Source organism: Musa acuminata, chromosome BXJ3-9, assembly GCF_036884655.1.
Source record: "Musa acuminata AAA Group cultivar baxijiao chromosome BXJ3-9, Cavendish_Baxijiao_AAA, whole genome shotgun sequence".
Classification (NCBI taxonomy): domain Eukaryota; kingdom Viridiplantae; phylum Streptophyta; class Magnoliopsida; order Zingiberales; family Musaceae; genus Musa; species Musa acuminata.
In genome coordinates this window covers 36,844,214-36,916,302 of record NC_088357.1, presented here as the reverse complement: position 1 = coordinate 36,916,302, position 72,089 = coordinate 36,844,214, and the positions used below count along the sequence as shown (strand labels likewise).

The window sequence follows — 72,089 nt, the reverse complement described above, 5'->3', positions numbered from 1 at the left end:
GATTAAGAGCACTAAGAAGGGGGGGGGGGGAGGGGGGGGGGGTGAATTAGTGCAGCAAAAAACTTTCAACGATTAAAACTACGTTCGTACGATAAAAATGATTTCAATGCGAATGCTGATTCGAAAAGTTCTTCAACTCAAGATCTAGCGAAGTATGGTTGAAGTAAATCAATGGAGGCAGTTTGCAGTTAAGATAGAGTGTAAAATATAAATGCAAACCGAGATTTAGAGTGGTTCTGTCAATCTTGACCTACATCCACTTTTGGCTTCCTTCTCCAATGAGGTCACTGACGTCCACTAGAGGCCTTCCTTCAATAGGCGAAAGTCAACCACCCTTTTACAGCTTTACTCCTTTTGACGGGCTTAGGAGACAACTCTTACAGATTTTCACTCCTCTCTTTAATGATCAAAACTTAGATAAAAAGAAGGAGAAGAACTTTTGACCTTTACAACACTTTTGAGCTCTAAAATTCTCATAATAAAATCAAGATTATGGTGCTCTTTCATGAAAGAAAGGGCGGGGTTTATATAGGCCCCAACTGGTTTGAATTTGGAGCTCAAATGTGTCATCTCCTAGATTTTCGGAGTCCTGGCGGTACTACCGCTTGGAGACCAAGCTCAAGTAGTACCACTGCCTAACAGGGGCAGTACCACTGCCTGATATCGTTCGGAGACCGAGCTCAGGTGGTACCACCGCTTGATAGGGGCAGTACCACCGCTTGACAAGGGCGGTACCACCGCCCAGCATTCTTGGGAGACTGAGCTCCTAGGCGGTGCCACCATCAGCCAAGAAATCTGGGTCCGAATAGGCTGATCCATTCGACCCAATTTGGGTTTGTCAAGGGCCTAATTGCCTCGAGATTAAGTTAATGGGATCACCTCTCATTCCTAACTTAATCTACATGCTAACTATGATATTTAAGATATTAATACTGTAATTTGCTCTGGTGCGTCAATCGCTTCTTCTGGCGAACATCCAACGAACCCTCGACGATGCTCCGATTGGACTTCTGGCAAACTCCTGGACTTACGACGATCCACTTGGCGAGTTCTGACGAGCTTCTTTGGCAAGCTCCTGGACTTCTCGGATGTGTTCCTACAGAACCTCTGATGACCGTTCGGACTTCCGTCGAACTCTCAGACCCCCAACGTGATCATGGTCTTGACTCCGGCGCAACTCCTACTACATGTTTTACTTTCATCATAGTTAATCCTGCACACTTATCTCAACATATGAATTAGATAACAAATGACAATTGACTTCATCATCAAAATCTGATATTCAACACCGAGAACCTTGAAAATTATCCGAAGGTACTTGACATGCTCTTTGGGCGTTTAACTGTAGACGACGATATCGTCCAAGTAAACGACCACAAACTTATCTAAATACTCTTTGAATAGCTAGTTCATGAGAGTGTAGAACGTGACCGGAGCATTGGTTAAGCCGAAAGGCATCACCAAGAACTCAAACGCTCCATACCTGGTCACACAAGTAGTCTTTGCTTCGTCGCCTTCAACAATGCGTACCTACCAATACCCCGACTGGAGGTTGAGTTTTGAGAAATACTTGGCTTTGCCCAATTGGTCGAACAAGTCCATGATAAGTAGGATGGGATACTTATTCTTCACCATCAATTTATTGAGGGCTCAGTAATCGATGCATAATCGGAGGCTCCCATCTTGTTTCTTCTAAAAGAGAACTAGAGCTCCAAATGGTGCTTTAGAGCTGCGGATGAGACCACCGCTTAGCAATTCACCTAACTACTTTCTGAGCTCTACCAACTCTAGAGGAGGCATATGGTAGGGTGGTCTCGCTGGAGGCTTCACTCCTAGCTCCAGCTCAATGTGGTGATCCACGCCTCTGCGTGGCGGTAGAGTCTTCAGCAACTTGGGTGACATAACATCTATGAACTCCTTCAGGACGTTCACTACCACAGTAGGTTCATGAATGGCCTTCTCGTCGAGTGGCTCTAGCTTCATAGCAGCCATAAATGTTAGTTCGCCTTTTTATACCCCTTTCTTCTATTGTAATGCCAATATATGTTAGGGTTCCCTAGCTCATTTTTGAAAGACAGGAACTACACAGGGGTCGTCACCTCCCATCATACATAGGGAGTTAGGAACGACATTGGCACCAACTTCGTCGTGTACATGAATTCCATTCCAAGAATCACTTGGAAGTCATCTAGTGGCACCACCATCATATTTGTGCTCTCACTCCATGTTTCGATCTTGATGGGAACTCCCTTTGCCAACCCAAAGATTCGCTTAGCCTCCGAGTTCATCGCCTTCATTCGGCTTAGGCTCTTCTCCAAGATCAGCCCAAGTCGCTTTACTTCTCGATCGACAATAGAGTTGTGGGTAGTGCCTGTGTCCACCATTATACGGGTTGTTTGGCCATTGAGCTTTATGTCTACGTACATCAGCTCACCACTTCCTGCTTTTTGTAGCCTTATCTTCATGTTCTCCCCTACTTGACCCCACATGGTGTTCAACAAATGCATTGCTCCCATCCGGGGTCCTTGCAACTTCTCACTATCGCTGTTGGATTTAGAACTACTCGAATTAAGAGCGACAACCTTGTCCTTGTTTGATCATGGGGGATAGATGGAAGATGTTAAAGAATTAAGTGCTTATTTTTGTGGGCACTCTCTCATCATGTGCGGCCCTCCGCACAAGAAGCATCCGTCAGGTTTTGGGGCCTTACCTTTTGGGCTTGACCCTTTAGGGGAACTCTTCTTCTTTTGTTCGCCCTCGAGCTCCTTCTCTCGAGAATATTTTGGAGGGCGATTGCCTGAAGATTGTTTCCTTTTTCTTGGGTCTTTAGAGAAAACAAAGTCAATGAGCCTTTCTGCAACAGCAATTACCCTGATCACATCAGCGACATTCCATCGATGTAGTTCTTGTTGAGCCCTGGCTTCAAACCATCGAGGAAGCTGAAAAGCTTATCTTTCTCAGACATGTCCTATATGTCTAGCAAATAGCATAGAAAATTACTTCACATAGTCTCGAATAGAAGTATTTTGGTGGAGTTGTCTCAACTTCCTTCTTACGACGAACTCTGTGTTCTCCTGTAGGAACTGAGTTCTCAACTCCCGCTTCAAGTCCTCCCATGTGTCAACTTGACACCGACCTTGTTGAATTTCCTCCCAACGGGTTCGCCACCAAAGTATTGCATCTCCATTCAGATACATAGTTGCTATAGAAACTTTGGTTTCTTTAGAATCAGGCCTCGTAGCTCGAAAGTATTGTTCCATGTCGAATAGGAAATTCTCGAGCTCTTTGGCATCTCGAGCACCTCCATAACAATGTAGCTCAAGTGCCCTTAAGTTTTGTGTCGGTGCAACGCGGGTGTTGCTTCCTCCCGCATTTAGTGCCCTCGTGAGCATGGTCACCCTGGAAGTGAGTTCTGCCACGACTTCCTACAGGTGTAGCATGGAGTCTTTGGTGTCATCTGATAATCAGTCGACTAGGGCCTCAACCTTGTCGATCCGGGACTCCGCTTCTTCTTGCGAGCTCTCTACCCCAACAAGCCTTCGTTGGCCATAGTATAGTTCCTCCAAACTCACTTCAAGAATATCCAAGCAGGTTTCCACTACTGTGAGACTCTCTTTATGACTCCTCTTCTCGGTTGGCACTCCAGATTGCGCCTCTTCTGCTCACAGAGAGTAACAAACTTCTCGCTCGTCATGTTCGCTATCATGCTCCACTTAAGTGACTCTAATGACATGAGAGCGAGTATGCAGTAGCCCACATATGGCTGCTTGGGGTAAGGGTCCGGCTTGACCCATCTTGCTTGATTCGCCACGATGCTTTGCCATAGTAAAAATGTAAAGTTCCTTTGTTGCTTGCTCGAATTGCTTATCCACCCTGATACCACAATATCACGGACTTAGCTGGAATTACCTAAGTCTTGAGGCACCCTTATGGCAAAGACACAAACTTAGCTTATGTTGCCTAAGTCGCACCTCGCCCTTGTGATATGCATCTGCAAAGATCAGCCCACTTGCAACCTCTCATAGGTCTCGAAGGACCTATAAAAGAGAAAGTTGATTAGTTCGAAGAACGAGCAATGGACAAGTCCTAACGTCTCATGAAAAGGGGAAGCTTTATAAGCAATTCTGCTAGCACTTTGTGTGCACAAGAAAAAAGAGAGATAGGAGGAAAATAAGGACGTTAGAAGGTTGAACGAATAGTTGCAAGTTCACAAACAACTATTCACTAGGTGCCAGGCACGACAACAAGTTCTCGTCAAGGTAACATACGAACTTGCGAAAGATTGTTCAACACTCGACACTATTCCGAAGCCCCATCCCCCATGGTGCCACCCGGGTGGTTCCAAGGTGCTGAGATGGCTGACATTTCGCGTGCAGTAGCGGGCTGCAAAAAATAGCCCGTGGCACGCAAAAACTAAGTTGTTTTGGGCTATTTTGCTCGATTCAGTGAGCGGTTACACTATAGCGCTGCAACTTGTTCAAACTTATATTTTTATAAGCAAAAGGACATAAAACCAAGCCAAAACATGCTGCCACGCAACTATATATGTAAATACAAATGACGAACGGTTCGTTGAATAGAGTTGTTACGGGCGTGTGACGACCATTCGTGATAGCGGTGAGAAAGATGTGATTGCTGGCCGCGGAGCCTCGCTTAGGAATGTGGCTGCAACGGCGGTGGTCGATCGCTGGCCGGAAGCAGGTGCGAAGCCTCGCTCTTCTCACTGGTTTGATACCATAATTGAATGAAACGTAGAGAAAGATATAAAGGTAAAATGTACACTTCAATTAATATCATATGGTGTCTATTTATACATAGTGAAACTAATGATAGTTGTTCGATGGAGCAGCCAGATTTTCTCGTACAATTGAGGATATATCATATAGCAGTTGAGGAAATCTCATTGTTATCGGTATCTGACTTTTTTATCAGAGAAACTAATGGTGAATTTTTCTCAACTGAGCAGCTAGAGTTTCTCGTGCAATTGAGGATATCTCATATAGCAGTTAGAGGAAATCTCTTTGTTATCGGTATCTGACTTTTTATCAGAGAAACTAATGATAGTTGTTTGATTGCAGGTTGCAAATTTACCATGGATGCCAACTTCTTATTGATGGGGATATAAAGAGGAATAACCTTTGTATATGAACAAATACTAGAAGACCATAATACGCAGCGGAATAAAATGGAAACACAATCAAACAAAACACCAAGATATACATGGAAATCCCCTTCAATGTGAAGGGTAAAATCCACGGGGCAAACTAGAGATAATCCACTATAAGAATAATAAATATACAAATCTCAATATCTTGCCCAAAACCCTAGCAACAACCACAAGAGAATAACTGGGATACAAGGATCACGTCACTGCCCACAATATCTAAAACCTCCCCAAGTAATCACAGCAAGAGTCTACTGTAGACTTGATCTAACCTGAGATGAGAACACTGCTAGATGATTGAGAACAGTCTCTCTGCGTTGTCCTTGTCTTCTTCCCTTTCTTTCTCTTCCTTTTCTGCCTTGTTCTCCTTCTTCTCTTTGGAATCCCGTGGCAGTCAAGATCTGCCTCGTTGCTACCTTTTTATAGCCTTTTTCTGCTTCTAAAACGTAACCACCACACCCCCCTAATCTTAATTAGGGTTAGGTTAAGAGGGGGTGTGGGCTATGGGCTGCCCTAGCCCACATGGGCTGAATATGGGCTATCAACCCAACAACCTCCCCCTTCAGCTTATAAGGGAGGCTGTCCCATGACTCCTCAATGTGAAGCCATGCTGATCAACTGTCGGTATATCTCCTATCTTTCTTTTGGTAAGGTCTTCGTCAACATGTCTGCTCCGTTATCATTTGTATAAATTTTCTGAAGCTCAACATGTCCTGCAGGTAAATCAACATCATGCTCTACACTATTTTCCTGCACATCTCCCCCATCACCCTGATATACTGGAGGAATAACTGGGTCACAATCTGCTAATCCTTCTGCAGAAGTCTTGGCTGGTGCCTTCTTCTTCAAATCCTCAAAGGTTTAATCCTCAAAGAATACCACATCTCTACTCCTGAATACCTTCTGCTTTTTTGGATCCCAAAGCCTGTAACCAAACTGATCATATGAGTAACGAAGAAAAATACATTCTTTAGACTTACCATCCAGCTTGGACCTCTCATTATCTGGAATATGTGCAAATACACGACAACCAAACACTCTCAAATGCCTGTAGAAAACATTTTTCCCTGACCATACATGCTCTGCAACATCACCATCTAGGGCTGTACATGGTGATAAGTTGATCACATCAACTACAGTCCTCAAAGCCTCATCCCAAAACCTTTTAGGTAGCTTGGCCTGTGAAAGCATACATCTAATCTTTTCCATGATGGTGCGGTTCATCCTCTCTGCAATTGCATTATGCTGAGGTGTACCAGGAACTGTCATCTCATGTTGGATCCCATGTGACCTGCAATAGTCATTAAACAATCCCGTATACTCACCACCATTATTTGATCTTATGCATTTCAATTTCCTTTCTGTCTCCCTTTCAACCCTAGCATGAAACTCTTTGAAGACATTAATAACCTGATCTTTGGTCTTCAAAGCATAAGCCCAAACTTTTCTGGAAAAATCATCTATAAAAGTGACAAAATAAAGTGCACCACTTATACCAAGAACATCAACAGATCTACCAAGAGTTTTTGTCCTCAAAGGACCACATACATCTGTATAAACACGGTCTAAGGCATGCATTTTTCTAGACAAAACAGCACTAGTAAATGAAACTCTATGTTGTTTACCAGCCAAACAATCAATATAAGGGTTCAGATGTATACCTCTGAGATCTGGTAATACCTCTCTCTTGGAAAGAGCTTGTAGCCCCTTCTCGCTCATGTGTCACAATCGCCTATACCACAACTCCATACTGAAGTCTTTCTCTGTAGCATTTAACTGCTCACCATAAGCTTTAGCCTGCAACCTATACAAAGTATGACATTTCTTTCCACTAGCTATAACAAGAGAACCCTTACTGAGCTTCCATTGCCCTCTGTGAAATCTGCTTTCATACTCTTCATCATCTAGTCTTCCAACTGAAATTAAATTTAGCCTCAAGTCAACCACATGCCTCACATCCTTAAGTACCAACTTGCAGCCAAGGTTGGTCTTTAAATGGATATCACCTATGCCAATGATGTCTGCTGTGCCATAGTTGCCCATCTTGACAACACCAAAGTTTCCAGACGTAGCAAAAAACTCTCTCCGAGGTGTAGCATGATAAGAAGCACCTGTGTCAATCACCCACTCAAGATCCTGACACACACAAGAAAAAATATCATCAGAAGGAGACAAAATCAAATAATCACCACCCTACACTATAGCTGTAGTATTATCCTTTGACTCTGTAGACTCCACTTCTTTTCCCTTCTTCTTGTTCTTCTTAGGTTGCTTACATTGGTTCTTGTAATGTCCTTTCTCACCACAGTTATAGCAAACAATATCTTTTCTTAATCTTGACTTGCTCCTACCCATACGTGAACTGCTTCTAGACTTTGACCTTCCTCTATTCTCTGAGATAAGTGCCTATGAATCATTCTGAGATGTTGTTGAACTCTTTCTTCTCAACTCCTCATTCAACAAACTACTTGTTACTTGACTCATAGTGACAATACCATCTGGCGCAGAATTACTAAGAGAAACCACCAGTGTCTCCCAACTTTCTGGTAATGAACTGAGAAGTAACAATGCCTGTAACTCATCATCAAGAGACATTTTCATAGAGGATAACTGGTTAGTAATACTCTGCATTTCATTCAAATGCTCAGCAAGAAGCACCCTCTCTATATTTTAGGTTCACAAGTTTTCTGATCAAAAAAGCTTTGTTGCCAGCTGTTTTTCTTTCATAGAGACTTTCCAATTTTTTCCAAAGAGAATATGTAGAAATTTCAGTAGAAACATGGTGAAAGACACTATCATCAAGCCATTGTCTAATAAACCCAATTGTTTTTCGATCTAACCTCTTCCACTCATCATTTGTCATAGTTGTAGGTTTTGCACTATCCCCTTGCAAAGGTCCATACAAATCTTTGCAATACAAGAGATCTTTCATTCTTGGTTTCTATATCATCCAATTATTTCCATTCAAACTAATCATGCGAGAAATATTACTAGCCTCCATGTTCAAATACAAAAATTAAATCACCAAAACCCCGCTCTGATACCAGTTGATGGGGATATAAAGAGGAATAACCTTTGTATATGAACAAATACTAGAAGACCATAATACGTAGCGGAATAAAATGGAAACACAATCAAACAGAACACCAAGATATACGTGGAAAACCCCTTCAATGTGAAGGGTAAAAACCACGGGGCAAACTAGAGATAATCCACTATGAGAATAATGAATATACAAATCTCAATATCTTGCCCAAAACCCTAGCAACAACCACAAGAGAATAACTGGGATACAAGGATCACGTCACTGCCCACAATATCGAAAACCTCCCCAAGTAATCACAGCAAGAGTCTACTGTAGATTTGATCTAACCTGAGATGAGAACACTGCTAGATGATTGAGAACAATCTCTCTGCGTTGTCCTTGTCTTCTTCCCTTTCTTTCTCTTCCTTTTCTGCCTTGTTCTCCTTCTTCTCTTTGGAATCCCGTGGCAGTCAAGATCTGCCTCGTTGCTGCATTTTTATAGTCTTTTTCTACTTCTAAAACGTAGCCACTACACCCCCCTAATCTTAATTAGGGTTAGATTAAGAGGAGGTGTGGGCTATGAGCTGCCCTAGCCCACATGGACTGAATATGGGCTATCAGCACAACACTTATTTTGTAAAGCAGCTGTCGTTAGAGAGGGACTGCGTAAGGCTTTGCAGGAGGGCATTTCTGTTGTTGATGTTGAGGTCGACTCCGCTCACTTGGTGGACATCCTCAATCGCAAGTGTAGTCCTCCTTCTAGAGTTCTTAATGTAATCAACGACAATTTTAGTCTATCGTCATCTTTTGACGATTTTTCGGGAAGGTAATAAGGTTGCCAACGAGCTTGCAAATTCTGTGAGATCGAATATGGAAAAACTGTTTTGACTTGGGGTTTTCCATCTAGTTTTTCTCTTTTGTTGCACTTTGATATTAAGGGTGACTTTTGTAATAAAAAATTTCGAAATTAATATACTTTTCTCTATTTGAAAAAAGTTATATTTTAAATTATATTTGCCATTTTTCACTTATTGTTACAAATTAGGATTTGAAATCTTCTTGGAATTTGGATATAAAATTGATAAAGAGTAGGATTATGCTATTTCAAAATTTTATTAGATTTGTGCTCCTAGTAAATAACAAATTGGTATTAGATTTAGTTAGTCTTGATAATAAAAAAATTTGTATTTTCTTATTATCTTCCGTAACAATATACTTAGATTATATAGGTCTTTTAATTTAATTATTTAGTAAAAATATAATTATCAAAGTTTAAGGTAACTAGTAAATGAAAAAGTAGATATGATATAAATATAAAAGAGTACAATGAAACACGCAAATTGTGTAAAATATAGATAATTAGAGTATAGTCCACATTTTATATATTAAAATGAAAGCTTTGATTAAAAACAGAATTGTTTTTTAACCTCTAATCAAGTTTTATCAAAATCGTGTGATCTTAAAGTCCAATCACATTAATAAAGAATAACATGTTTAATTCATACCAAAAACGGGTTTATTGTTTGCTTTTGACGTACAATAACGTCACTTCATGTCTCTTAGTCGGCTAGGATTTGGAACGCTAGTTTGACATGACTTTAAGGTTTGCGTCGTATCATTGATGGATTCGACTGTTTCACACGATTGATGGTAATGGCAGAAGCATGAGGTTATGTGAGACTAATGTAGATGCTATCAATGGTGTGATCAACGTCACCATTGATCGAAATTTTATTTATCACAAATAGTAACTTGCATTATGTGTATACCAATCCATAATTTGCATTATGTGTATAGGCTAGCTATTTCTGATATAAACCTTCTATAGATTCAGTAGAGAAACTTGAAGGTATATTTATAGGAATAAATCCTTATTCTCTAAAAAAAATTTATACTTTAATCCTGAATCTAAACCCTAATCTTAATTCTCTAAAGAGTTGGAAGGTAATTAAGACTTCTCTCAAGTATTTAGAATTTAATTAAAACTCCTAAAATACTTATCAACCCTTAATAAAACTCATTGGTGTGTGTACACACAAACCAGATCAAGAATATTTTTTTCATAATATAGTTGAAGCAACGTTATTCTTTACCTATAGCTAAAGAATGTCGGCCTCCCAACTTCTCACATATTTGGAATTACAGTATGCACATCATATATATATATTCTATAATGACCAGCTTGAATCTTTGGAACACATTCTTTAGCTGTAGTTTTGCCATTGAATTTTGGGATTTATTTCGTAATAAAATAGATTTACAATTTGAGTTTATTTATCATTGAGATTTACTTTTGAAATAACAGATTTCAAAATGAATATACTTCTCCTTATTTGGAAAAAAAAACTATATTTTAAATTATGTTTACCATTTATCACTTATTATTTTATTATAACAAATTAGGATTTGAAATCTTCTTGGAATTTCTATATAAAATTGACAAAGAGTAGGATTAAGCTGTTTCAAAATTATATTAGATTTGTGGTCGTAGTAAATAACAAATCCAAACAAAAATTGGTATTAGGTTTAATTAGTGTTGATAATTAAAAAAAATGGTATTTTCATAATATCGATCTTCCATAAAAATATACTTAAATTATATATGGTTTTTATTCAATTTTTTAGTTAAAAAAATATAATTACCAAAGGTTAAGGTAACTACTAAATGAAAACAGTAGATATAATATAAATATAAAAGCGCAAAATGAAACACACAACTTGTGTAAAATATAGATAACTATAGTATGGGATGCATTTTATATATTAAAATGAAAGATTTGATTAAAACAATTTTTTTTTAACCTCTAATCAAGTATTTTCAAAATCATGTGAAAAGTCCAATCACATTGTGAAGAGCCACAAGAATAGTGAAGAAAAACGTGTTTAATTCGTACCAAAAAGAGGTTTATGTTTTGTGTTTTGCCGTACAATAATGGTACCTTATGTCTCTCGGTCGACTAGGAATCATCTAGTTATATATTGTGGGAACGCATATGTAATTTGACATGTCTTTAGGTTTAGGTTACATCATTGATGGATTACACTGTTTCACAATGACGAACATGATGGTAATGGCACAAGTATGAGCTTCTGTGAGACTGTTATAGATGTCCTCGATGTTGTGGTGAACGTCACGGTCGATGAAAGTTTATCACGTAACTTTTATGACGACGCTTTCTAGACATTTCATTATGATAATGATTCATAAGGACTCAATACCAACCCATAATTTGCATTATATATATAGTAGGCATATATATCTTCATAATTTGCAGTAACATAAAGTTATAATCTCAGTACATATCTAATCGTTATAAACATTGGGTTGTAGTTATCCGTTCGTACTACGTACGTTAGTGTGAATTAATTTGACTCATATTCATGTAATCTAAATTCTAAACATGATATCATCACTAAGATAGAGAGAGAGAGAGAGAGAGAGAGAGAGAGAGAGAGAGAAATGCCATGAAAATATTCATGATTAAAAGAGAGCAAAGGATACCTATATTACGGTTGACATTCAACTTAATAATTTAAAATTTTGGATTACATTGTATAATGTTATGTATGTCAGTGGGATCAATTTGACTCTATAGTCATATTATATAAATAATCAACAGTATCAATAATTTAAGATCTTTACTAACTGTTAGGTAGGAAATTACTGACTGACTTTTAGAGAAATAAGAATATCATTAAAGTCCAAATCAACTTAACAGTGAGTGATTTAATAAATGACAATTAACTTAAGATCCATGTTCCTTTTCTTGCTATATGGGAGGTGATGTTTCAAGCCATTTAAATGTGAAATATAATATAATATAATATAATGCAAATTCCATACAGGCGATCGGTTCTAACTCATTTGTGTCATTCTTTGTTTTAATGTCACGATATAATATAATGCAAATTTTTTTCTCTTTTCTAAATGCAATCAATAATACTCCAAAAATGAATTGGTATCCAATCAATTCCTTCAAGTTGGGTTGATCATAATCCTTAATAGTAAAACCTTTCTAATCGCATAATTTACCCTCTCTCTATCCATCTATCATTTAATATGCTTGCACTTTTTGTGGACATAAACATTATTCGCAGAGTCCATATCTGATCAAATATTTTGTTGTCGAGGGATGCAACACACATGAAACAAGTGTGCGAAGGCCATGATATAAAAAGGAATGGTGCTGTGCTGCAATACGTGGGCATAGTGGGAGCTTCAACCATGAACACCACGATGCCTGCCGACCACTAAAAACTCGTGCATTTATAAGCACATCGCATCTCTCCATCATCATCATATTTATTTATTGTAAACGATGTTTCCAACCAATTCGATCTACTAATTGTACCTTGTTAGCTTGAAGTTAAAAATATTTATATTGTCAAGTTTTTTTTTCCAAAGAAAGATACCATATTATTATTAAAAAGCAATTACAATCATTACCTCTAATCAAAACAACCAAGTATAGTCCTTTCAAAAGTCATCCACCATATAGCATAATTTGTTTGTCAATTTATCATGTGGCTTTCATTCCCAGATGCATTTATCTTCTTCTTAAACTTGTTTCTTTAAACAAAAGTCAAACAATATAAAATATATCCGATAACATTAGTTAAATATCATGAAGGGGCTTCGTGGTGATTGATAAGTCATACAAAAGGGTAAAGAATCCAGCAAAACTAAGATCCTCTACCCCCCATGGCTATTAGCAAAATTGTTTCATTATATGCTATTTGCTTCCAAATGGCATGCAAATAAAAGTGTAGTATTACTGTATATGTATGTTTAAGAGATTGAAACTAACACCTCTCACTTGTTCCATGTTATCTGAGCCATTATTATTGAGTTTATGTTACCCTTGCTCTAGTGAAATTCTTTGTTATCTACATAATCTCACAAGTAAGCAATAGTACTAGTGTTTATATCATACACTACTCATCCCATTTGAGAATTTAGTATCATTCTCATCCCATCAAATGAGCCATAATACTATCACAACAAAGACTATCATGATCACAAACTTTTTGTCTGTCAGATTATCTCTCTAATTGAACCAATTATCTTATTCCCATAATACAAAAAATTTAAACTGAGTACTCAAAATATTTTCAAAAAGTAACTATACAAATTACACTAAAGAGCAAGTGAAAAACAAATGAGCAATAGACTCATTATGATTCTTATTTAAATAATAAGACAATTCCTTTTTGTAAACCCAAATTGGTCAATCCATCAATAGTAAGAATTTGATGGTGTAACAGTTTCCAGCGTTGAGTGTTGACACTATAAGCGATGGGTAAGTTCTTGATAACATGCCATATTATTAGCTTATATAGTAGAGTGTTTTCATTATATAGCTTACTCATATTATTAGCCTCCATTGCCAAACATTAGCCTTAACCCTGGTTAAATCCGATTAAATGTCTGGTTAACTGTCCTCGCGCGAACAATAATGATATAACAATTGCGTGAGACGGCATCACAATTATGACCGGAAATAGACGACACTAAGCAGGTGGAATTTTATAGCGTCTTCTTGTTGTTGTTGTAATCTTTTAATGTAATTATTTTGTTACTTAATCAATTAGTTTATTTTTCTTTTATAATCATATCAATGAAAATAAAATCACTCTCTGTTTTTTTTTAGTAACTTTGAGCACGATAACCATTTTGATATCCCTTATGAGTAATTATTATTATTATTATTATTAGTGATACTATTATTACCACTGTTTATATTGCCTACGTCGAGATTCCCGAGTCATGTGATCTATTGAATTGGGCCTTGGAGATTACTGTTGAACAATATTGAGATTGAATGAATGGGAAGAACAGTTGTGATTAGACCAACAGCAGCCGTTGGATGTCGGTAACCCCGAATGGTCACTCAGTCTCCATGATTGAATCTATCGCTACTCACTCACCATATTTGGTGGGAGGGATGGGTTTTGGCGTTAGAATAACGAAAACAAAAGAAAAATGACAACACCTTCGTTGGTTTACGATAGTACACGAGCGACAACGATATATCCAACACTTACATCACGATCATGTGGAGCAGAAGCAACAGTGGGGGGTGGTGTAACCTGGCTTCAGAGGGAACACATCATCTAAGGGAAATAGATGACAGCATCCAAGCCACGGCGTGTCTCACTAGTTTCTGCCCACTATGCGAGCTCGGAATGGATTCTTCATTCCCACAGCCAGCCCCGGCTTCTCAGACAGGTCTACCTCCTTCCCCGCCAAGCCCTTCCACCGGAACTTCCTCACCAGATTGGCCACGAAGTACTCCAGCAGCAGCACGGAGATGCCCATCCCTGGACACATCCTCTTCCCTGCCCCGAAAGGCATCATCTTGATCTCCTTGCTCCCCGTCAGGTCCACGCCTTCCCCCTCGCCCCCAGCCAAGAATCTCTCAGGCCGGAACTCCCACGGCTCACTCCACACCTTCCCGTCCCGTCCGATCTCCGCCACCGAGCAGTTCACGATAGCTCCGCGCGGTATCACGTAGCCGTCCAACACAGTCTCCTCCGCCACCATGTGCGGCAAGAGGAGATGCACCGGCGGGTGCCGTCGTAGCCCTTCGAGCACCACCGCCTTCAGATAGGGCATTCTTCGTATATCTTCTTCTTCGACCGTCGCCCTTTGTGTTGCACACATGACGCTCTCGATCTCCGTCCAGAGCTTCTCTTGTATGTCTTGGTGTTTGACAAGGTTAGCCATGATCCATTCCACACCCGTGGATGTGGTCTCAGCGCTCGCGGTGAGAAACTCGGAGCACAAGCCCACTATCTCCTCCTCGCTAAGCTCTCTTCCTCCTTGGTCGACGTGCCTGAACTCCAGGAGTGTGTCGACGTAGGAGGATGACCGGCTTAGGGAAGGTTCACGTTGGCTTTGACGTTGCTGTTGACGGACTCGGATGAGAGGGACAAAAAGATCATCCAGCTGCTGCCGGATGCGTAGGAACTTGATCAATCTCCTCCAGAACACCAACAAAGCAAGGTTTGGTAAAAGATTGTAGACGCGAAGCATAACTGCGATCTTTAACGAGCCCATTAGGGCGTCCCTTATGGACTTTATAATTTCCTCCTCAAGTTTATCGCCGAAGCATAAAAGCGTGAACAAGCGGAAGCCAGAGAACAGCAGTCTCTCGCTGAGCTGAACGATGCCTCCACCAGCTTCGGCTTCAGAGATAAGCTCCTGGAGGAGCGCGTCGAGGGCCCATGCACGGGCGTCGGCTTGCAAGCCGAGGTGGGAAGGGTGGAAGACGTAGGACGAGAGTGCCCGGCGAAGGAGGCGCCAGTGAGGGCCATAGGCAGCCATGTTGATGGTATGGACATTGGCACCAAGGGCGCGGGAGGTGCTGAGGGGTGGTGGTCGGTGCGAGAAGGCCACGCCCTTCTGGACAAGGGAGCGATGCGCAAAGGTGCGGTCCATGATGAAGATGGCCGGGCGGCGGCCGATATAGACTGTCACAATCGGGCCATAGGCAGCCTTGAGGTGGCGGAGGATGTGGCCGAGTTGGGAGAAGGACTTGATGAGCCACAGATTGCCCAATATGGGAACGGGTGGAGGATTGGGTGGTACTTTCCCTTGACTCCGAGACCTTAGCTTGGGAAGGAAATGTAAAGCAAAGTAGAGGAGCATGAAAACGAAGAGGAGGAGGAGGAGGAGGAGGAAGCTAAGTGCCATTGCAGCTTGTGGCTTGTTTTCTTCTCTTGCATGCCTCCTTGCTGAACTCCATCACCTTATATAGCGAAAGTTTTATTTTTTTATCATTAGAAATTATGCAGGCGATCATAAAGATCATCTACTGCGTGAGGTGGCGAGAAGAACACGATCAATTAGTGAATCATGTGGAACAGTGAAGCATCCGCAAGATTGGTGAAACAGTCTTGAGAGAGACAACAAGCGCCACTGTTTTCATTCACGAATAACTTGGCCACGATAACGACCAGGCCATGCCGAAAGGGATGTGTGAATCCTTAGACTATCAAACCTTATGCATGCATTTTAAATTCCTGATACAAACTAAGTTTGTAACGCCCGGACGTTTCTTTAATACTCAATATTACAAGTCCAAAAATTGTGAGCTAGAATATTAAATGAATATTAAAATTCTGAGCTAGAATGCTCAATATTTTTTAAATGAATTGTATTACACTTCTGGTTTATATTTCCGTACAAACATATTCCTTTGTCGATCAAAGTATATAGAGGTGAGTAACACATGTGGTGGAGTCAATTATGATAGTTTTATTAGGTTGGTAATATAATATTCTTTCTTAATCCAAGAAAAAGAAAACCATGTGTTTCAGGCATTTAAAAAAAAACCCTGGAGTTTTATCATTTAGTGGCCCCATATTTTTTTTTTCACTAATGGCATCATTTTTGTTTAAAATTTAAAAAATACCCTTCTACTCGATTCAATCATGATATTGTCGACTTAATTTAAACTCCATCGATCCAAAGGTTAGTTCTGTCCGGAATAGATCACGAACCCAAGTTGAATCGATTTGGGTCAATTCCTTCAAAGTGTATTTAATCAAATTGTGAGTCGGGTTGGATTTGAATCAAAAAATAAGAGAGACAGAGAGATTAGGGTTACATTGAACAGGTGTAACTTTATTATAGAGGGTAGTGACAAACGGTCCTCTTCTCTTCAACAATGAATAATAGTAGTATCCTCCTCTCTCATATGGTAGCATTCTCCTTTGAATGGAAATAACATCCTCTCCTCTTCGAGGCCAGTGTAACCTGTGCTCCTTTTTTATTGTGGTATCCTTTGGTCCTTTCCGGTAGCATCCTTTATAATTTTGTCATGACCTCATCTTCTCTCCAACGATGATAATCTCATCACATCCCTAGTGACCTCATCTTCTCTCCGATTGTGAATGGTGCAAAGTTCACGATAATATTGCATCACCAACTGCAAAAATAAGATATTGAAAAAAACTTAATTTTTTATGTTGATACTAATGTCTTCTTCAAAACTTTGTAACTAAGTTGAATAACCAAAAAAATGTCAAAGCTAATGTATCTTGGAAAAAATCTCTTATTTCACCACCTATTGACTCTAAAATCAAGAAAAATATAAAAAAATTAATACAAAATATGTTAGAAACATGCTATTATAGTTTAAAAAATTTTTGAATAGATTTAAAGAAAATTAGATATATTTACACTTGAGTTACATATAAGTTATATTTGAGTTACACTTGAGCTATACTATATAGTAAATTCATGATAGGAATCTCCTATTTCACCAATTAATCACTCAAAAATCAAGCAAAAAAATGATACAAAACTTAGAAATATATTATTAATCTTTTGGAAAGGTTTGGGTAGATTTGAAGAGAATTCTTATATTTAAATTTCAGTTACATTGGGGTTATAGTCACATTATACTTGATCACATATTCAATATAAAAATCTTATATTTTAATAATTAATTATTCTAAAATTAGGGATAATTATAATAAGTGATACTAAATATGTTAAAATCATAATAGTTTTGAGAAGTTTGGATAGCTTTGGGGACAATTCTCATATTTATACTTTTGTCAAATAGGGGTTACACTCAAGTTATACTCACTCACATGCTTGATTTTAATTTATTTAGTTAGGCATATTAATTGATTAAAATATAAGGATATTGAACTCTCTAATATAGTTTGTGATATGTTTATGTCTGAATTTATCTTTTTTTATTATCCCATAAACTTTGGATATAATATTCCTCTATTTATGACTTTTAATTTTACAAGTATATGCATAATGATGCCATTACATAGATCCCTTAGACTTGGTGGAAAGAAGATAGCTAAAGCCATTAGTACAAGTAATATATATAATAACTTAAAGATTAGATTAATTATTATTAAATTATATACAACTAATAAATTTTATTTTTTGTTTAAAGTCAGAGAAGTTTAAAGCACCCATTCCGCCATTGGAATCTTCTGTGTTCAGCCTCCCAAGTTTTGAGTAGCAAAAAGATTGTAAATCATGTCACATATGTCATCACTCACGTGATTGGCTTATGACTAAAATTATTTAGAGTCTATGTTTAAGGGTGAATCGGTCTCATTAGCATGATCTCATCACGATTCGATTCCCGTTGCATAGATCCATGGACATCATAATATATATTCATACAATAAGCAATATAAAATGATAAAATATTATCTAATATAATAAGTAAAAAAGAGTGCGGGTCATGTCACACGTGTCATCATTCACGTGATTAGCTTATAGGGTACCTATGACTAGCATGTGATACTACTATAGTATAAAATTATGGTTGTATCAAGTTATAACAGTAGTATCACTTGTACCCTAAAATTTTGGGATTTAAATTTTCGACTCTATTCTTAAAATCTTTTAGAGCTTATAAATATCGGCTTAGTTAATAGAGCATTCATTCCTAAGCTAGTGAACTGATGTAAGTTCTCATTTTGAGCATAGTTTGAGTCTTCTGTTTCCCTTGAGTTTAGTTGTCATTCTAAGTTATAGGAGATGAAAGATCTTATATAAAAAGAGTATGAATATTATCTCCTAAGTCTTAAAAAAGAGAATTATAATAATGGTAGCTGATCCTTGCTCATATCAAAGAAGATTGGTAGTGAAACTGATGGCCTCGAGGGAAGATGAATCAGGAGTAAACATAGATCAGGAAGACTAAACCATTATAAACTAGTTTGCCTCTCTTTACTTGTGACTTATTTTTATTTTCTTTACTCGTAATTTTAACTTAATCAATTAAGTTTTTGAAATATGTTAATATTTTGATTGAGTTTAGAAATTGATTATAAAATACTACTGTACTAATTCATCCCTCCTCTAAGTGTCATTAAAATCTTAATATTTTGTAATCAAAGCAATGTTCTCTTAGTTGGATTAATACCCAAGAGAGAATTAATGACTTTTTCAAGCAATCAAAAGGGTCACTCATCCTCCTATATTCAATATGTTAAATCTCGAATTTTGATGATGAAATCAATTGATAAGTTTGTGATCTAATCTGTGTTTTGAGTAATGTATGACTAACTTCGATTAAGGAGAAGCAAATTGATTAAAACATGAGGAATCAAACATTAGGCCGAAGTGAACATGTTAGAAGATTGGATGTCGAGCCGGAGGATTGGTCGACGTGTCTGTAGAAGACTCATGCCGTGAATTTGGGCATCGAACTGAAGGATCGAACATTGCACTAAGAAGATCGGATATTGTGGGAGTTAACATGCCAATTGGGTAATATGCTAAAGGAGAGGATGATGTACCAAAGGATTGGACGAGCGCTGGATAAACCAATGACATGCTGGACAAAGGATTCATGCTTTGTAATAATTTATCTAAGATCGAAGTAGTTTAGGGGGCTAACTGAGTTAGTTTTTGGTGTAATCATGCTAACTCAATTAGAGGCCAATTGAATCTTAATTGAAATTGATTTAGGCTTATTAGGAGGCTCATTTAGTGACCCAAAAGTTGAGTCAAGCGATGGAACCACTTATGAGTTGAAAAACACGAAAAACCCAATCTTCACAACTATCAAGTGGTGGTACCGCTACACTAGGCGGTGGTACCACCTAGTGACAGTGTGTCAGGTGGTGGTACCGTCCAGTGTCAGGCTGTAGGCGGTGGTACTACCTAGTGCAGATAGTTGTACCGCCCGTACTCGGAAGACCTAAAAATTTAAAATTTTGACTCTATTTTTAAAACCATTTGGGGCCTATCCTACTTAGGCAACAAGAAATGAGTGAGAATTCTTAAGGAAAAAACTAAGTAAACTCTGTCAAAATTTTGAGTTCCCTACTCCTAGTGCTTATAGTTAGTCCTAAGGGAGGTGTGTGAAGGAATACTTGTAAAAGAGTGACTTATATAGGTTATCTCCTAAACTCGTGAAAAGAAAAAGGTGTTGTAAAGAGGTGGTTGGTCTTTGTCTATTGAAGGAAGACCTTTAGTGGATACCGGTGATCTCAACGGAGGAGGAATCAGAAGTGGATGTAGGTCACTATGACCGAACTACTATAAATTTCGATGTGTTCTTTCCTTATTGCTTATTCTCTTTACTACATTCTACTTTACTTCATTACAAACTAATTCACCCCTCTTTTAGTGTCGTTCTTGATCCTACTATAATATGATAGACTATACTTATTGGAAAACTCAAATGAGAATATTTTTGCTTTCTATAGATTTTGATTTATGAAATGTTATTGAGTTTGATTTTTAAAAATATTCTAAACTGATGGATGAATAGAATGATTTTGAAAAGAGATCATTTTTTTAAATGCTAAAGTTGTTAATATTTTATTTTATACTTTAAATAAAAATGAGTTCAGAGTTTCTACTTATAACACTATACATGATCTATAGCATAATCCTAAAATCATTCATGAAGGTATAAATAGAGTAAAAGAATCCAAAATTAATCTTTTGGTTCATAGTTATGAATTGTTTAAAATTAAGACAAATGAATCTATTGATGATATAAACCTTTATTTTATAGATATTATTAATGAATTAAAAGCTCTTATTAAAGCTTATACTAATCTTGAATTAGTAAGTAAGATTTTAAAGTCTCTTTCCAAAAATTGAGATCCAAAGGTTATAGTGATTTAAGAAGCTTAAGACTTAAACAATCTTCCTCTTAAAAAGACTCATATGATCTTTAATGACCAATGAAATGACATGCAAAGCATATAATAAAGAAAAGAAAAGTCGAGCAAAAGCTCTAAGTGATAAGGACGAAGACATGACACTTCTTACAAAAGATTCAAAAAATTTATAAGAAAAAATAAGATAAATCTAGTAAGAAAAGAAGGAAACAATAAAAGGTAAAGCCAAGAAAGATATAATCATATGCTATGAATGTAAAAAAACCAAGACACTTCAAATATGAATTTCCATAATTGAAGAAATCATTAACCCAAAAGAAGAAACAAACACTCAAAGTTAGAAATAAAAAAGTAAATCAATGAAGAAGAATTGGTAAACTATATTCCTTAATGGCTTTTAACGGTGAGGTATATCTCGAAATAAGATCTAGGAGTAAAAGATAGTATCTTAATAGTAGATGCTTAAGGTGTTAGGAAACCTGAGGCAATATCACATATACAGTGGAAGAATAAAAATAAAATCTTAAATTTTTACAAAAAAAATTTCTTATCGTCGTACGAAGATTAGTGCATAAAAACCCGTAAAATTAAAAACTATGTATATGTAAAAGATATGTTACATAGAGAGATCGTATAAGTTTGAAAATCTATAGATCTATGAAAGAGGATGAAGAAGGTCAACTGTCCTCCTCACTAGCGATGACCCACATTACAGATATGACGAAGATGCTTCTTAAAACACTACATGATTCTCCTCTCGATATGCATCACGTTATCAAGAAGATGCCAGCTCTTCCTGTTGTTTATATTCCCCAAATTGTAATTGTCGGTTGAGAAGAAGAGAGAGAGAAGAAGAATATATGAGGTGATAGCTGAAAAGAATCTAGCCTATGCTCATTTGGTTTCCTCCTATTTATAGAGGTCTCTGTCAACTTAATCCTAATGGATCTTGCTCTATTAGATATTGGATCTCTATCCAATCACTCAAGTCTTTTAGATTAGTAGGTCTATACCCAATAATCTCTCATTGGCTCTTATTGGATCTTATCCACAAGATCCAATAATTAATGGACTTATTGGATATCTAATAAAATAGGGAGCTCTAGCGGATATCTCATGTCCGAACCTTTACTCATCGTAACACCTACTATCTATTTAATCAATCATCTTCCAACCCTAATCTTAAATCTTCAAAATCTTTTGAGAAGTTATTTGAAAAAAAATATCAATTATCATAAATTTTTTTTTTTTTTTAGTCCTCGGTAGCAGTCATAATCCTTCAATAAAATTTTCATATTCAATTTATTAAAAATTATTTTATCTTCACATCACTTTAGTCATATGAACACTATTTTTTTTTTTTTTTGGAATTTATATGATGTTCCTCGTTTTCTTATTTCAATTATCTCAATGGATCCAGAAAAAAATTCTAGACAAAAATTCATTGATCAGTCCCGATGCTTCTCATATAGCTCATATCCCCTCCTCGTTAATCTCCTTGTAGCGACCACTCATCTTGTACGATTACATTGGCTCTACCTATTCTACTTCGGAGAGTGACATCAGTGATCCTATCAAAGAGTTCATAGATATATCTCTCATTGCCACTAACACCACCATCACAAAAACTTAAGTCATCAAAGGATCGCTCGGGCTAAACATGACATTCAAACCTAAGAAGTTTTTTCTTGCTATCTCTCATCCTATTTTTGACACCGTTGAATCATCTACATTCTCTCAAGGTCGACATTCTTCGCACTAGTTCAAGTGAAGAATATGATGTCTTAATTAGTATATAACAACATTTGATATTTAGTTTCATCTATCACTTCACAAAATATTATTAGATGTAAATAAGTTCTTAGTAAAACATGAAGCTCGTATGATAGCAAAGAGATCTCATCAATGTCCTAAAATTATAATTCAAGTTTTGAACTATAAAATGATTATTTTAGCTACTGCATATTCTTCATACTAATAACTTAAAGGTTTTTTGAAACATAAAGTGGAAAAGATAAAGATGGAGATTGTTAGAATCGAATCATATAAATTTTATTTTACAATTTTTATATTTTTATTTTATTTTAAATCGCCGCAAGCTTGAAAGTTTCTATTAGCTGTGATATTAATCTTCATCATATCAAACTTTTAGAAAATATCTTATGATTGAGCCGAGCAGTGAATCTGATGAAGATTTCTTTGCTTTGGATTTGATTGAAAAGAAGCGTATTTAACTGTAATAGTGTGTTGATTTTTTTATCTTGGAAAGATCATCTACAACAAATAGTACAATTCAGGTTTTGATGGGACGTCAGTGTCCTCCTCTATGTAGCCACGCCATGTTTTCAAACAGTGAGTTGTGAAAAAGAGGAGGACAATCAAGTCTTATCGTTGTTACAATCTGTAGATGATAGATAGACCTATTTTTCTTGAAAGCCTAATAAAAATATCAGAACTACGTATCATCGAGATGGGAGATTTAGATTTCTGTGATACCTGCAAGTTGTCTATTGATGCATGTCGATGGGTTTGCATGCCACAAAGTATCAAGTCATCAGTATTTTACATCATACATAGGGCCACTGCAACGTTGGATGATGAAGACTTGGATGTCCATCAACAAAGATGAAACTTACGCATGTTGATGGATATGCACGCTACAAAACACCTCAAGTCATATCAATACACAGTCAACCGCGATGTTGGATGATGAAGACTTGGATGTCCTTGAAGCGGTAGATGAAATTTATGCATGTTGATTTGTGTCCGACAATTAATGTCATGCCATAATCTGATGTGTTGAATGACAATGACATTTAACAGATATGTACCTATGCTTGTTGATGAACTTGCACGCTACAAAATACCTCATGCCGTCAGCGCTTTGGATAATACAAACTGCACTGCTCTAATGTTGGATGATGCAGACTTCCATGTCATCCAACAGGGAATGAAATTTATGCATGCAAAATTCGATGAATTAATGGATTTGTTCATCCGATAATAAATCTCACATCATCACTATTTTATAACGTATAGAGTCCACTGTTATGATCGCAACGAAGAGTTGTATGACTTGGACAAATTCCACTGAGGATTTACAAGGGAACGATGATACAAAATTATAACACTAGATGGATATATAGAAGGTCATGCATCGATATTAATGCATGGTTCATTCAGTTATATTAATTATTATGATAAATGCAATAGTCAAATGGTTGCACTGAATTTTTAGGACGTGAGGAATTCCGATAGAGGAGATGTATATGAACACCGTATTTTCATTTATATATCTCTAACTACAACAAGTTTTATTTCTAAAGTTAAAAACCATAACAAAAAGTACCAGTACGAAAACATTAGTTTTAAAACTACAATTAAAAGGCCTATTGTTAGGAAAAATTATTATAGTAAAATAATTATTTTTCATCTTTATGTATCAAAATGGGTTTCTTATCAAAATGCCAACTTATTATCAAAATATAAAAACCTAATACAGAAAAAACTACGAAACTGTAGTCTATCTCAAACTTCTCTATAATAACCAAAGGATCACAATAATATCAAAAGTATATATCTTAGCTTAACATTAGCATAGCATCATCATTAAAGATAGATTTCATAAAAAAAAAAATTTAGATCTTACAAATTGGGTATCGTAGGAAAATAATTTAGAAAAAATAAACTGTAGATCAATACCGTTAAAATTGTAAAGCTTGTTGCAAGGATTCTTTATATAAAATTTGAGTCTCTGTTCTTTCTCACGTAGCCACTATTCGCTGCACACATACCTTCGTTATTTGCTACCTTTACTATACACATCTCTTCCTTTTTCTTTTCATTTTTTTTTTTTATAAATCAAATTTGGGGTTACTATCCAAATCATCTAGTCCAAGCCCACATATGGGTTAGTCTCAATAATTCTCCCCCTCTAGCTCATACAGTGGGTTGTACTAAGCCCGCTCTTCGCCTACATACTTTAAGTTTCTCCTTAGGCAAAAACTTTATCAACATATCTGATCCATTCTCATTAGTATGTACCTTTTCTAAGTGCAATTCTTTTATCTTAAGCACATCACGAATCCAGTGATATCTAACATCAATATGCTTGATCTAAAATAGTATGTTGAATTCTTGGAGAGGTGAATGATATTCTAATTGTCACAGTAAACAGTATATCCTTCCTATTTCAAGCCTACTTCCTTAAAAACTTTTTTATCCATAAAGTTTCCTTGCAGGCTTCAGTAATTGCTATATATTCTGCTTTTGTGGTTGTTAAAGCAACACAATTCTGTAACTTGCTATAGACTACCAAGAGCTTGCTCCCCTTGCAAATGTCATCAAGAATCCCAAAATGGACTTCCTAGAATCAGTATCACCTACCATGTCTGCTGTGTACCCTTCTAGCACAGTTCATCATTGCCAAAACATAAACACAACCTGAAAGTACCTCTGTGATTGAACAATGAATCAATCATAAAGTGAAATACCAAATTTTTACATGGAAAACCTAATGCGAAAAAAATCACGGGACCGTAGTCCACCTCAAACTTCCACTATCACTAATAATGATAACATGTTTATAATAAGTCTTATCTAGAATAACCAAAGAATCATAATAACATCAAGAACACAGGCTCAACATTAACATATCATCATCATCAAAAATTGATTTTATGAAAAGAAATTTTAGGTCTCACAAAGTAGGTATCGTAGAAAAACATATTAGAAAGAATAAACTATCAATATCATTAAGATTGTAGAACTTGTTGTAAAGATTTTTTACATAAAATTTGAACCAAAACCAATAAAATTTAACCGCTCAATCATCTAGCAAATGATAGACTCTCATATGCCTCCAAAGTTTTGTCTACAAGCAAGTCTGTTATTCTTATTCATTATTATTGCCACTTAATATTCTTTGCATCTTTTTCATTGTAAATTACTGATTTGGAGATCTTCTTCCGAATAAGTTGATGAGAAATAATAAATGCTATTTGACTAACATGTCCCTATGATTGTATTTGATGACACATGATCTATCTATCGATGGTTGATTTGAGTTGAGAACAATAAAATAGAAAGAAATTTGAGTCACAAAAGAAGAACAGGTTGATGTGCATTTGATGTATCAAACTCAAAAAATTTCTTTAACAATTATCAATTATTAAGAATATAAATAAATAGTATCCTATTCTAGAATGTTAATTTTTTAAGATTGATTCTTTAAATGAATATTTTAATACGGCATCAAATATTTTATCTCATCAAATATTTTAATATGACATTATCTTATTAAGAATATAAATAAATATATATATATATATATATACATATATATACATGTATATATATACATATATATACATACATACATATATATATACATATATATATATGTATAAATATACATGTATATATATATGTATACATAGACATATATATACATATATATATGCATATATATACATATACATATATCTATATAAATATGTATATGTATATATGCATATATATAAACATATATATATATATATGTATACGTATATATGTATATATGTATATATGTATATATATATATATATATATTTTATATGTATACGTGTATATATATATATGTATATACATATACATATATATATATACACATACATATATATACACATACATATATATATATACATATATATATATACATATATATATATATGTATATATATATATGTACATATATATATATATATACATACATATATAAATATACATACATATATGTATATATATATATACATATATATATACATACATATATATATACATACATATATATATACATACATATATATATATATACATAAATATATATATATATATATATATATATATATATATATAGAGAGAGAGAGAGAGAGAGAGAGAGAGAGAGAGGTGGGGGTGGGGTCGATTTCCGTATTGCTGTGGTGCAGTTGTCTGAAAGCAAATGCATTTCCACACCCAACACTTGCCACATCAAAAGAACACGATCCTCTCTGTAGGACAGGAATTCCGCACTATAAATCTGGATCGAAACCCGCTCTTATACCACTCCAAGCTCAACCAGTCTTCCTCCACATCTTATAGCACTCCACCATCATTCGTTCTGCAAACTAGCTAGCTAGCTAGTAGTATGGCATCCACGAAGAACATCCAGCAGCTGACGCTCTCGGAGGAGGAGGCAGGCGCGTGCGCGTTATAGCTAGCGAGCAGCTGCGCTCTCCCCTTCACCCTCAAGGCCGCTATCGAGCTGCGGCTACTCGACATCATCGTCGAGGCCGGCCCGGGCTCCATGTTGAGCCCGGTTGAGATCGTTGCCCGGCTGCCGACCGAGAACCCGCAGGCGGCCACGATGGTGGACCGAATGCTCCGCTTGCTCGCCGCCAACACTGTCGTCAGCTGCACCGTCCAAACTGGAGCTTGCATATTCAAAAGGATATCTTACCAGCTTGCATAAGTGAAAGCTAGTAAGATATCCTAACAAAAAGATGTATTTCTAACTTTCATAAGTGAAAAACTTGTTAGTTTACATATTCAAAACTTGATATATTACTAGCTTGCATATCTAAAAATTTACTAATTGCATTTCTTCTTTTTGCTAATGATAAAAGGGGGAAAGAATTGCTAGTGTGCATATCTGGAAAGAATATTACTAGCTTGTCATGATGATGTTTGAAAAACTTGAGATTATAATATAATTATTTAAAATTACATCTCAAAGACTTGCTAGTTGTATTTTTCCTTTTTGTTGATGACAAAGTGGGAGAAATTATGATGATGATCATGTATGGAATGATGTATTAAAATTTTGATTATACATGATTTTATATTGCATGTAATAATATAATTAATTGGTTCTTTCAATATTAATGATGCATGCAATGGTGAAATACTTTATTTGAATTTAAAGTTTCTATCAATATGGCATATTGATAGGGTAAGTTTAATTAAACTCCGTCATCAAATTGGTTGTCATCATAAAAAAGAAGAAGATTATTGAATCTCAGATTTTGATAATGAAACAAATTGATAATATTATGATTTAGTCTGTGTTTTAAGTAACGTAGAACTAGCTTCGATCAAGGATAGGTAAATTGATTGAACCAGAAGGAATCGATGTTGGGCCAGAGTTAAACATGTCGAGAGATTGGATGTCGGGTCGAAGGATCGCTCGACGTGTCAATAGAATATTTCGTTCCATGAGTTCGAGCATCGGGCCGAAGTATCGGAAATTGCGCTAAGGAGATCGAAACTTGCAGGGGTTAACATACCGATTGGGTAATACGTCGAAGGAGAAGACGATGCGCCGAAGGATCGAACAAAGCGCCAAAAGAACTAATAATATGTCAGAGAATAAATGATTCATGCTTTATAAAAATTTATCTAGATTAAGTTAGTTTAAATCATAATTGGGTTGATTTAGAATGTAATTAATTTAACTCAATCAGGAGCCAATTAAGTTCGAATTAGGACTGTTTTGAGCTAATAGAAAAACTCATTCAATAACCTAAAAGTTGGGTTAGACAATGACACCATCGATCCAAGTGGTGGCATCGCTAGTGGCACAATCTCCGAGATTGAGTTTTTAGGATGTGAATTTTTAGGGTGAGACAAATCTCGATAGAGGAGATGTATACTAACACCAAATTATATTTTCATTTATATATCTCTAACTACAGCAAGTTTTATTTCTACAGTTAGAAACCATAACAAAAAGTACCATTACTAAAACATTAGTTTTAAAAATATAGTTCAAACGTCTACATGTTATTGCGGTGATTCAACTATAGCAATAAATGTTTTTTTTTTCCCTACAAATGAAAACTGTATTAATAGTTCATATATCATTATAGTTCCACAACTATAATAATAGACTGTGAATAAAAACATTAGTAATAGTTTAGTTACTACGATGATTATTTAACTGCAATAATAGATATTTTTACCCTGGAAAAAGTAATAAGTAAAGAGGAAATACATATATATATACATTATATATACATATACATATATATATACATTATATATACATATACATATATATACATATACATATACATATATATATATATATATATATACATAAATAAGATGTCTAGTTAAGCAAGTCTAATAGAGTAAATCACCAAACTACCCTCATATGTACATTAAATAGCGTAGCAATTGGGTGAGACCGCATCACAAATAGACGGCAGTCACTTTCTTGTGGACATCATGAGGTTGCCATTTTGGCATCACGATTAATGTAAGTATCCCGCAAAACGACAGTATTTTCGAAATATAACTAAATTCTTCCAAAATTTATTACAATTATTTTAAATAGATGATAAATTTATGATTTCGAGATGAAACTATGCTATTAAAAAATATAACTTCAAGTGTGTAATGCTCTCAATATTTGCGAAAACACATGAAATTTGTGTCCCTTTGCTAGAGGCACATATGAAACAAACTTTACCCCTTTAACCTATAATGAATATTTGAAGTAGTTTTGGGAATGATTTATCATGTTAGCAAAACCTATCTTAATTATTTGCAACATCTAATTTTTTTTATACCTCTCATTCATGATCAGATCGGTTGACAGATATATCAAAGAGAAACCATGTGTCTGGGGGAGAAGCCCAACGAGTACGAACACCTTCGCCTTACCGGACGAGGCCTTTTTTACCCACCTTTCATTAAAAATAGACAAAAATATAAGAGAGAGAGAAAAAGAAGCGTCAATTCGCCAGTTCCATAAAATTATATTACACATATTAGTATTAGTCGACAACTTTATCTTTTTTTATATTTATATATATATATTAAATTCTTTTTAATCATCATATAGCTTTTAAATTAAAAGCGGAAATCTTATAAATAAATGCTAAGTTAATATTATATTATGAATCTGATTATTTAATGATTAAATTAATATATATATATAAATTCATATGTAAGAATGTTAAGGTGAAAGTATATAGTTACTAAAAGATAAAAAAATATTATTTCATATGTAGTTAAGCATAAATTAGATTTAAGATAAAACGAAGGGAGTAGCTCGAGGTGATATGAACATGCACTAACAAAACATATAACGGTGTTAGTAAGTAATAAATTATCGACTTTAACATGTCATGTTTTTAAATATTTTTAATACTTCCATATGGATGTAAGTGTTTGATAATCAATATTGCATGATTTTAAATTATTTAATATGGCTTACATAGAAGATAAAATGAGAAAAAATTGCTCATTATTGCATGAACATATAACAAGTGCACTTACGGTAAAAGTTTATAAGACAATTAGTATTAATGGTAAAAGTTTATAAGACAATTAGTATTACGGTAAAAGTTTTATATAATTGAACTTAACTAATAGTATTATTTTTCATCGAATAGTTGGAACATTACAAATTGTGACCAGATTTTTTTTATTTTTTTTAATGCCAAAGAATGCTGTGATTAATTCGGCACTAGGCCTAATATTACATTCTAAAAAGAGTCTAGCAATGACACAAACACAAGCTTTTGGATTGTCATCCTGCCAATGGGTAGGAACCATCCAGCTCTTGTGAAAATTTATTTTGGAGACAATTGATGTAGCTGTCTGTCATCAAGGAACTCAAGATAATAATACTACGTACAAGTAGAAATGGATCAACCGAAAGTTAATCAGATCTATATAACCTACTTGGTGAATTCTATGATCCAAGAACCAGCAAACACATATGTGAAATTGAATCTTGAGAAGCCAGCCTCCCTCGCCAACTCTTGGAACTCCTCTTCGGTCCTCTCTCGGCCTCCAGGATTGGCAGTCAACATCACAATATCTACAAGACAGACATTTTGGGCTTCCGGCGTCGGCTTTGGCAATTCTGGCACAATACTTTCCACCACAATCACTTTTCCATTCTGCGGCAAAGCTTCCCAGCAGTTCTTCAGTAACTTTAAGCAGTGCTCGTCAGTCCAATCATGAAGAATCCACTACAATGTATTAACGGATGTCAGAATCAGGTACCTTCTAATGTATGATAAGAAACTCCCAACGGAGAAAGGAAACGAAAAGTTCTAAAAGTAAATTATAAATTTGATGTTTGGTGCTGAGAATTCTGAGTGCTCTAATAGATCTACTCGAGTCGAATCAAAATATATATATATATATATATATATATATATATATATATATATATATATATATATATATATATATATAATAGTTTTAGTATTATTTATTTTAGGTAAAATTACGCATGCATTTATATTCCTTCAAAATAAGTGATTAAATTTTTTTCTTTAAATTTAACGAATATATTTTTTTCTAAAAAAATTTATTACATCAAATTAGATCTTTATAATCTAAGATCTATCACTTGTGTAACAAAAACAAAACATCGATTAATCAATCAGGATGTCTCAATTTAACCGATATATTAACCAATACCTTTTATGTACCAAGAAATCTTCGGAACAATAAGCAAAGAGTCATTTATGAGCACAAGAAGAGAAGACCTTGATAAAAATGGCGTCCCCGGTCGGTACGCTCTCGAACATGTTCCCACTGACATTCTCTATGCCTGCAACGAGTCAATACATCTTAAGAAAATGTAAGTCAATTAATCGCGATGAGCTGCTGCTGCTGCTTCTATTTCCATGTCCAGTACTAAATGGTGGACCTGGGCAGGGTGGTGCGTCGGAAATGACATGAGGCAGGTCGAAGTTGACGCCCTTGATGTGAGGGTACTCGGAGATGATCAATCCGAGGGTGCCGCCGGTGCCGCCGCCGACGTCGACGAGCACCTTGACGTCGTTGAAGCCGCGGTAGATTTGGAGCAGCTTCCTGATGAGGATGGTGGAGTGGCTCCTCATGGCCTCGTTGAACACCCTGTTGAACCGAGCGTCAGTGCCCATGTACTCGAACGCCGTCATCCCGTAGGCCTTGTTGAAGGGGATAACACCGTCCAACACCGCGTCCTTCATGTAGCACCTGCCATCATTTCTTTGAGGTAATACCAATCGATGTGCGGTTTCACTGATACAAGTTCTCTACATATTACCAGCAATCCATGAAGACCTTGTCCTGGACCATCAAGCCCAGAGGGGTGATGGACACGCCGTCCTCGTTCTTGGTCAAGTACTTGCAGACAGGCGCGGCGCCGTACTTTCGCAAGGATCGGCCGTACTAACACTTTCGTTAATCCTAACGTTTACAGAGGCATTCTTATCTCAGGTATGCTACTTTACCCAAGTAAGAATATACTCCAACTCTTCAAACCCCCTTACGTACAGAGGCATTCTTATCTCAGGTATGCTACTTTACCCAAGTAAGAATATATTATGTTCTTACGTACTATATTATGTTCTTGTTCATAACTTAAAGTATTTAAGGGGACTTTGTTACAGCTCTCACCATAGTTTGATTTGAATTGAACTAGAACCATAATCAAATTGGATAGTGATTTTCTAGTTTTAAATTGAACTGAAATCAGCTTTAGATGATCTGATCCGATATAATATTTGGTTTTAGAAATTAGAATTAATTATTTTTGAACTAGCATCGATAATTTCATATTTTTAAAAAATAAATAGTCAAATGAGTTCGATCAAATATTAGGACAATTATTTGAGCACTAATGGTCCAGCGACCGATCGTTCGAGAGATGAAGGGGCATATAAATAAATATGAAGGTATTTTGATCATTTTAAAATTAAAAAAATAAAAAAGATAAATTTGTCCATTTTAATAGTTAAATAACGACTAATTTTAGGAAAAAAAAGTCTCTCAAAATTCCTATAAATACTCTAAAACCCTTCCTTCTTCCTCACATATTTGATTAAGCATTTCTTATACTCTCTTAAATGCCCTTAAAGCTCTCTTATGCTCTATGATGCTCTCTGATCTCTCTCTCTCTCTCGAATGCTCTTCATCGAGAGATTCATGCCCCATGATAATAAAGCTCAACTATACCAACCTAAGAAAGCCAACACGTCACCCTTAAGTCAGAGGAATTTGATACAGTGGCAAAAGCAATTGAATATTTTTAAGCTTCGTTTTAACAAGGTTAGAAATATCAATGGCTCGTTCTAAGTGATTTGCAACTATGTTCTCAATTTTTTAAATTTAAAGAAGGAGATAGATATGAAACTTTTCACAAATATCTTGAGACAAATACTAATTCAATTCAAAAAATTAAGTTATTAGATTATAAATTAAACTCAAATCTAACTCTCTTGATATTTATGATTATTCTTTTAGTTATCTTTTTAAACTCCCTTCATATATGAATATTTTCTTACATTCTCTTCCTCTCTTCCTATTTATATGTGGCTTTTTAATCTCTCCTCATATATAAATATTTTTAATATACCCCTATTCGTATATGGCTTAATCGTTGTTCTCTTATTTATGAGGATAGATGATGTGACCATCTTTGTTTGCAATCATAACCTAATTGATGAGGGAAATAGCTTTATTCACACGGCAACCTTAGCTCTTTTGTCATATTATTTATAAACTTGGCTCTGATACTATGGTCGAAATCAATTAAGGATGTATATGAATCAAAATAGTTAGAGTTTACACATATTGAGTTCGATATCAATTCAACTCAAAGACTTAAGTGGTTAGATCGTAGAATAGACTCAAATATATGTTACCCAACTCTCTCAATATTTACTAATATGATATTATATTTTTAGTCTTCTATTAAATTTCTCTATGCATATGAATATTTTCTAACATTTTTCCCCTATTCACGTGTGACTTTTTAATCTCTCCTCAACCATGAATATTTTATGACAGATATGTTCCTTGTTCTACTCGTACCCATGTCATGCATAATTTTTACAAAAAAATATATTTATAAAATTTATTCTGATCTTTTGATAGATGTGTTTTTATTTGCTATGATATTTTAAGTGATTATTGGAAAATATACTCCCACTTAGGTATCACATGTCATTGGATTGATGGTGATTGGAGTATTCAAAAAAGAGTTATTGCCTTTAGAGTTTTTGATGAACTGATAATATTTATAGAATAATAAAAACTATTTTGGAAGAGTATAATATGGTTTTTAAAAAAAATTTAATTAGTTTTGATAATGCATCTATAAATAATACTTATATTCCTGAATTACAAAAAAGTGTGTCAATTGACTTTCAATAGTATTTTTTTTTATATTAGGGATTTTTGTCATGTTTTGAATTTATATGTATATGAAGGTCTTAGATATCTTAAAACTTTTCATTCTCCTATTAAGCATACTATTTCATTCTTGTGGGGTCATCCACAAAGCATACTATTTTATCATTTTACAAATCAAATGATAAATGACACAAAAGATTTTATAGGGTCGTTCCATATGATGGAATTCAACTTATGAATTGTTTAATAAAAATTTTAAATATAAATAATAATTAAGTACTTTTATTATAAATAAAGTTAAACAAGGAAATTTATATGCATAATATTGGAATGCTTGTGAAAAAAATTTAAAAATTTTAAAAGTGTTTAATGATACTCATATGTTAGTTAGTATTTATTATCCTATTGTTCATATATTTTTAATTATATGCTATTGGAGCTTTAGAATAATATGAACATGATCAATATTTGAACATGACTTGCTAGTCATATATGTCCTACAAGCCAATCACGTGAGTGATAGCATGTATGACTTGAAACGTAGTCTTTTTGCTTATTATATTTTGGTATTTATTGCTCTATATTGCTTATTTCATATATATATATATATATATATATATATATATATATATATATATATATATATATATATATATATATATATATATATATAATCGTGATGAGATCATGATAATGAGATCGATTCGTCTTTAAACACAGATCCTAAATAATCTTAGTTGTAGGTTACTCGAGATGGACAATGAGATAACCAAATAGACTAGTGTGTTGTATGCTCATTCATATGATGGATATAGCTAGTCTCATAGTTGCTCGTGTGAACATGCGAAAATGGAGTTGTTTTGGGTAGTTCGACTTGATGCGGTGAGCAGTCGCTCTACAGCACTGTAACTTGTTCGAACATGTATTTTTACAAGCAAAAACAAACGAAACTAAAGTAAAACATGATGCCATGTATTGGTACAAGCATACAAAAATGACGAACGGTTCGTTGAACGAAGTTGTTGTAAGTGCGTGGTGAGCGTTCGTGACGGTTTAGGGACTACGACGTAATGGCCTAGTACGTCCGTAGTCGAGTGAATTATTATAGAGATAATAATTCACTTAGCCAGAAGGAGTTCTGATAGGTATGACTCACGGCCAGCTCGATATTGGACCTATAAGGTTACACACATATGGTAGGCATTGCGATGAGTAGAGGTTTGAATATGAGATATCCGCTAGAGCCCCTATCTTATTGAATATCCAATAAGCCCCTGAATTATTGGATCATATGAATGAGATAAAATAAGAGCCCATGAGAAATTATTGGATAGAGATCCACAAATCTAAAAGACTTGGGTAATTAGATAGAGATCCAATACCTAATAGGGTAGAATCCATTAGGGTTAAGTTGACATAGAACCTTTATAAATAAGATAGGGCTAGTGGTTCATAAGGTAGAGCATTTTTGGTTGCACTCTCCCATTCTCTTCCCCTTCTCCACCTCGGAATAGGCATGAAGTTTTGAGAAGCGTCATCACAACTCTGCTGTGTGGATCACTGCTAAGAGGATGACGCTTGACCTCCTTCACCCTCTCCTAGAGATCTATAGGGATTCAGGGATATATGATCTCTCTATGTAATATAATATATCTTACACGTGGTTTTTTATTTCGTAAATTTATATACATCAATCTTCACACAATGACGAACATATCTTTAGAAATTGGGGATTTTGTTTTCTGTTCTTCCGTTGTGCATGTGATGTCGCCTCCAAGATTTTTCAGTATAATCATCATGGTAAAAAAAAAAATTGATAAATTATTTTCTTAATCTTTTATCAACTTATCTTGTTGCTTCTGTTTTTTATCCTTGTATTAGAATATATGGCTTAAGTGATTAGATGTTGATATTGGTGAAAGAAATAGAGAAATAAATTACGAGAGTAATAGAATAATAAGGGATTAAATTAGCGAGAGTAATAGAATAGAATAGAATAATAGCGATTAAATTAGCGAGAGTAATATAATAATAAGGGAGAAAAATAATTATTGCAAAGACTAAAAAAATTGTAGAGATTATTAGGCTTAAACTCCGAGCTTGAAATTTATGTAGACATTTCTTTTGAATTCGGTACCAATACTAGATGAATATTAACATCTCCAATATTAACAATAGTTGCGAAATAAACTTTCAATATCAGGGGATGCAAAGTGAATGAAATATGTTCAAATATGCATTGGCGATTAAATAAAGGTGTATAAGTGGAAATAAATACATATTTATTATATGAGCCATATACATCTATTTTTCAAAACTTATAAATAAAATTATGATTTTTTTCATATTTTATATTATTTTAATAAACAAAACTAGCCATTCGAAAGAACCCAATGTGGTTCGATTCTGTTTTTCAATTTTTAGAAACTAAAATTACATTATTTGTTAGGTACGCTATGAATGTAGTTTTATAAGACTCTTTTGGAACGAAGTCATGTTGTGATATCAGGATTTCGACAGGCTCAAATGAGATCACAAAGACATCGGGTAAAAATTTCAACAAATTATTATAATATCTTAGGATCAAAACCCACCTTCTTAACTTACCCAGATGTCGACAATATTTGTAAACACACTTACAATACGCACATCTATGATGTTAGAGTCACATTATCTCCAAAACCTTTAATGAGTTGTGCTTCTCAAGGAAATACATGTCACAGATCATTGTTAGTAAATACATCTTGATTATTTATCATGAATTCATGCCGGCTTGATTTTAATTTTATTCTAGTAGTACCTTTCTAGAACCACTCCGTCATAATCGGATCGGCCGAAAGATTCATCCAATAAATTGCATGTTTTCACAGATTATAAATGTAGCAAATATAAGATAATTGTCACTCCAACAATATCTTATGGATCTCATCATTGGGCAGTATATCTAAAAAATTTTATATTATTGAACATATGAAGTTATTAGGCAAGATTAATAAAAATTATATTTATGAATGATTACGTATAACTTCAAAATAAAATAAGAGATAATAAATGGTACATCAACATGTCATAAATGATTTGTAGACGTTATACTTAAGAAAAGATGACTAATAATAATGGTATAATGAGAGATAGAGAGATGTACGAAGACTCTGCTAGAAGATATAAATGAATATATATATATATATATATTATTGATATAAACTAGGAGGAATATTTTGATTTCTTATTTGAACTTCTTTTAACTTAAGAGAATATCACAAGTGTGCAAAACTTTGGGATGGCCAGCATACTATACCAATGATTTAGGAACTATCATGTCTTGGAATTATTCATTGTGGATATAAGGTGCAGGTGTGATCAAGGAACCCCAAGCAAGACAACACTGCCAGCACAAGTAGAGAATGCTCGACTTTTATGACCTACTTGGTGAATTCTATGACCCAAAAACCAGCAAACAAATATGTGAACTTGAATCCTAGGAATCCAGCCTCCCTTGCCAAGTCTTGGAACTCCTCCTCGGTCCTCTCTCGGCCTCCAGGATTGCATGCCAACATAACAAGATCTGATACGCAAGCATTCTGAGCTTGTGGAGTTGGCTTTGGTACCACTGGCATTACGCTTTCCACCACTATCACTTTTCCGTCTTCCGACAAAGCTCTCCAACAATTCTTCAGTAGCTTTAAGCAGTGCTCGTCGCTCCAATCATGAAGAATCCACTGCCATATCATTACTAGCTAGTCGATGTTAGAATCAGGTGCTTTCTGATATATAATATTCAAACTGAAAAGAAAAGCTATGAATATATACTATCATTTCGTTGTGTGATACTGAAGATTCTAAGCTCGTAAGCAAGTCATTTTTATTTTTTTAATTTAAGTTTTGCATATAGAGTATTGTAAAATCCAAAAATTTATACATATTTCATTGCATCATTAGTGGAAACCCTAATTGACAAAATTATTCTATAAAAAATCATTAATATTAGAAGAATTTTTATGTATTATAATATTATCTTTATATGCTTTTCAAAACCTAAATTAAATAACTTAGGTGACAAATGAGTTAAGTTGTTCTCAAGCAGCTAAATGTTTGGCTCATGAAAAGCTCGCTCGAGCCTGCTTAATTCTGTAATTTGGTTTTTAAAGAAGACAAGACAGAAATCAATAGTACTCAGACTTTTTTAAGATTGCGATCTAATTCATTATGAGTTTGCGAACAAGCTCGATTATAGATTCATGATCGAGCTTATTTATAAATAAGTTAGTTTATAAGCTGATGAATTAATAAAGACTCATTATACATAGATTTGTTATCAAATTATTTAATAAATCGAAAACGAGGCCTATAAATCACCAATATAGTATATATTTAAACATATAAATTAAACTATTAAAAAACTAAGCATTAATTTTCTGATACATAACTTTATTTTTGTAATTGTATTTGTTTTTATCAACAAATATTGAGTATATACCTTAGTTATTAAGAACTTGAACTTAAATCTTGATAGCAGCTTTTGGGCTTCAATTTTATCTAAAAAGATTAATTTCTTATAGCTGAGGGAGTAAAGTCGACCAATCTGATCCTGGAACGGACCGAGAACCTGGATCGAGTCTGGGCTTGAGTAAGATATTGACAGGAATATTAATATGGAAGGAGAGGAATTGAGCCTTATCTGACTGACTGTGAGGAAGTAATGAGACAGAAGGTCGAACTTTCTGACCCAAACATCCGCCCACTGATCAGGCGAAAAAAGGGCACTCATGCAGGGATTGATCCAATTCACAGTCTCATTAGAGAATCTACCATAGATTTTCTCCAGATTACAGGCGCTGAAGGAGGAAAAAGAGCGGGTATCGGATGCTACCGTAGTGAATAAACTAATGAGAGGCAATTATGCAAGATTCCCTTTCCTTTCTCAAAGCTAAAATTGTGTGGTTGTGAACGGGAATCGATGCCTCTGCCACTTGCAGTCATATCAAAATGGCGATCACGCGATCGTGAACGGGAATTTATCGAGCATGTATTTGATGTCTCATGTATTTGTAATAAGCTTTAGACAACTGCGGAGTATCAAACCAAGACTTTTGATGTATTGACCTTCAAATCTGTAAGCAAAATCCATTTACGAGCAGAAGAAAAGCTGACCTTCATAAAAATGGCGTCTCCTTCGGTTGGCACGCTCTCAAACATGTCCCCACTGACGTGCTCTACACCTGCAGTGAGCCAATACATCTTAAGAATGTAAGCCAACTGATTCCATCCTGTCTAGTACTTAATGGTGGACCTGGGCTAGGTGGTGCGTCGGAGATGACATGAGGGAGGTCGAAATTGACGCCCTTGATGTGAGGGTGCTCAGAGGTTATCAAGCGGAGGGTGCCGCCGGTGCCACCGCCGACGTCGACGAGCACCTTGACGTCGTCGAAGCCGCGGTATTTCTGGAGCAGCTTTCTGATGAATATGGTGGAGTGGTTCCTCATGCCCTCGTTGAACACCTGGTTGAACCGGGCGTCGGTACCGGGATACTCGAACGCCGTCATCCCGTAGGCCTTGTCGAAGGGGATGCCGCCCTCCAACACCGCGTCCTTCAAGTAGTACCTGCCATCATTTACCGGCGCGTTAAAGTAAAACCGACCAATCTGCGGCTTCGGGTGCCAGCGCGAATGCTACGAAGTCTGTAAATTACCAGGATTCCATGAGGACTTTGTCGTGGCCCGCCAAGCCCAGAGCGGCGATGGACACGCCGTCCTCGTTCTTGGTCAAGTACTTGCAGACAGGCGCCGCACCGTACTTGCGCGAGGCTCGGCCACCGTCGCCGGCCTCGACGGTACAGCTGACCACGCGGAAAGCGGCGAGCAGTCGGAGGATCCGGTCCACCATGACGGCCGCCTGCGGGTTATCGGTGGACAGTTTGGCGGCGATTTCGGAGGGGCTCAGCACGGCTCCAGGGCCGGCCCTGACGATGGTCTCGAGAAGCTTGAGCTCGACGGCGGCCTTGAGGGTCATGCCGAGGGCAGAGCCGCCAAGCAGCTGCATGGCATACAGGCACGCCTCCTCGTCCTCGTCGGGGGTCAGCTGCAGCACGTCCTTGATGGATCCCATGTCGTCCGAGAGTCGCGGAGGAGGTGAAGGATTAGTGGCGATAGCTGAGGACTTCAAAACGATGGTCTTATATGGATCGTCGTGAGTGGCTAACACATGCCTTTGATTCATTATATGACGGGCATCTGCGACATATTACATCGATCACAGTGACATTTATTGTCCGTAAGGCCTTGTGCTTTACTGTGTCATCTCGATCGAAGACAGCGACACTTGTGAAGTCGTTTTAAATAGTGCCGGCCATCCACGAGGTGTTGTCAATAGTAGCCAATTTAAGCTGTCAATTTTTACGTTACGAAGTGTACCAAATATTGAAGTGTGTGATTAAAGATCTATAGCCGACTCCTTTTTGATGCATGCTACGATTAAATCTCTCAATAGTAGATTTGGAATTAGAACCTTTTTAACTTGTTGGGTTGGCTTTCTTTTTTATCACATTATGGCAATAATGTTGCTTGTGGGGATTGTCACATTGTGACAACAATGTTGTTTGCTAGATTTTCAGCACATATACTTGGTCCTCATCACATTCAAGAGTCTAGGAGGCTGGTTTCCCTCATAGCTGTCCGATGGGAAAGGCCCGATAAAGGTTGTCACAAAGTCAATAGTCATGATTCTTGCAGTCAAAGGGGTAATAATAAGAGTGATGAATTTTTTTGGTTAGAAATGGTTATGATAGTTGTTTGATTACAAGTTATAATTTTACCACAAATGTCATCAGCTTAATTTTGCGAAGCAGTTGCAGTCAGAGAGTGACTACACATATGGCTTTGCGGGAGGGCATTTCGATTATTCATATTGAGGTCGACTCCACTCATTTTGTAAAGATCCTCAATCGAAAGTTTCTCCTTGGAAAATTTTTAATGTAATCGGAGATATTCCCGATGTAAATATTATATGGAGGCACGCACGGTTGCCATAATATTCTTCATCCAATCAACCTAACGCTATTTGAAGTTGTAGGTTAAGAAGCCGTGTCATCTTCAAACTAGACTCGTGCAATCGATTCGTCTCTTGACTGACCTTCTCCGGAAGTACATTTCTGAGTCAAGAATAGTTAGGCTCCTCTTTACCCATACTACTAATCTCCATTACCAAACTTTGACATTAAGCCAGGTTGAATCCAATTAGATTAGATGACCAACCTGCCAACGCATGGGTGCCATAATATCATGACGACTTTAAATAAAGAGCCTACCCATCATAACATTGGTCATGTGCACGTGAGATGTTAAAAATAGGTATACAACATATGAAACAAAAGAATAAAAGATAAAAATAATTATAAAAAAAATTTTATTGAAGAAATTTTATTAAAGTAGTTTTAGCTTGAATATATTAAGCTGTCATATTTATAGAGTTCCTCGTATAGTTGAGAAAATCTTATCTGCTATGCTATCATGCCCTCGCAGCAGCACTAGAGACGCTACAACGGAAGGGAATAGACATTAGCGCAAAATAGCAGCAGAGAAGACAGTTGCCGTTCGTTGAGGAGGAAGGATTTGTCGCACCGACGGCCTAACGACAGAAAAGAGAGCTTGCTTTAGGTAAGCGGTTCTGATACCATGATGGAAAGAATAGAAGATAAGAACAATCATTGAAGAAGTTTTATTGAAGAAACTTTATTAAATTAGTTTTAGCTTGAATACATTAACATGTCCTTCTCTTATTTATACAGAAAGAAAATTTTTTTTTAACAAAATAGAGAGATTTTCTCGTAGATAACTGAAGAAGATAAAAGACTTCGAGCAATAGGGTAGAACTAAAATTTATTCTCGTAGATAAGTGATCAAGGAACTCAAAGCAAATCAAGCAAGATAATACTAGCAGCATTAGCATGGATGGATCGGCCAACAATAGAAATCCTAATCTACTTGGTGAATTCTATGACCCAAGTGGTAGCAAACACATAGGTGAAATTGAATCCTGAGAAGCCAGCTTCTCTTGCCAAGTGTTGCAATTCCTTTTGGGTCCTCTCTCGGCCTCCAGGATTATAAGCCAACATAACCAGATCTCCAATACAGACACTCTGGGCTAGAGGACTGGGCTCTGGAACTGCTGGTAGAATACTTTCCACCGCTATCACTTTTCCATCCTCAGGCAGAGCCTTCCAACAGTTCTTTAGCAACTTTGCACAGTGCTCGTCGCTCCAGTCGTGAAGAATCCACTGCATTAATGCCATATCAATGTCGACGTAAATTTTTTTGTAATTTTCATTATTCATCTAATTAAGGCAGAAAAAATTAGTGACAGAGGCTCATTGACCCAATTTGCAGATCGTATACACCATTATAACATAGACAATTATGATTAATAAATATCTTAAGATTTCTGAAGTTAGTATTCTATGAGAATATGACATCTTAATACGATGTCCTTGTGAAATAAAAAAATCTTATAAATTACAGTTTATTTTTTATATAAATACCTCATATATATATATATATATATATATATATATATATATATATATATATATATATATATATATATATATATATCTTAATGAGGAAGAATATGATATGGTGAATACTTTAGGTGCTCCTACATTTCTTGTACTTGAATCAGGATACTCAAGATTCTTGTAATTTTGCATTAACTTTTTGGTATATTCATTGGCTTTATTTTCTTTTCAATATATGAACATTCTCTCTCTTTATAATAAAATGGTATCTGAGTCCAAAAATTTTAATAAATAAACATTCAATAAGATGGAAAAGAGCTTGAAATAAAAGTATATTCATTTTAAGAGATGTAAAAGTGGACAAAATGACTTGTAAGTAAAAGATTGTTAGGATTAATAAGTTTTTTAGGATTCTTGAGACTAGTATTTTAAAAGGACAAACACTCTTAATACGAGAAAGAATTTTTATGAGAAATTTTTTTTAAAAAATTAAGGTTTAGTTCTTATATAAATATATTATGTAGATTTAAGTTTTGATGAGAGAAATCAAAATATGATGAATACTTTAGATGCTGATAAATTTCAATATCTAGCGAACATGCTTATTAGGTTTCTAAAAAAGATTAAAAAAAAATATTTTAATTCTTTCATAGTTGAGTTTAGAGTGTAAATGAAATATTGTTAGAACAAGAATATATAATTAATCTTAAATCAATAAACTAAAAAGGTAATTTTTTTTCATCTCCGGCAGGAAGAGATCCTAATTGTGACAAAGACAAGATTGATGGTACCAAGGTAAAATTTTTTTATCTACGATAGGAACATCCATCATCAATAATTGTGACAATGACAAGATTGACGATACCCTCGTCAATTTCAAACCTAATCTTCTACAACAATCAATGTCTTTGTCATATATATATGTATATGTATATATATATATATGTATATATATATATATATATGTATATATATATGTATATATACATATATATGTATATATATGTGTATATATATAATTTTATTTCAGATTTATGTCGTTGTATTTGGAGTGTGTTCTTAATTTTGATCTATTGTTATTTGATTTTAAATTTTAATATATATAATATATTATTATTTAATTTTATATTATATTTAAAATATATTAAACGTCAAATCAAAGACTTTGTCAATATAAGCGGAAGAAGAAGAGTTGACCTTCATAAAGATTGCGTCTCCTCCACTTGGAATGGTCTCAAACATGTCTCCACTAACGTGATCTACACCTGCAGCCAACATATCGCCGACAACGTAAGCCAACTAATACTATCGAGCTGTTGTTTCCATGTCAAGTAATTGGCGGACCTGGACAGGGCGGTGCGTCGGAGATGACATGAGGGAGGTCGAAGTTGATGCCCTTGATGTGAGGGTGCTCGGAGGTGATCATGCGGAGGGTGGCGCCGGTGCCGCCGCCGACGTCGACGAGCACCTTGACGTCGTCGAAGCCGCGGTAGTTCTGGAGCAGCTTCTTGGTAAAGATGGTGGAGTGGCTCCTCATGCCCTCGTTGAACACGTGGTTAAACCGGGCGTCGGTGCTTGGGTACTCGAACGCCGTCTTCCCGTAGGCCTTGTTGAAAGGGATGCTGCCTTCCAACACCGCGTCCTTCAAGTAGTACCTGCCATCATTTTCCCAGCATGGTTAAGGACCAAACCAATCGAAGTTTGGCGTCGACCAGCGATCGACAGAACTCTCTTAAGTTACGTACCAGCACTCCATGAGGACTTTGTCTTGGTTTAACAAGGCCAGAGCGGCCAGGGACACGCCGTCGTCGTTCTTGGTCAAGTACTTGCAGACGGGCGCGGCGGCATACTTGCGCGAGGGTCGGCCATCGTCGCCGTCCTCGACGGTGCAGCTGACCACGCGGAAGGCGGCGAGTAAACGGAGGATCCGATCTACCATGACTGCCGCCGCTCCCGGGTTCTCGGTGGGCAGCTGGGCGGCGATGTCGGCAGGGCTCAGCTCGGCTCCGGGTCCGGCCTTGACGATAGTCTCGAGGATCTGGAGCTCGGTGGCCGCCTTGAGGGCCATGGGGAGGACGGAGCCGCCGGACAGCTGCATCGCGTAGATGCACGTCTCCTCATCCTCCTCGGGGGTCAGCTGCATCACGTCCTTGAGTGATCCCATGTCCACCAAAGAGTAGCAGAAGAAGTGTGGTGATAGCGGAGGACGAAGAGAAGAGAACTCGAGGTATGATTTATATGGATCACAATGAGTAACTGTCACGTTGCTTTGGTCATCTGTCTCGACGACAAAGGAACTGCAATTATGAGCTTGGAAGCCGTCAATCCCTCCACAGAAAAATGAAGCGTAGGTGTTTGACCACCAATCGTCACTTGTAACGTGCACCACCCGTTGAAGGGCGCCCTTAAATTAATTAATAGGAGAAAAAAAATAAAGATTATTTATATAGAGTTTGGTTTGGAATTTGCTACTCCGTTGATTCACGTGCGAAAACTAGCAACATCATCATGGGTGAGTCAAAAGAGATGCTTCTGGCCTGGGGGGCTTCCGTGTAGAGTTTAAATACTCTTTTTGCTCCCCAAAACAAAATAATTTAATTTTTATTGTTTCGTTCGTTGAAAAATCAAAAACAAAAGAAAAATCGAGCTGAAAATTTTTTGCAAATCATCCTAAAATTTCTTCCCTCCACAAAGAGAGAATTATGAAAGAAGAAATTTTATGTGCCCACTGCTTTTGTCATGGAGTAAGTAACTCTTCAAAGCTAAAAGAAGCTGAACTTGCTGCTGCATGTCATTTCCATCCGAACACTTGGAAGTCGATCACAGTGAGATGCGTTTGCTAGAGAACTCCAGTTCCACAAATATGCTACTGTGGTGGGTGTAGAATTAAGCAGCCGTGTCGGAACGAAGTCTTCGACATGTTCTAGAAATGCATTGAATTTAGTTCGAACTTTTCTACTCCGATGATTCACGTGCCAAAACTTCCAACATCGAGTCAAAAGAGATGCTTCCCTTAAAACTCTATTTGCTTCCCAAAACAAAATAATTTATTTTTATTATTTCGTTCGTCAAAAAACCGAAATTTTTTTTTGTAAATCATCACTTAATTAAACATCTATTTTTTCTGAAAGGTGGCGATTAAGTCATCAGAATAAGCAAGCAGAAACAGAATCCATATTATGCCAAAATCATCACTTATCAGTATGTGTTATCGAACCGCAGTGGAAGAACAAGTCAATGTTAGTTATTGTGTTAGGGAATGATGAGTTAAGACTCGGGATATGTACATTGTCACCAGCAAATTTAAGCACTATTGATTGTGAATAGGGATGACAATTCCAATCAGTAATACTATAAATTCGATTTGATCCTATCGAATCGGACTTTATCAATTTTGATCACAGTTATGACGTGATATCGATGCATAAAAATATCATCTCACCCATCCAACGAAGAAAATACCTCTGATAACTTCAAATAAATAATTTTTATTATTATACTAAAAAAATAATCCCAACATATGCCAATGATATTTTATAAGCCCAACATACAAGTGGTATGATGAAGCCTTTTTCTTTAATCACCATCAAAAGCTTTTCCGAACTAAAAATACATCAAAATTTCCGAAAGACAAGGCAATGATAGAAGCTAGCTGCCCTCTAAATATGTCAACCAAAGTTGTTCTTTTTTCTAATCTTACCAATATTCATCCAAGGTTAAAAAATGTTGAGAAAAATATGTTAGAGTAGAATAATTCTTTTCTAACACACAATTTGATATCAAAATATCAATTTGATATCAAAAGCACATATAAACTAGAACAATATAAATAACAGAATAATGAATCAATCATAAAGTGAGACCAAATTTATAACGTGAAAAATTCAATGCGAAAAAAAATCATAAGATCATAGTCCATCTTAATTTTTTACTATCTAATAATAATATGTCTATAATAAATTTTCTACAGAATAATAAGAGAATCACAGTAATATCATTAATTTACTGTAAGGATTATAGAAATTATTGTAAATATTTTTAATATAAAATTTGGGTCAAAATTGATAAAACTTAACCGCTGATCGTGAAGCTGATCACGAAGTAAAAAACTAAAAATCCTAATTTCTCTCTCTCTAGTCATTCCTCTCGCTGTGTGGGCCACCGCAGTTAGCTACACACGTTCGCTTCTCTCCATTGCTGCGTGCATCATTTTTCTTTCCTTTTTTTTTTTCTTTGATTTAGGTTTAAAAGACCCAATTGTCCCATCTAAGCCCAAAGCCCATATTTTGAAAAACCCAAAGCCCATATTTTGACTGAGAAAACCTTCAAATCTGAGCCTATTGTATTGGGCTTGTGGACATGTAGAATGAGAACGAAAGGTTTTGGGCAATTGCACCTCATTTTAAGAAATTGATACAAAGGGTTACGATACGTCCAAAACTATTGACATATAACAATAAGATTTTGGATAGATTTCCAAAGACTAAAATTGCCAAGATCCAATAGTCTTTTTAGTCGATCACAAAAAAAGGAAAAAGGAGAGCAAATCTTTGGAAAAGTTTGAAATTTACATTTTTCCAAGCACTTAATTGATGATCCGAGGATCCTTCATGGTTCAATAGGTTCGAAAGAAGAGAAAGAGCCAAGTCATACGGAAACAATCACTCTATTGACGGAGGCGAGACTGACTGCATACATCAATTTTACTTTGCATTGCATTTGACGAAAACCTCATGCATGTGCTTGACTATCTTTTCTAAAAGAGAAGGTCTTTTGGTAGTAAAGATAAGTAGGACTACTTTTGAGAAAACAATGACGAAGAATGTGACTGCTGACTGGTGTTGGTGGTCCTCATATCCTTGTGATTCATGGCTGCACCACCAAGACAATGCCATGAGAACTGAAAAGGCATGGTTAAACTCTCTGATGCAGTGCCTTCCAATGGCAAACACTTTTCACACTATGATGACACAGATTGTATATATATATATATATATATATTCTTCTCAAGATTTCTTAGCACTACTCCACTTAGATACTGATTTTTAAATACCAAATATATAAAAGCCATTGAGATTGATGAAGAATCCAATACTCTCTGTCAATGATACAATTCCTAAGGAATGGCATTTATGGCGTAATCCTATACCTCCTCCACTTGGTTCTTGGAGCTTTCCACGGCATTAATGGCATAAATTGATAGAACGAGAGGTTATCTTGGTTTTTGCTTTCTATTCTTTTAAGGGTGGCATGGCCTACTTCATTTTATTCTGCCTGCTGCAAAATCCAATGTGAGAACAAGCCTTTTCACCAAAAACAGATTGGCATTGACCAAAAAGCTTAACCAGTTTGTTTGGATCGTCAATTTGGTTCTATTCTCGACCTTTTTCTTTTCCTTCTATCGCTGCATTTATTTGTAGATTATACAATGTAGAAGCTGACTTTTAAAAATGATCGCTTTTCTTCTTTCCCAGTACGTGACCAACTTAAAGTTGAAGCAGTAGCTCACTGCTTTCCTTGGAGCTTTTTTTGTGGCTTTAGATTCATTCATGCATCTTTTCTGAACCACCTTCGCAACTTCGTCTCCTCCTCTCCATCAGTATTCCTAATCAGCGGAAGTTTCCGAGTACACCATATAAAGTCCAAGTCCATCTTGCTTTGTACACACGAAGAAGCACCACAAAAGCATCAGCAATCTTTGGGTACTGAGGAGTCAATAAGTAAACGCTTTCTTTATTGTGTGTCGTCGATAACGAGCGATACCTAATGGAGGTAAAAGTATAGGCCAGCCTTAGGCTAACATTAATGACAAGACAGTGATTCTGATTCCTGCCCTCTATATCTACATATCCTAAGAATTCCACTGCCACAGTAGCTCACGAACATTTTAATTATGGAACTCGCTGTTTCAATAAAATGCAAGGTGCCAATTCTATGGAATAAGAGATGAAAATAACTTTTGGCGGAAACATTGTACCCATGTTAGCAAATTGGCGACTGCAGGATTTGTGATCATGGGGAGAGTATAGATGCCTAAAGAGACTGGCAAATCGATCGGGAACTATAGAGTGGGATGTCCTTTTCCAAAATGCCGAGCCGTTCATATAGAATCAATGATCTCAAGTGACAGAGTTCAGGAACAATTCCGATATGGCCGCTTAGCTTAACGCCATCCGTAGAAAGGTACATGTCATTCACTAAATAAATCTTTTGATCAAGATGTTCCAAGTCGATCCGTGCCAAAACTTCAATATATATATATATATATATATATACTTATACTGCAGCATGTTACATATACGCAGATGGAGAACAAGCAGCCATGAATTACAATTCTTATTCTCCAATTTTAGTAGGTCAATAAAAATAATCAATTGGGCAAATGGCTACACTGGAAAAGTTACGGGCGCCACCTCAAAGCTGGCGTAATCACGCTGATATCAGCAGTAAAACCTGTGAATCTATCAGCAGTCAGAATAGGATTCCGGTGCTGATGCACTCAGATGATATCAGCACTTGAACGCTAAAAAGCAGTAGGTGAGCTGCATAAATAGCCCCCGATTTGATAGTGGAATCCTTACGCCCTTCGCATCACACCGATATAGCATTCTAGTTGTGGCTGGCTGGTTGGCTGGCTGGCTGGCGGCAAGAATGGCCTGTAATTGGAGTGAGTGGAGATCAGTCTTCGCAATGCTGGCAGTGGATGTCATGCTTGCGGTGATGAACACCATGGTCAAGAAGGTGATGGAAGAGGGGATGAATAAGCTTATTCTGATTACCCTCAGACAACTGATAGCAACCTTGTTCATGGCTCCCATCGCCTACTTCCACGAGAGGTATATATAGAAACAACTGCCACTGATTCACCTGAGAGATGGAATTGAGCTCTAATTTGTAGTGGATGGTGATTGCAGGAAGACGAGGCCAAAGCTGACGGTCGAGATCTTTGTATATATCTTCTTTAGCGCATTGATTGGGTAACTCCATAGATAGATTTTAGTAAAGCTTTTCTGGTTCAAAGTGCTTTTGCTCAACATATATATATGAGTGGATATGATAGAGAAACAAACTGTGGTTGCAGGGTGTCTCTGATGCAGTTTCTCTTTTTTCTTGGATTGCATTACACCTCCGCGACGTTTGCATATGCTTTCCTCAACGTCTCTCCTGTGTTCACCTTCCTCATATCCTTAGCCTTGCGGTACTTTTCGTGCCCCGGAGCACACATATGGTGAACTGTTTTCACATAGTTACAAAAAGATGGATGCGAGAAACAACTTTTTAACTTGTAAATACATCTTCAAGCTACTAGCCCCAAATCTTCGCTTTTTAATAGAGATAAAACTGATTCTGAATTGATGAAGCTTAGGCGTCCTCTTGATAGCACATTCATCTCGAGAACTTTACTGTGCATGCCACATTCCTTGGAGTTGATGTTGATGTTGCTTCGGCAGGATAGAGTCCCTGAATCCCAAGACCAAGGCGGGGATTGCCAAGGCAATCGGAGCAACAGTGTGCTTCACAGGGGTGATCGTGCTGATGTTCTACAAGGGCGTCGCCTTGAATCAAGCACCTCATCGATCGACGGCATCAGCGCAACCACAGTCACCGTTGCCGCCTGCTATGAGCTACACCTCAAGTACTTGGTTGATGGCGTCTCTTGCGCTTCTCGCCGGTTGTTTTTGTTTGTCTTCGTGGTTCCCTCTGCAATCCAAACTCGGCGAGAAGTACCCGGCTCTCTACTCCTGCACTGCACTGATGTTTTTCCTCAGTTTCCTTCAGACCGCCGCCATGAGCTTGGCCACGGTGAGGGGCCACTCCGTTTGGCTTTTGAGGAAGAAGCTGGAGATCGCTACTGTGATCTTTTCGGTAAGAAACACTTTGCTCAGATTTCATAATTTCTCTTTTTCCTTCCTTCTTGGAATGTCTCGTGTCACTCGCGTTTGATATGTTAACTGATTCATCAATTTCGTTTGATCGATTAGTCAATGATTAAAATGTTTAAGTTAAAATTGATAGTAATACATTCATGATTTCCAAATCAATCTTATTTTTATGCATTATAAATATAAGATTAATCGGGATGTCATATCTAAGTTAAGATTGACTTACAAGAAAGACTTTGTTTGTGTCATCTCAGTCCAACATTAAACATGGAAAGTTTTAATGACAATGACGTATGGGGAGGAATAAATTCCACTAGGCAGTTCATGAATGATTGTTCAAGGGCCACATTTAACCTTACAGACATGCTGTAGCGATATGCTCAAACTAAATGATGTGTACCACCAATGTATTAGGCTGTACCATCTCTGGAGGCCATAATATTGCCCAGCGATGATGGTCCTCTCCGGAGTCAAAGAAGCATGGCTTATGGTTGATTTCCTAGATTAATTCTAGCATAAAGAAAAGCTGGCCTAATTATATATATATCTGGTGTTCTCTGATGGCGAGCGTTCTAAGAAAAAGCTACTTACAAATCACTTGATTGAAGAAATTGTTACTTTTTCATCCTATCATATCATTATGTTTTGTATCAGTTGTAATCACAGTAAGCTAGAAAACAAAAAAAGGAGCAAGTGGCCAAGCGAAACTTCGATTAAAACTAGTCTAAGAAAAAGTTTCAGACACATCCTGCAGCAAAAGTTAGATCATAAGGTCTTCTTTATAGCAGACAAGACTTTATGAGAGGGTAAGGGGAATATATGCTGCCGACCCACTTCTCATTTGTTCTTTAGTCAAAGAAGAAAGCAGCTACCTCCAGTCCGGCATTTGCATCCACTTCTGCACAAGCAACGCAGCGATCCAATCACTGCTTCAACTTTTAGAGCCTAAACCTTACCAACATACATGTTAAAGCAATCGACTTCGAATGGGTATTTTTTGTTTCGAGTCGTTGTGGTGATGGAGTTTCACGTTGATTTAGGGAATTGCGGGATCTGGACTGGGATTCCTGGCCATGTCTTGGTGCGTGGAGCAAAGAGGGCCGGTCTTCACTGCAGCATTCATGCCTTTTGTACAGATTTTTGGGGCAGGCATCGACTTCACCATCCTCCATGAGCAGGTTTACCTCGGAAGGTATCGTGGTGTCCTGTTACTCATACTCATCTCTTGCTTTCTTGTGATTACATTACTGGTTTTACATGCTCTCTTTCGTGGTGTTGGCAGTGTTTTGGGGTCACTTCTGGTGATTGCTGGCCTCTACTCTCTTTTGTGGGGCAAGAACAAGGAAGCCCGCAGCTGTGCAGCGAAGGCAGCAGAGGGGAATGGAGAGAACCAAGTGCAAGTACAACTGCAATCTGTGTGAAAGAAGGCATTTTTTTGGAGGACTGACGTCCACCATCTTCAACGTACATGTTCTGTAATACTTGTAGCCTGTATGCATGCATAAGATCCAAGTCCTTATCTTGTATGTTAAGTTCAAGTTTCCTCGGATAATATTGAAGTCAGGATACGGAGTCAAACTCTGAAAAATCAAAAACTATTACCTTCACTATCTTTGTTGTTTTCAGTGAGATCAGAGCCAGACACTTAGATCATCAAATAAAATGTGTTGCTACATGACATCACATGGCACCAAAATGCAAATGTGTAATATAAATTAAGCGGGTTGGGGCTCACTGCCCCTTAATTTAGTAGCCTCTGGCTAAATTTTTCTTTTAATACAAGTGTTCCTTTTGTTTCAAAAAAAAAAAAAAAGAAAGGAAAAACCATTTCAGGTCTGCAAATTACAATAGAGTTGAGCTCTAAAACCATGTTTTGTGCCTCCAATGTTACACCCTTATTCATCCATATTCCTAGCGGAAATATTAATCAGTATGACTTGTTGAGAATATAGCTAATAATGCAAACTGAAATCCCATAAAAATGTCCTTTTTGAAGCTTGAGCTCAACATAGGATGATGATGGTGTAGCACTTTTAAGTTAATTTAGGGAGAACAAAACATTAGTTTCTTGGTAGCTCTCATGTCCATATAGGACCAGGACATAGCTTGAAGGTTTCAAACACAGTCTCATATGAGATTAAGCATCCCTATCCCTCGGGTTGTTGTAGATGGATAATAAACTAATGGAGTAGCCCGTTCTTTTTGCAAGCAGGAACAAAGCTATATTCCTCAACTAAACTTTGCAGCACAAAACAGAGTTCGTCTTCAGTGCCTTGCCTTGTCTTCAAATTCCATCTTGCTATATTCCTCAACTAAACTTTGCAGCACAAAACAGAGTTCGTTTTCAGTGCCTTGCCTTTCTTCCAATTCCATCTTTTTATTAACATTGTATTCTCTTGAATTCCATCTCTATTAACACACGGAACTATCGACTAACGAGTCGACCTGATTGATTTAGAGGAGTTATCAGCACAAAACTGATTGATTAACACACGAAACTATCGACTAACGAATCGAATTCCATCTTTTTATTAACATTGCCTTTCCTAATGACTCTTTATTGATAAGGGAGCTAACGTAGTCGATCGATGTAGAGGGATCACTGGGAGAGGTGATTGCATGGTGAAGTCGGGTGGGAGTGCTAGATTCCCCTAGCTGTTGAGTCACTTCTTTGGCCATATCTATGGATGGCGTCGGGGTTCCTACACAACTGGTCTATGCTAGGGGTGTCCCGATTCGACCCCTCCGATGCTTCTCCAAGCATCTGTTTTGCCTTCTGTAGTTCCTCTTCTAGTGTTTGTCTTTGCTATAGTGGAAGCACTGCCCTTTGTCTTTTGCTGGGTTCTTCATGACAACCTTTGCTTTACCCGGTCTGGATTGCCTTTGCCCTTCTCAAGAGACTTTTCTGTCTTTTTTTTCTTTATGGTCTCACTAGTATAGAGAATTGGTTTCTCTTTCTTGATAGTACTCTCTGCCTTCCTCAATATATTAATGAGCTCAGGGAGAGTTATCTCAAGCTTGTTCATATTAAAATTCATTATAAACTAAGAAAGGAAATCTAGTAGGGACTGAAACATAAGACTCACATATAGGTTATCCTCTAGGACTATTTGTAGACATGTGAGTTTCTCTATCCACTCATTCATTTTTAGGACATGGTTTTGAGCCGGTGTTCTCTTAGTCATCCTAGTGCGGAAAAGACTCTTGGATATCTCATATCGCTAAGTCCTTTATTATTCCTCAAATAGTTTGTGGACATGCAGGAGAATGAATATGACTTCAATCTTTTCATGCTGTCTTTGTAACTCAGGGGTCATGGAGCCTAAAATGTAACACTGAGCAAGAGTGGAGTCATTTATGTGAGCGATCTCATCCTCGCTTACCTCTTTCTCGGGTGCAAGCAACACTGTATCAAGGATGTATATGATTTTCTCCATCGTGAAAATGATTCTGAGGTTGTGGAGCTATTCTGTGTAATTTGGACCAATGAGGTAGTTGACATCAAATATGCCATGAAGGGATTTGAAAGTGATATTTTCTAAAAATAAATATGTAGCAGAAATAAATAACATGTAGACTTTACAAAAAGTAAACAACTAAGATATGATCTTATTGTTGAATCTCAGATTTTGATGATGAAACCAATTGATAATGTTATGATCTAATCTGTATTTTGAGTGATGTAGGACTAGCTTCGATCAAGGAGAGGCAAATTGATTGAAGTAGGAGGAATTAGATGTTGGGCCGGAGTTGAACATGTCAGGAGATTAGACGTCGGGCCGGAGGATCGGTCGATGTGCCAGCAGAAAGACATCATACCGTGAGTTCGAGCATTAGGCCAAAGGATCAGATATTGCACCAAAGAGACCAAAAGTTAAGGAAGTCAACATACCAATTGGGTAATACGCCGAAGGAGAGGACGATGCGCCGAAGGATCGGATGAAGCGCTGGAAGAACCAATAACATGCCATACAATATATGATTCGTGCTTTGTAATAATTTATCTAGATCGAGTTAGTTTAGGTTTAATTGAATCAGTATTAGGATGAAATAATGCCAATTCAATTAGGGGCCAATTAGGCCTGAATTAGGGCTGAATTGGGCATATTGTTTGGCCAATTCAATATCCTGTTTGGCGGTGGTACCGCCCAAACTATGCGGTGGTACCGCCCAGATATAGTCTTCAAAACTATGTCAAGTGGTGGTACTACCAAACTAGGTGGTAGTATTTCCTAGACATAGTCTTTCAGTGTTAGTATGTCAGGTGGTAGTAACGCCCAATGTCAGACTAGCAGGTGATGGTACCGCAAGTACCCGGGGATTTGAATTTTAGCTCCATGTTTTGAAGCTATTTGGGGTCTATAAATACCCCACAGATTTTTGCTTGGTATACACATGAAAATAGAATAAAAATTCTATGATTCGAAGGTTGTAAACTCTTAAAGTGTAGAGTCTCTCCTCCTATAGCTAAGGAATAGTCCTAAGGGAGGTGTGTGAGAGAACACTTATAAAAGAGGGGTGTAAAGGTTTTCTCCTGAACCTATGAAAAGGAGAAAAAGGTGTAAAAGGGTAGTTAGTTTTCGTCCATTAAAGGAAGATTATTAATGGATGCTAATGATCTCGATGGAAGAGGAATCAGGAGTGGACATAGACCACGATGACCGAACCACTATAAACTTAGTTTACATTTGTGTTTTGTTGTTTACCTTTATTGCAAACTATTTTATTTTCTCATTACTTTAGTGACACACTCTTACAACCATTTTCAAAGTTAAACATTTATGATATGAGCTTTTATCACACAAAGAATTCTGACTTGACGTAATTTTTATATATGCACTAATTCACCCCCCCCTCTTAGTGCCGACTTGATCCTAACAATTTTATCTTAATATACTTTCACTATTTTTTCGTAAAACATAACTCCCTCCAATGTGTGAATCGAAGATCTCCAATGGATCTTTAGTGGGGATCGGGATCCAATCGGCGTCTTGATGTAATCTCGAGGGACTCAACCAATCACACTAAGCCTAAAAGGTAGGTAACTCTTGCCGATCACAACTCCTTATGATTCTTGTCCTATTTGACCTTCGAACCATTATGGTCTCGAAGGACTTGACTAACCATGATGTCCAGTTAAGTTATCACCATCGTTTTAAGATGAGTCTGACTCGATGATATGCCCTCAAGGGACTCGACCAACCATACCACGTCTTTAAGTCACTAGTGATATCTTTATATCATAGGCAAGATCTCGAATTGTAATATAGGTGAGCCTCGAGGGACTCGACTAATTCAAAAAATATTGAAAATCAATTTTTTCCTATAATGATGGAAGGTTACGTAGGCTAATCTAATTGCCTCATGTCTATCGACTTAACATTATTGAGAGGGATTTTTGATTCAGTCTCCTAATATAACATGTCATACATATACATATTTAATATATATATATATATATATATATATATATATATATATATATATATATATATATACACACACATAAATCTAGTAGGTATATAAGTAATCATACATTATATAAGTAATCACACCAGATGATCATGGACCACGACCTAATATGATCAAGCCCGAGCTAGTGGGCCCAATCACTCACATTACGATCTATGTGTGTATAAGTATATTTCTATACCCTGTGATCGTCCATCTTATCCTCATAGGTTTTGTCGATATTTTGGTTCAACTCTATGCGTCATGATCATTCGTCTTGACCTCATGCATCCCGCTACCGCTTCCACGATCCTTTTGTGCCTTCTTAAGTACTTATAATTTAATTATAGACACGCAGGCCTGATAATAAATGAGAAAAAAATTAGAGACTCATAGGCCCTAATAATAATAATAATCGCATCACATGTACACACACATCATATGGCCCATGATCATTCGTTCACATCATACATCACATGTACACATCACCATGTAAGATAACTAGATAATAATAATAATAATTAATTAATTAAAATATTTAATTAATTACTTTATAGACCTTTTGGGTACCCTACACTAGGGTACCCCATGCGGTTGGGAAACCTTGGCTACTAAGGTTACCCCTATAGCTAGGAATCCTCGGCAACAAGACTACTTTGGGCGACCAAGGTTCCTTGGCCCCCAAGGTTGCCTTTGTTGAATCTCGAATTTTGATAATGAAACCAATTAATAGTGTTTATGATTTGATCTACATTTTGAGTAATGCAGGAAGCTTCAATCAGGGAGAGACAATTAAAGCAGGAAGAATCATGTTGGGCTGGAGAAAAACATGTCAAAAGATTGGACATCGAGCCGAAGGGTTAGTCGACGTATTGATAGAAGGCTTCAGGCCATGGGTTCGGGCATCATACTAAGAAGAGCAAAAATTAGGCCAAGAAAATCAGAGTTACAGAGGTCAACTGACTGATTGGGCAATAGGCCGCAAGAGAGGACGATACGTCGAAGAATCAGACGAAGCATCGATAAACCAATGACATGCCAAACAACACTTGATTCAAGCTTTGTAATAATTTTCTAGATCAAAGTGGGTTTTAAGTATAAAGGATTAACTATGATAGCGATCAAGGCATAAAGTAAAATAAAGTCCCGGAGTCAAGAATGAGATTTTGTTGGAAGTTCGAGAGTTCGATGGAAGTCTGGACGTTTGTCAGAAGGTCTGCCAGAATTGATCGAGAAGTCTAGGAGCTTACCAAAGAAGCTCATCGGAACTCACTAAGAAGATCGTGATGAAGTCCAAGAGCTTACCGGGAGTCTGTTGGAACATTTCTGAGAGATCGTCAAAAGTTCGCCGGAAGATTGCCAGAAGAAACTTAGACTTATGGACTTATTTAGCTTAGTGTATGCCTTAAAATTCATAATGAACACATAATTGAATTAGAAATGAGCTAACTTAATTAGGGGCCAATTGGGCCTAAGTTTGGGCTATGTTAGGCCAAGTGAAAGGACCAAACAGTAACCAAACAGGTGGCACTATCATGGCATAATCTTCGAGACCATGTCAGGTAGTGGTACCACCAGTCTGGACAATGGTACCACCCAGGCATAGTCTCTCAGAGACTGTCAAGTGGTGGTACCGCTAGATTGGTAGGGTGTCAAGCAGTGGTAACGCAAGACTGGGCGGTGGTATCGCCCAACATAAGCGGTGGTACTGCTAGTAGCCGAAGGACCCAGGATGAACATTTTTAGGCTCCAAGTTTGAATCCACTTGAGGCCTATAAATACCCCTCTCATCCTTGGTTAACTTACATAAGAATTGAGAGTGAAAAAGGAAGAAAATGTTGTTGTAATCTTGTGTGAACTCCTTTCAAACTCTAAGTGTTAGGAAAGTTTAAGAGAGGAGGTTGTGGGGGTATAAAGGTTCTCTCTTGAGCTTGTTAAAAAGAGAATAGAGATATAAGAAGGAGATTGGTCTTTGCCTATTGAAGGAAGACTATTAGTGGATGCTGGTGGCTTGGACGAAAGAGGAATCGGGAGTGGATATAGGTTATGACGATTGAACCACTATAAAATTGGTTTACATTTCTTTTTGAGCAATTTACCTTTACTACAAACTGCCTTAGCTTCTTATTGCTTTCACTACACTTCCTTATGCTTCCAAGTTAATATCTTTTTGATCGGTTTTTAACGAATGAATATTTTTCGAAATCGATATTTTTACCGCTGCACTAATTCACCCCCCCCTCTTAGTGCTGACTCATTCTTAACAGTTGGTATCAAAACCATGTTCTTTTCTTATTTGGTTTAACAACCAAGAGAAATATCTCTTTTCAACTTTCAAAAGGGCTTTTCTATCATTCGCAATGTTCAATGGGACAGACTACACATATTGAAAAACTCGAATGAGAGTTCTCTTACTTTCTTTGGATTTGAATTTATGGAATATTGTCGAAAGTGATTTTTAAAAGTATTTTACTCCAATGAACGAATGAAATGATTTAGAGAAGAAAACATTTTCTTTAAATGCTAGAGTTATGAATGCTCTATTTTGCGCCTTAAACAAAAATGAATTTAATCAGGTTTTTGCTTATGAAACGACTTTAGATATTTGGCATACTCTTGAAATCACATACAAAGACACAATTAAGATTAAAGATATTAAAATTAATCTTTTGATGTGTGATTTTGAATTATTTTATATGAAGCCAAGCAAAACCATTAGAGATATATACACCCATTTTACGGATATTGTCAATGGTTTAAAAGTACTTGATAAAAGTTTTTCGAATCTTGAACTTGTTAATAAAGTTTTACGATCTCTTTCTAAAAATTGGGATTCAAAAGTAACTACAATACAAGAGACAAAGGATTTAAATAAATTTCCACTTGAAGAACTTATCGAATCTTTGATGACCTATGAAATGACATATGATGAACTTAATGAACATAAGAACTATCTTCTAAAGAAAAGGAAGGATTTTGTACTTAGAACAAAAGAAGACCACTTGAGCAAAAGCTCAAGTGATGATGAACTTGAACTTCTCATAATAAAGCTTAAAAAGTTCTTAAAACAAAAATCAAAGAACAAAAGTAAACTTAAAAAGAATGCAACTACTTGCTATGAACGCGAGAAGAAGGAAGTACTCTGGGACGAATCAAACTCATCCGAAGACGAGGAGCAAACCAATAAAGGTGAGGTGGCAAACTATGCCTTAATGGCTTTCGACGACATGGTAATCAAAATCCCCTTAGTTTACTTTGAAATTACTTGATGTTTTCATGAGTTATTTTTAATTTAGTTTAGAAAAATTATATATAATTTTTTTAAAATTGCATGTTTAATGATGTAATGAAAATAGTTTTGGAATCATACTTATCTTTCTAGTGATTTTGAAAAATAAAAAAATTGAGCATGACAATTGCATATTAACTCCTAACACTAAGTATGATAAGTTAGATTCACTTAATCATTTTAATTGAAATTGATCATATTGTAGATTTAATGATGCATAATGATTTGACATCTTATGTTTTGGAATTATATGTTATACTTTTGATCTTATATCTTTCATGATATGACTCGTTTGTATTTATAATTTGTATATCTCATGATATGATTGAATCATTCATGCAAAAAAGGAAAATACATTACTACAACAAATAAAATGATTTTGTTTAAAAATATTTTATGAAATCATACTTGATGAAATAATGTAATTATGATTTGAAATCATGATTAATAAGTTTATATTTCAAAATTATGAATGATTCTTGTAATTTATGACTTATTGATCTTTGTCAAAATGAAAGTTGCTTTTTTGGTTTTAAACATGATGGATAGTTTTCATATGAAAAACTTGAGCATACTTATATGAAATCAAACACATAAAATGAAACATATGAAAAAGAAAATGTATTATCATTGAAATTAAAATAATAAATCAAATCTCTTATTTCAAGAAGTCTTATGTTTAATGTGTTATATTTTTGGTCATGAAGATTTTTGTGATGAATCTTGTCTTTGTCTTTTGGTTTTAAACAATGATGTATATTTTGATTTGGTGTAAAAACTTGGGCATGCTTGTAAGAAATCAAATCACTTAAATTGAAACAACTAAAAAGAGGAAAGCTTTCTCTTTCAAAAATTTCTCTACGTTATTGATTTTTTAAAAAGGAGATATTAATAAATCTATCTATTTTTTTTTTGAATCTCTTGAAAATGATTTTGATGATTTGAAATTGAATGAGGAATATTTTGATTTCATTAGAAGAGAATTAGGTATGCTAAATCTTTCAAATGTATAAATTCCTTTCTCAGATTTCTCGGTTCTTCAAAATTTGAATTTTCTTTTTAAATTGAGATCATCTTTTTTTTAGGATTGGAGCGGCACTAAGAGGGGGGGGTGAATTAGTACAGCGGTAAACTAACGTTGGTGTAAAAACTTTCATACGATAAAAACCAAGATCGATGAAAATCGATTTTGGAAGCTTAATAACTTAGAAGCGTATGGAAGCGTAGTGACTAAGTAAAGTAGTATGCAGTATGTAAATGACAAGAATAAAATGCAAACCAGAGAATACAACAGTTTTAGAGTGGTTCAGTCAAAATGACCTATATCCACTTGCGAAGCCTTCTTCAAAGAGGCTCCCAACTTCCACAAGCAAATCACTTTGAAGGGGAAGGACTAATACCCCTCTTACAACCTTTACAAGTGGTTTACACTCTTACAATTTTTTCAACAAGAAGGGAGGAGGTGAACACTCAAGCAATTTGAAAACAAGACTTGCTAATACTTTGCTAAGGCTCTTATCTCAAACTATTGCTTGGCAAAAGTTGTATTCTTTGCTGAGAATTAAGGGGTATTTATAGGCCCCAAGAGGATTCAAAATTGGACTCCAAAATTTGAATTCTCTTGGGTTTTCGAGACTGGCGGTGCCACCGCCTGTCGGTGGTGGTGCTACCACCCGTCAATGTCTGTCAGACGGTGTACTGGCGGTGCCACCGCTTGTCGGTGGTTGTGCCACCGCCTGATCTTGGGTGCTGGGCGGTGCCATCGCCTAGTTTGGTAGTGCCACCGCTTGACACTTTGGGCTTTGGGCGGTGCCACTGCCCAATCCGGGGGTTCCACCACCCATCCTTACTCATCTCTGGTTGGGCTTCAAGTCCGTCCCGAACTAGGTCACCTTTGGGCCCAATTGGCCCTTAACCAGGATATATGATTATCCTTTAATCCTAACCCTAATTACATGTGAACTACGTACCTAAAAACATAATCCTAAGCAAGTTTTTAACCGGCAAACGTCGAGTCTTGTTCCGGCGAGCTTTCCGACGATCTTTCGGTGGACTTCCGATACGCCCTTGGGTTTCTTTCGGTGGACTCCCAGCAGGCTCCCGATCTTTGTGAAGAATTCAACGAGTAGCCGAGCCTTCTCGGTGATCTCTGTGAACCTCTGACGATCTCTTCGGCAGACTTTCGAAAGTTCCGACAAGTCTCCGATCTTTCTTGGTTGATTCCGAACAGCATCTCCGATGAATCTTCGGACTCTCAAACATCCATCGAACTTGACTCCGGTATCCTTGCTTTATGTCTTTAGACTGCCGTAGTTAATCCTGCATAATTAACTTTAATAATATGGATTAGATCAATTAACTCATCAATTGATTTCATCATCAAAATCCGAGATTCAATAATCTCCCCCTTTTTGATGATGATAATCAATTTGATGACGGAGTTAAACATAACTTCCCCTATCTATATGCCATATTATGAGAAGATAAAAACACTTGAATTCCATCCCTTGAATTCAAGCATAAATTGATAAGTTCTAACCGTTGAACTTATCATTATCTTATTAAGCATGATCAAATACGAAACTTCGTATTTCTCATAATTTCCGGCTATTGAAAATCATTTTCAAGTCAAATGATAAGAGCCAATTTTCACTATGACGAGAGAAAAGAATTTTCAAAATGAATTTCATACTATATATGTGAGGCATGATTTCATATGATCAACCAATTTGAGAACTTGCGATATACTCAAAGATTTTGCGAGGTATATAAGATAAGCTTTTGCAATTCATACATGTCATGCTATCGATGCGCTTAAGTCATTTTTATTAAGTTATGATACGTACAAGTCATCACTTCTCCCCCTTTGTCATCAACAAAAAAAAGAGATGAGACTCGAAGCATACAGTTTGTGATCATAAAATCAAAAGAATTCAGCGTTAAGATTAATCATACGAAATTCATCATTCAAAATTAATCTCGCAAGAAATATTTATCCAGATTCCAAACCAAATCAGCAATTATCTAGAATTTAACAATACATCTTAAACAAAGGTTCAGTTTTTGTTCAAAAGAAGATGATAGACTTTTAACTTCATATTAAGAGTAATTAGAACAGAATTAGAAACTACATCGATTAATCCTTAGGAGGTAAGCCACAGTGTTGATATATGACATTTATTTTTTAATTCATTTGTCGTATAGTTCCTTCAAAATTTCAATTTGCTGGATTTGAATTTGTTCTTGCTGCGATTTGATCTGATACAATTATACTATAATGAGTTCTTTGGAGGATGAAACAGGAGCGGAAGGTGCTGCGCCAAAGGGACTAGGAGGAGGAGATTCATTTCCCCTAAGAATTGGTGTTTCGGGGTGTTCTACTGGTGGGAGAATTGGATCAGTCCTTCTAGGTTGCCTAACCCATATACCGTTGCTAAATATGCACCTAAGTCTTTTCAGCAGATTTCTGTTGATGATGTTATACCGATCACTTTGAATTGTTTCTTCATCGGGTGAGATACAAATGTCATGGGCAAGTAGGAATCGAGTGATTAACCCTCCATATGGTAACATAGTGTCTTTAACTATAATATCCTGCATATGTTGCCAGATTGAGTATCCATAACAGTTATGTTGACCGGTCATAATCCAATACATGGTGCTTATTTCTACTTGACTCATTTCATCAAGATGAAATTGCTTAGGGAATAGTATGCTGGTTATGATATGATGAAGGATTTTAGAGTTAAAGGGCAGTAAGTGCTCGCAACTCTTGGGTATTATGTCGACGTCCGGATTTGCAAAAATGGTTTCGACGACTTCGGAGTAAGTTACTCTGATTATATTGACATCCCATTTACCTCTAAAATAACAGTCCCTATCTTTTTCAGTGATTCCAATTAGTTCACAAATAGTACTATCAAAAATTTTAATTTGTGTTCTTAGTAGGTAAGTACTTAGGCTATCATTATCTATATATAAGTTTGCATAAAATAACCTAACTAACTTAGGATAAATTGGTTCATTTATTTGTAGTAAAGGTAGGGCATCTAGATGTGCAAACCACCTAATGGGTTCTAGGTTTCCTAGTTCATTGAGATCAACGTGTTTACCCTTATGGATACACCTTGTTTCGAAGTTTGGAAACCTAAGAGCTACTTCTTTGGATCTAAAAAGGTCTTGGTCATTATGAATCTCCTTCAACCCTTTTCCCTTTTGATCTTTTAGGAGCCATTATCTAGACAAGATGATAGATGAAACTATAAGGAGTAGGTAAAATAATGAGAAGAGAGGAAAAATTTCAGATTTTACCTTATTGAGAATCTCTTGGAAGATGGAGAGCTTGGACCAACAAGAATCCCTCTCCAAGGCTTCTAAAAGTTGGAATGAAGATTTAGAGAGGCTGTGGGAGAGCTTGAGGTAGTTTCTCACGGGTTGGGGGCGGTGTCACCGCCGGCCCTAACCCCTCGGCTTATAAAGGGGCTCTCAGGCGGTGCCACCGCCAAAACGAGTGGTGCCACTGCCTGGCGCTCGAGCGCACAAGCAGTGCTACCGCCGGTTTTAGCGGTGCCACCGCTGGCATGCCGCGGAAGAGAAGAAAGAATTCTTTCTTCCCGTCTTTTATTTTTTCAGAGGTGTTTGACTCAAGATAGGTTGAGATATTGGGTTATATTTTAATATATCATTTGGAATCGAAAGAGAAGGATGAAATCAAATCCACAAAAGAACGAAACAAGGATGAGACTTTTTTTTCAAAAAATACATTCAAACAAGCTTATTTTCAGGGATAATTTAATATGCCTAGTTCCCTTCTAATGAATTCAAATTGGTCTTCATTTAAGGCTTTTGTAAAAATGTCTGCTAATTGATGCTTTGTGTCAATAAATTCTAGAACGACATTATTGTTAAGGACATGATCGCGTATGAAATGATGCCTAATATCTATATGCTTAGTTCTAGAGTGTTGAATCTGATTTTTGGTAAGACATATGACACTTGTATTATCACATTTTATGGAAATATTTTTTCAAGTGAATTCCATAGTCTTCTAATGTATTTTTCATCCAAACAACTTGTGCACAGCATGCACTTGCAGCAATGTATTCGACTTCCGCCATAGATAGTGCAACTGAATTTTGTTTCTTGGAAGTCCAAGAAATAAGTGCATGTCCTAAAAATTGGCATGTTCCGGATGTACTTTTTCTATCTATCCTATATCTGCCAAAATCGGCATCTGCATAAGCTATTAAATCAAATTTATCAGATTTTGGATATCACAATCCTAAATTTGGAGTTTCTTTAAGATATCTAAATATTTTTTTAACACTCTTAAGATAAGATAATTCAGGATTATATTGAAACCTAGCGTAAAGTCCTACACTAAACATGATGTCCGGTCTAGTCACAATGAGGTAGAGTAGACTACCTATCATTCCCCTATATATTTTTTGATCGAAATTTTCACTATTTTCATCCATATCTAACTTAGTCGAAGTACTCATAGGGGTGTTTATCGCTTTTGAATTATTCATGTTAAATCATTTTAACAATTCTAATATATATTTAGATTGTTTAAGAAATATACCATCACTAAGTTGTTTGATTTGTAATCCCAAAAGGAAAGTTAATTCACCCATTAAACTCATTTCAAATTCGTGACTTATGCATTTGGCAAATGATTCACATAGTAATTCATCTGAAGAACCAAAAATAATATCGTCAACATAAATTTGCACAATAAGAAAATTGTTTTCAAAGTGTTTGATAAATAATGTAGTATCAACCTTGCCTTTGGTAAAATTATTTAAAATAAGAAAAGAACTAAGCCTTTCATACCAAGCTTTAGGAGTTTGTTTCAAGCCATAGAGAGCCTTAGTCAATTTGAATACATGATTAGGAAGAAGAGAGTTTTCAAATCCGGGAGGTTGTTGGACATATACTTCTTCGGAAATAAAATCATTCAAGAAGGCACTTTTGACATCCATTTGAAATAGTTTAAAGTTATTACTACTAGCATAGCCAAGGAGCATCCTAATGGCTTCTAATCTTGCCACAGGAGCGAAGGTTTCTTTGTAGCCGATACCTTCTTCTTGGTTGAAACCTTTGGCCACTAATCTAGCCTTGTTTCTAACCACGATACCGCATTCGTCTTGCTTGTTTCTAAAGACCTATTTAGTACCAATGACTAAATGGTCACTAGGTCTAGGAATAAGCCTCCATACCTCATTCCTCTCAAATTGGTTCAATTCTTCTTGCATTGCAATGACCCAAAATCATCTTTTAATGCTTCGTCAATGCATTTTGGTTCGATTTGAGAAAGAAAGGCAGCGTTAGCACAAAAATTCTTGAAAGAAGAACGAGTTTGAACCCCTTTTGATGTATCTCCTATAATTAGCTCCTTTGGATGAGCATCCATATACTTCTATTCCTTAGGTAAGGAAATTTTGGAAGAAGATGCATCCAAGTTGCTATTTTGAGGAGGGGGTTCATTTAAATTCAAATTATCAAAACCAAGATCATCATCAAAATCATTTTTCTTTAAATCAGAAATTTCATTAAACACTACATGAATAGACTATTCTATAACTAAGGTTCTCTTGTTAAAAATACGAAAAGCCTTAGAAACAGAAGAGTAACCAAGAAAGATGCCTTCATCGGATTTAGCATTAAATTTTCCTAAGGCATCCTTTTCATTCAAAATAAAGCATTTGCAACCGAAAACTTTAAAATAAGAAACATTTGGTTTTTTGTTATTCTATAATTCATAGGGAGTTTTTGATGAAGACGGTCTTATTAGAACCCTATTCATGATGTAGCAAGCCTTATTCACAGCTTCGGCCCAAAAATACTTGGGTAGACTATGTTCATTTAACATAGTTCTTGCCATTTCTTATAGGTTTCTATTTTTTCTTTCAACTACTCCATTTTGTTGAGGATTTCTTGGAGTGGAGAAGTTATGATTGTATCCATTAACTTCACAAAGATTTTGGAAATCACGATTTTGAAATTCACTACCGTGATCACTCTGAATTGATGAAATCATGAAGCCTTTTTCATTTTGAGTGAGTTTACAAAATTTTGAGAAACACTTGAAACAATCACTTTTGTGAACTAAGAAATAGGTCCAAGTATACCTAGTATAGTCATCCACAATTACAAAAGCATATTTGCTTCCTCCTAGACTTGTTGTGTCAATTGGTCCAAATAAGTCCAAATGGATCAATTGTAGTGGTCTAGTGGTGCTAATTTGATTTTTTGGTTTGAAATTAGTTTTTATTTGTTTACCTAGTTGACATGCATCGCATACTTTGTCCTTAATAAACTTCATATTTGGAATCCCTCATACTGATTCTCTAGATGAGATCTTAGATATTAGTTTCATGCTTGCATAGCCTAATCTCCTATGCCAAAGCCAAGTATCATCGTTTAGAGCAGAGAAGCACATTTCATTACTTAGTTCATCAAGGTTGATGGTGTAGACATTATTTTGTTTTAATGCAATCATAGTTATATTATTGTTTGGTTTTTCAATAATACACATATTTGATTCAAATCTAATGATATAACCTTTATCGCATAATTGACTAATACTCAAGAGATTATGTTTGAATCCATCAACTAGTAATACATCATCAATAGAAAAACTTAATTTGTTACATATGGTTCCCTTGCCAATGATTTTGCCTTTGTTGTTGTCTCTGAAGGTGACGTACCATTCTTCTTTGCTAGTGAGCATAGAGAAATGAGATGGATCTCCAGTCATATGTCTTGAGCATCCACTATCAAGATACTATCTCTTGCTCCTAGCTTGTGGGTTTGTCTACAAAAGAGGATGATTTTTAGGTACTCATTTGATTTTGGATGCCTAAAAAATTGATCAACTAATTTTGTTATTCATTATTGAATTTTTTATAATTTCTTTAGGAACCCATATTAATTTATGTGTACTAATTTTCCTAAACGGACATTTGTAGGCAATATGTCCGGATTTGCAACAAAAGTTGCATTTCATATAAGATGAAACATGCAATGTAGATCTTTTTATGAAAGTGGTAGGATTTTAATGTGATCCTTTTACAAATCCAATTCCACTTCTATTTGTGATGTGACCCTTGTTTGCAAGGATCATGTCTAATCCTTTGCTACCAACCTTGAACTTGTTTAAGATTTTTTTAAGTAACAAATTTTTATTTTTTATTGCTTCTATATGCTCACACTTAGAGCATGGAGGAGTTTGAAGACTATCAAACTTACTTTGTAGTAAGACATTCTCTTTCTTTAAGATATTTAACTTCTTACTAATAATTCTACATTCATCAAATAATTCATGAAAAGTGATAGAGAGTTCTTCAAAAGATAAATCTTCATTAATTAAATCACATACCTCTTCTCCTAAAGCCATTAGCGCGAAGTTTGCCTCCTCTTTGTTGCTAGCTTCTTCACTTTCGGAATCACTTGAATCGTCCCAAGTTACTTTTAGAGCTTTCTTCTTCTTCGATTACTTCTTCTTGGCTTGGGGACATTCATTTTTGAAATGCCCCGGCTTCTTGCATTCATAGCATATCACTTGGTCCTTTTTATATTCAAGTTTGTTTTTGGTGTTATTTTTAAATTTGTTCTTTCTTAAAATTTTTTTAAATTTTTGAGTCAAAAGTGCAATCTCATTTTCACTGTCCTCATCACTTGATGTTCCTTTCAAGTGATCTTCTTGTGATGTGAGTGCCATATCCTTCCTGTTCTTTTGAAGGGGGTTCTCGAGTTCATCATGATCTTGACACGTCATTTTGTAGGTCATTAGAGACCCAATAAGTTCTTCAAGAGGGAATGTTTTAAGGTCCTTGGCCTCTTGAATGACTATAACTTTTGGATCCCAACTTTTAGGAAGAGATCTTAAGATTTTATTTACTAGTTCAAAGTTAAAAAAATCTTTACCAAGAGCTTTGAGTCCATTGATGACATCCGTGAAACGGGTGTACATATTTCCAATGGACTCACTTGGTTTCATTCGGAAAAGTTTATAAGAGTGCACAAGGATGTTGATTTTGGACTCTTTCACTCAGTTATTACCTTCATGAGTGACGTCAAGAGTTCTCCAAATATCAAAAGCTGAATCACAAATTGAAACACGATTAAACTCATTTTTGTTTAGTGCACAAAACAAGGCATTTATAGCCTTTGTGTTTAAAGCAAAAACCTTCTTCTCTGATTCATTCCATTCACTCATCGAAAGAGAAGATTTTTGAAATCCATTTTCGACAATAGTCTAAAGCTCAAATTCCATGGAAATAAGGAAGATCCTCATACGGGTCTTCCAATACATGTAATATGACCCATTAAACATAGGTAGACGTGTGATAGAATAACCCTCATGCATATCGGAGTAAGCCATCTCTCTTGGGTATTAAACCAAATATGAGAGTGAGCCTTGCTTTGATACCAATTGTTAGGATCGGAGTGGCACTAAGAGGGGGGGGTGAATTAGTGCAGTGGTAAACTAACGTTGGTTTAAAAACTTTCGTACGATAAAAACCAATATCGATGAAAACCGATTTTGGAAGCTTAATAACTTAGAAGCGTATGGAAGCGTAGTGACTAAGTAAAGTAGTTTGAGTATGTAAATGGCAAGAATAAAATGCAAACCAGAGAACACAGCAGTTTTAGAGTGGTTCAGTCAAAATGACCTACATCCACTTGCGAAGCCTTCTTCGAAGAGGCTCCCAACTTCCACTAGCAAATCACTTTGAAGGGGAAGGACTAATACCCCTCTTACAACCTTTACAAGTGGTTCACACTCTTACAATTTTTTCAACAAGAAGGGAGGAGGTGAACACTCAAGCAATTTGAAAACAAGACTTGCTAATACTTTGCTAAGGCTCTTATCTCAAACTATTGCTTGGCAAAAGTTATATTCTCTACTGAGAATTGAGGGGTATTTATAGGCCCCAAAAGGATTCAAATTTGGGCTCCAAATTTTGAATTCTCTTGGGTTTCTGAGACTTGCCACTGCCCGTCAATGTCTGTCAGACGGTGTACTAACAGTGCCACCGCCTGATCTCGGGTGCTGGGCGGTGCTATCGCCCGTCAATGTCTATCAGATGGTGTACTGGCAGTGCCACCGCTTGACACTTCGGGCTCTAGGCGGTGCCATTGCCCAATCCGGCGGTTCCACCGCCCATCCTTACTGATCTCTGGTTGGGCTTCAAGTTCGTCCTGAACCAGGTCACTTTTGGGCCCAATTGGCCCTTAACTAGGATATAGGATTATCCTTTAATCCTAACCCTAATTACATGTGAACTACATACCTAAAAACATAATCCTAAGTAAGTTTTTAATCGGCAAACGTCGAGTCTTGTTCCGGCGAGCTTTTCGGCGATCTTTCGGTGGACTTCCGATGCGCCCTCGGGTTTCTTTTGGCGGACTCCCAGTAGGCTCCCGATCTTTGTGATGAATTCAACGAGTAGCCAAGCCTTCTCGGTGATCTCTGCGAACCTCTGACGATCTCTTCGGCAGACTTCCGAAAGTTTCGACAAGTCTCCGATCTTTCTTGGTTGGTTCCGACAACATCTCCGATAAATCTTCGGACTCTCAAACATCTATCGAACTTGACTCCGGTATCCTTGCTTTATGTTTTTAGGCTGCCATAGTTAATCCTGCACACTTAACTTCAATAATATGGATTAGATCAATTAACCCATCAATTGATTTCATTATCAAAATCTGAGATTCAACACTTTTTATTTGCAAAAAAAGTGTTTGATTCATGGATTTTTGATCCTTCATTTAATGATCATTTCCCATGAATTTTTCCTCACTCTTCTCACGAAAGAAGAATTTTTATTTATGGACTTTTAGTATATGATGATCATTTGCAAGAATAGAGATTTAATTTTGTATGGATATCTTGATCCTTTTAACGAATCCTTTCTCTTTGCTAAAATAGAAGCTTCATTCAATGAAACTCATTTATTATGGATTTGACTTGGTTCAATTATTTTCATGAAATTGGTTCTAAATTTTTTTTGGAGAATGAATTTCTCCCTTACTTTTCTTCCTCTTCTTTTTATCTTTTTATGATAAAGGAAGAAAGAAACTTGCTAAGAAGAACCAAAAAGCTTTTAAGCAAAAATGCTAGCTTCTCATTTTTCATGCAAAGTTTTTGCTTAACTTCTCATTTTTGCTAGCTTGGATAAATTAGTGTAAAACTTGACATACTTTCAAATACTTGCATTGTTGAATGATTCTCCTTCTCATAGATGATAAAGGGAGAGAAAATAAATGACGAATGTTTGGTACCAATAATCATGAAGTGAGAAATGCTTAAAAAATATTGATTTAATGTTTGGTATCATAAATGCTTTAGTATCATATATGATATGCCCATAGTGATGATTGATTGGTATCATGCAAGGAAGAAATGTAATAGTTTGAAATTATGTATGCTATATATTGAAAACTTGAAACCATGTTTTAGTATCATGCATGCCCAACGTAATAATGATGATGACTTTGCATTTCTTACAAGAAAACTTTATGGGTTACAATTTATTTTCTTTATCCAAATCATGATCTTGATTTCTTGATATTTGATACATGAGATTTTTCTATGAATCAAGATCTTATTTTTGAAGTCTCATATTTCTTTTTGTTAGTTACTAAAAGGGAAAATAATTACAATATTATATTTTTCCCTTTTATTTGACAATGACATAGGGGGAGCAAATTTTGCTAGCTTGCATACTTCAAGAAGAAACAAAAAGTTGCTAGTTTGTACATCATAAAGAGAAGTAAAAAGCTTGCTTATCTCAAAAGATACAAAATTTTGCCAACTTTCATATGTGTAAAATTTGCTAGCTTACATGTTCCAAAATTATGTAAAACTTACTAAATTTGCTAGCTTGCAAATTGCATGAAGAAAGAATTGCTAGTGTGTACATCTTAAAAGAGAAAGATTTGTTAGCTTGCACAATTCAAAAAGATGCAAAAACATGCTAGCTTGCTCATCTCAAAAGAGAAGCAAAGATTGCTAACTTGCATATTTCAAGAAGCAAAAGTTGCTTTCTTGAACACCTCAAAATTGCTAGCTTGCATGTTCTAAAATGTTGTAAAACTCACTAGCTTACGTTATGTAGAACTTGCTATCTCGAACATCACCAAGAATTGTTAGCTTGCAATCTCAAGAGAAGCAAAAGTGCTATCTTGCCTATCTCAAGAAGTAAAACATGCTAACTTGCACATCTAGCAAAATTTACAAACTTACAAAACTTAAAATTGTTGCTAACTTACATGATGATAAAACTTAAGATTATGTTTATAATTAAATATTTAAAATTTGCTAAATGTACTTCTCCTTTTTGTTGATGACAAAGGGGGAGAAGTTATGATAATGGTCATACATGGTATGATGTATTGTAAATTTGATTATGCATAATTTTATAATGATGTGTTGCAAATATTCTTGATTAAATTTACTTTGACTTGAATTTAATTTGAATTCAAGAGTTCTATCAATATACCACATTGATAGGGGGAGTTAAGGTTAACTCCACCATTAATTGGTTGTTATCATAAAAAAAAGGAGAGATTGTTGAATCTCAGATTTTGATGATGAAACCAATTGATAGTGTTTATGATTTGATCTGCGTTTTGAGTGACGTAGGAAGCTTCGATCAGGGAGAGACAATTAAAGTAGGAAGAATCATATTAGGCTAGAGAAAAATATATCAGAAGATTGGACGTCGAGCCGAAGGATCGGTCGACGTATCGGCAGAAGGCTTTGGGCCATGGGTTCGGGTATCGGGCCACGAAGAGTGAAAATTGTGCTAAGGAAATTAGAGTTATGGAGGTTAACTGATCGATTGGGCAATAGGCCATAAGAGAGGATGATGCGTCGAAGAATCAAACAAAGTGTCGATAAACCAATGACATGCTAGACAACACTTAATCAAGATTTATAAGAATTGTCTAGATCGAAGTAGGTT

At 36.2% G+C, this 72,089-nt stretch overlaps 5 protein-coding genes across 6 annotated transcripts; 1 reads left to right on the top strand and 4 right to left on the bottom strand.

Moving 5' to 3' along the window:
- Window positions 1-14,164: 14,164 nt before the first annotated feature.
- Window positions 14,165-16,039, bottom strand: LOC135649607 (cytochrome P450 89A2-like). The gene has a single exon (XM_065168144.1). It carries the CDS (start codon window positions 15,883-15,885, stop codon window positions 14,347-14,349), a length of 1,539 nt encoding a protein of 512 aa, XP_065024216.1. The 5' UTR covers window positions 15,886-16,039; the 3' UTR covers window positions 14,165-14,346.
- Window positions 16,040-30,522: 14,483 nt separating this feature from the next.
- Window positions 30,523-32,006, bottom strand: LOC103974925 (caffeic acid 3-O-methyltransferase-like). The gene is made up of 4 exons (XM_065166704.1): window positions 31,891-32,006; window positions 31,510-31,820; window positions 31,346-31,410; window positions 30,523-30,820 (listed from the first exon to the last, which is right to left on the bottom strand). The coding sequence occupies exons 1-4, from the start codon at window positions 31,920-31,922 to the stop codon at window positions 30,524-30,526; spliced, it is 705 nt and encodes a 234-aa protein (XP_065022776.1). The 5' UTR covers window positions 31,923-32,006; the 3' UTR covers window position 30,523.
- A 5,236-nt stretch (window positions 32,007-37,242) lies between these two features.
- Window positions 37,243-40,169, bottom strand: LOC135648771 (tricetin 3',4',5'-O-trimethyltransferase-like). The gene is made up of 4 exons (XM_065166703.1): window positions 39,670-40,169; window positions 39,271-39,581; window positions 39,132-39,199; window positions 37,243-37,699 (listed from the first exon to the last, which is right to left on the bottom strand). The coding sequence occupies exons 1-4, from the start codon at window positions 40,083-40,085 to the stop codon at window positions 37,403-37,405; spliced, it is 1,092 nt and encodes a 363-aa protein (XP_065022775.1). The 5' UTR covers window positions 40,086-40,169; the 3' UTR covers window positions 37,243-37,402.
- Window positions 40,170-41,837: 1,668 nt separating this feature from the next.
- Window positions 41,838-44,708, bottom strand: LOC135649168 (tricetin 3',4',5'-O-trimethyltransferase-like). Its single transcript, XM_065167311.1, has 4 exons — window positions 44,235-44,708; window positions 43,834-44,144; window positions 43,687-43,754; window positions 41,838-42,252 (listed from the first exon to the last, which is right to left on the bottom strand). The coding sequence occupies exons 1-4, from the start codon at window positions 44,651-44,653 to the stop codon at window positions 41,956-41,958; spliced, it is 1,095 nt and encodes a 364-aa protein (XP_065023383.1). The 5' UTR covers window positions 44,654-44,708; the 3' UTR covers window positions 41,838-41,955.
- Window positions 44,709-49,084: 4,376 nt separating this feature from the next.
- Window positions 49,085-51,979, top strand: LOC103974865 (WAT1-related protein At3g30340-like). 2 transcript variants are annotated; one of them, XM_065167313.1, is made up of 6 exons: window positions 49,085-49,325; window positions 49,404-49,466; window positions 49,571-49,687; window positions 49,941-50,355; window positions 51,413-51,564; window positions 51,655-51,979. In XM_065167313.1, the coding sequence occupies exons 1-6, from the start codon at window positions 49,141-49,143 to the stop codon at window positions 51,791-51,793; spliced, it is 1,071 nt and encodes a 356-aa protein (XP_065023385.1). In that variant the 5' UTR covers window positions 49,085-49,140; the 3' UTR covers window positions 51,794-51,979. The 2 variants fall into 2 exon arrangements, with proteins under 2 accessions (XP_065023385.1, XP_065023386.1); XM_065167314.1 differs by lacking the exon at window positions 49,571-49,687.
- The last annotated feature ends 20,110 nt before the right edge of the window (window positions 51,980-72,089 follow it).

Excerpts from the sequence above, each read along its gene's own strand:
- LOC135649607 (XM_065168144.1), bottom strand. The coding sequence starts at position 15,885 with ATGGCACTTAGCTTCCTCCTCCTCCTCCTCCTCCTCTTCGTTTTCATG.
- LOC103974925 (XM_065166704.1), bottom strand. The coding sequence starts at position 31,922 with ATGGTCCAGGACAAGGTCTTCATGGATTGCTG. Across the intron at positions 31,411-31,509 it reads CGACGCACCACCCTGCCCAG|GCATAGAGAATGTCAGTGGG; the intron begins GTCCACCATTTA and ends GACTCGTTGCAG. Across the intron at positions 30,821-31,345 it reads GGGACGCCATTTTTATCAAG|TGGATTCTTCATGATTGGAC; the intron begins GTCTTCTCTTCT and ends AATACATTGTAG.
- LOC135648771 (XM_065166703.1), bottom strand. The coding sequence starts at position 40,085 with ATGGGATCCATCAAGGACGTGCTGCAGCTGACCCCCGACGAGGACGAG. Across the intron at positions 39,582-39,669 it reads AAAGTCCTCATGGAATCCTG|GTACTACTTGAAGGACGCGG; the intron begins GTAATTTACAGA and ends AAATGATGGCAG. Across the intron at positions 37,700-39,131 it reads GAGACGCCATTTTTATGAAG|TGGATTCTTCATGATTGGAG; the intron begins GTCAGCTTTTCT and ends ATGATATGGCAG.
- LOC135649168 (XM_065167311.1), bottom strand. The coding sequence starts at position 44,653 with ATGGGATCACTCAAGGACGTGATGCAGCTGACCCCCGAGGAGGATGAG. Across the intron at positions 44,145-44,234 it reads AAAGTCCTCATGGAGTGCTG|GTACTACTTGAAGGACGCGG; the intron begins GTACGTAACTTA and ends AAATGATGGCAG. Across the intron at positions 43,755-43,833 it reads CGACGCACCGCCCTGTCCAG|GTGTAGATCACGTTAGTGGA; the intron begins GTCCGCCAATTA and ends TGTTGGCTGCAG.
- LOC103974865 (XM_065167313.1), top strand. The coding sequence starts at position 49,141 with ATGGCCTGTAATTGGAGTGAGTGGAGATCAGTCTTCGCAATGCTGGCA. Across the intron at positions 49,326-49,403 it reads ATCGCCTACTTCCACGAGAG|GAAGACGAGGCCAAAGCTGA; the intron begins GTATATATAGAA and ends TGGTGATTGCAG. Across the intron at positions 51,565-51,654 it reads GAGCAGGTTTACCTCGGAAG|TGTTTTGGGGTCACTTCTGG; the intron begins GTATCGTGGTGT and ends TGGTGTTGGCAG.